This window comes from Miscanthus floridulus, chromosome 10 (genome assembly GCF_019320115.1).
Source record: "Miscanthus floridulus cultivar M001 chromosome 10, ASM1932011v1, whole genome shotgun sequence".
NCBI classification, from domain to species: domain Eukaryota; kingdom Viridiplantae; phylum Streptophyta; class Magnoliopsida; order Poales; family Poaceae; genus Miscanthus; species Miscanthus floridulus.
This window is the reverse complement of record NC_089589.1, coordinates 105,052,331-105,124,419: the sequence shown is the minus strand read 5'-3', so window position 1 is coordinate 105,124,419 and position 72,089 is coordinate 105,052,331. Positions and strand designations below refer to the sequence as shown.

At 43.6% G+C, this 72,089-nt stretch overlaps 3 protein-coding genes and 1 pseudogene across 5 annotated transcripts; 2 read left to right on the top strand and 2 right to left on the bottom strand.

Annotated features, from left to right (window-relative positions):
* Window positions 1-22,689: 22,689 nt before the first annotated feature.
* On the bottom strand, window positions 22,690-25,152 carry LOC136489187 (uncharacterized). The gene is made up of 5 exons (XM_066485900.1): window positions 25,014-25,152; window positions 24,293-24,909; window positions 24,045-24,209; window positions 23,741-23,966; window positions 22,690-23,606 (listed from the first exon to the last, which is right to left on the bottom strand). The coding sequence occupies exons 1-4, from the start codon at window positions 25,150-25,152 to the stop codon at window positions 23,745-23,747; spliced, it is 1,143 nt and encodes a 380-aa protein (XP_066341997.1). The 3' UTR covers window positions 22,690-23,606; window positions 23,741-23,744.
* Window positions 25,153-28,769: 3,617 nt separating this feature from the next.
* Window positions 28,770-32,507, top strand: LOC136485235 (uncharacterized; annotated as a pseudogene).
* Window positions 32,508-34,393: 1,886 nt separating this feature from the next.
* LOC136485234 (phytosulfokines 4-like) lies at window positions 34,394-35,354 on the bottom strand. Its single transcript, XM_066482159.1, has 2 exons — window positions 35,112-35,354; window positions 34,394-34,956 (listed from the first exon to the last, which is right to left on the bottom strand). The coding sequence occupies exons 1-2, from the start codon at window positions 35,274-35,276 to the stop codon at window positions 34,795-34,797; spliced, it is 327 nt and encodes a 108-aa protein (XP_066338256.1). The 5' UTR covers window positions 35,277-35,354; the 3' UTR covers window positions 34,394-34,794.
* Window positions 35,355-38,730: 3,376 nt separating this feature from the next.
* LOC136485233 (uncharacterized) lies at window positions 38,731-43,403 on the top strand. 3 transcript variants are annotated; one of them, XM_066482158.1, is made up of 3 exons: window positions 38,731-38,868; window positions 39,481-39,623; window positions 41,083-43,403. In XM_066482158.1, the coding sequence occupies exon 3, from the start codon at window positions 41,143-41,145 to the stop codon at window positions 43,246-43,248; it is 2,106 nt and encodes a 701-aa protein (XP_066338255.1). In that variant the 5' UTR covers window positions 38,731-38,868; window positions 39,481-39,623; window positions 41,083-41,142; the 3' UTR covers window positions 43,249-43,403. The 3 variants fall into 3 exon arrangements, with proteins under 3 accessions (XP_066338255.1, XP_066338252.1, XP_066338253.1); XM_066482155.1 differs by having other exon boundaries at window positions 39,481-39,632; XM_066482156.1 differs by lacking the exon at window positions 38,731-38,868 and adding an exon at window positions 39,259-39,413 and having other exon boundaries at window positions 39,481-39,632.
* Window positions 43,404-72,089: the final 28,686 nt, after the last annotated feature.

The window sequence follows — 72,089 nt, the reverse complement described above, 5'->3', positions numbered from 1 at the left end:
ACCCTTTGCCTTCAATGCTCACTACATGCTTAGAAAGGATTCTAGTGGAAAGATGAAAGTGATGTTCTTAGGTCCTCCAAACAAGAATAGGCCTAAGAAAATTTGGGTTGCTAAAGTCACTTGTTGAGAAGGTGAAGGGCCCTCAACAAGTTTGGGTTCCTAAAGCTTGATCTCTTGTGTGTAGGTGAACTACAAGACCGGTGGAAGTCATTGGGTTATTGATAGTGGTTGCACACAACATATGACCGGTGATCCTCGTATGTTCACCTCACTAGATGAAGAAGTAGATGGGCAAGAAAGAATCACATTTGGAGATAACTCAAAGGGCAAGGTCAAAGGATTGGGCAAAGTGGCAATATCAAATGATCATTCCATCTCCAATGTGCTATATGTTGCTTCATTGAGTTTCAACTTGCTATCCATTGGACAATTGTGTGATCTTGGCTTCCAATGCTTGTTTACCGAGAAGGAGGTTGTTGTATCCAAGAAGGATGATGATCATGTGATATTCAAAGGATTTAGATACAACAACCTATATCTAGTGGACTTCACCTCCGAAGATGCAAACTTGAAGACATGCCTATTCACCAAAACAACACTTGGGTGGCTATGGCATAGAAGACTTGCTCATGTTGGGATGAGCTCACTCAAGAAGCTTATGAAGAATGATTTGGTGAGAGGGTTGAAGGATGTGAAGTTTGAGAAGGACAAGCTTTGTAGTGCATGTCAAGCCGGCAAGCAAGTTGCAAATACCCATCCAACAAAAGCTTTCATGTCAACCGCAAGAGTGCTAGAACTCCTTCACATGGATTTATTTGGACCAACAACATACAAGAGTTTGGGAGGAAATCTTTATTGTCTTGTGATTGTTGATGATTATTCAAGGTATACATGGGTATTCTTCCTTCATGACAAATCCGAAGTTGCATCTTGCTTCAAGAAGTTTGCCAAGAGAGCACAAAATGAATTTGAAGTGAAGCTCAAGAAGATAAGAAGTGACAATGGGAAAGAGTTTGACAACACAAACATAGAAGCTTATTGTGATGAAGTTGGAATCAAACATGAAGTCTCCGCAACATATACTCCTCAACAAAATGGTGTAGTTGAGAGGAAGAACCGGACATTGATCACTCTTGCTAAGAACAATGCTTGATGAGTACAACACCCCCGAAGCTCTATGGGCGGAAGCAATCAACACCGCATGCTATGCATCCAACCGCCTATTCCTTCAAAAGTTCCTTGGCAAGACACCTTATGAGTTGCTCAATGGGAAGAAGCCGGACGTCTCCTTCTTTAGGGTGTTTGGTTGCAAATGCTACATCTACAAGAAGCGGCAACACCTAGGGAAGTTTCAAAGACGTTGTGATATTGGTTTTCTTGTTGGTTACTCATCAAAGTCCAAAGCATATAGAGTATTTAATCATGCCACCGGCTTGGTTGAAGAAACATATGATGTGGAATTTGATGAATCTAACGGCTCCCAAGGAGCACATGAGAATCTTGATGATGTAGGTGATGAACCATTGAGGGAGGCTATGAAGAACATTCTGGTTGGAGACATCAAGCCTAAAGATGATGAAGATGATGTACAAGTGATTGATCCACCTTCTTCATCAAGTGTGCCACAAGATGATGAAAAAGATGGGAGAGTAGAAAATGAAGATACTCATGTCTCCCATGAACAAATGGTGGTACAAGCACAAGATGTTGATGCTCCACAACCTCCCCCTCAAGTGGTCAATAGAAGAAATACACCCCTACTTCAAGATCATCCACAAGATCTCATCATAGGGAGTCCATCAAAGGGTGTAATGACTCGATCTCAAAAACTTGCTTCATTTATTGCTCATCACTCTTTTGTCTCTTGCTTTGAGCCTACTAAGGTAGAAGAAGCTCTTCAACATCTGGATTGGATAAATGCCATGCATGAAGAGTTGAACAACTTCACTCGCAATGAAGTTTGGACTCTTGAAGAGCGGCCAAAAGGTGCAAGAGTCATTGGAACAAAGTGGGTGTTCCAAAACAAGCAAGATGATCAAGGTGTTGTTGTGAGGAACAAGGCAAGACTAGTTGCAAAGGGGTTCTCTCAAGTTGAAGGTTTGGATTTTGGAGAGACCTTTGCACCGGTTGCAAGATTAGAAGCCATCCGTATCCTCCTTGCATATGCATCACATCATGAAATAAAACTTTATCAAATGGATGTGAAAAGTGCATTTTTAAATGGCTTTATTAATGAACTAGTCTATGTTGATCAACCTCCTGGGTTTGAAGACCCTAGATATCCTAATCATGTTTATAGGTTGTCCAAGGCACTATATGGGCTTAAGCAAGCCCCAAGAGCTTGGTATGAGCGCCTTCGGGACTTCCTCATTGAGAAGGGCTTCATCATTGGGAAGGTCGACACCACACTATTCACCAAGAAGCTTGATGGGCATATCTTCATTTGTCAAGTGTATGTTGATGATATTATCTTTGGATCATCAAATGAAGATTCATGCAAAGAATTTGGTGAATTGATGTCGAAGGAGTTCGAGATGTCAATGATTGGAGAGCTTACATTCTTTCTTGGTTTTCAAGTCAAGCAAATGAGAGAAGGGATTTTCATCTCTCAAGAGAAATATACTAATGATCTTCTCAAGAGATTCAAGATGGATGAATGTAAGCCAATCAAGACTCCAATGCCAACCAATGGACATCTCGACCTAGATGAGGGAGGTAACCCGGTTGATCAAACTCTCTACCGCTCTATGATTGGTAGCTTGTTGTATTTGACCGCATCTAGGCCCGACATCATGTTTAGTGTGTGTATGTGTGCTAGGTTTCAAGCTAATCCTAAGGAAACTCATTTAATTGCCGTAAAAAGAATCCTTAGGTATCTTAAGCACACACCAAGCATTGGCCTTTGGTATCCCAAAGGAGCTAGATTTGAATTAATTGGCTATTCTGATTCGGATTATGCCGGATGCAAAGTTGATAGAAAAAGCACATCCGGAGGGTGCCATTTGCTTGGTAGATCACTTGTGTCTTGGTCCTCCAAGAAACAAAATAGTGTGGCTTTGTCCACCGCCGAAGCGGAATACATTGCCGCGGGTGCTTGTTGTGCACAAATACTTTACATGAAACAAACTTTGCTAGACTATGGTGTAGTTCTAGATAAAGTACCTCTTTTGTGCGATAATGAAAGTGCGGTAAAACTTGCAAATAATCTGGTTCAACACTCTCGCACCAAGCACATAGATATCTGCCATCACTTTCTTAGAGATCATGTTGCTAAAAATGATATATCACTAGAAGGTGTAAGGACCGAGGATCAATTGGTGGATATCTTTACTAAACCGCTAGATGAGGCAACATTTTGTAGATTGCGGAATGAACTAAATGTGCTTGATTTTAGTAACTTCACTAAAAATTGAGCTTGTGTTGTCCCTTGCATTGCATTGTAATATACAACATGTTTAATGCTTTATAATGCATATAGGGCTTGTCTAACATGGTTAAGATAACCGCCGAAAAGCGTGTGAAGAAGCTTAACCTTGGATCAAACTTGACAAGCAACTAGATTTACTTTCAAGTATTGCATTGCATATGCATGATTGTTGTTTGTCGTTTGTCTTCAAATTGCCCTCTTATTGCCTACTTTCTTAAAAAGAATTATAGCCTAAGGCAAAATATTTTGAAAAACTTGAGGGTTTGAGAGAGGTCACTCACATCAGTCCCAATTGGTGTTTATTTGGATCTTATTGGAGTTGGGACTTGATTGGGAACAGGCAGCGCGAAGGAATTTGAAGATTTGCTGAAGGAGTGACCGGACACTGCATCGGACTCTGAGTGTCCAGCGTCCGGTCAGTTCACAGGTGGTGAACCTGCTACCGAAGGAGTGATCGGACGCTGAAACAGTGTTTTTCCAGCGTCCGGTCAGAAGGTGCTTTAGCGTCCGGTCGATGATAAGACGTCAAGGCTAGGTGACCGGACTTTGGCTGTGTCCGGTCGGTGTCCACTAGACGCGTCTGGTCGTGATTCCAGAGGATTTGGACCTCTCTGGAATCGACCGGACAGCTGGGTGGTAGCGTCCGGTCGCTACCACCAGAGCGTCCGGTCAGTAGAAAACGTGTGTCTTACTGTTTCTTTTCTCCGTTTCCTTATCTAAGTCGTGGGGGTCACCTTATAACCTAATCTACGCGCCATCTTACCCTACCCCGCCTCCACGCCATGCCGACATCGCTGCCGTCCCTGCCCTAGCCGCCAACTCGTCGGATCCGCATGCCGCCGCCGCTAGCGCGCGCGCCGCCGCCGCTTGCATGTGTGCCACCGCCGCTCGCCTGCGCACCACTGCAGCCCACGCACACGCCGCCGCTTGCTCTCACGCCAGCTACCTCCCTGTTGCCCGTGTGATGCTGCCCGCGCGCCGCCTGTCCTCGCATCGGAGCACGACCGCGCCAGGTGCAGCTCCTCCACGCTTGTGCCCTACCAAGCACCACCACGCCAGCGACCCACTGTAGAGCCACCGCCATCGACGAGCTTCCAGCGCTGCAGTGCCCTAGCTCCACCACCAAGCAAGCCTGCAGTGCCCTACATTAGAGCCTTGCCGGTGATTTCAATCGCCAGTGCCGCTGATCCACCACTGCAACCCTAACCCTAGATTCGATGATTCCTCGTGCGTCGCTTATCTTTTCATCGGATCATCGGTTTGTCAGGTAGCAATGCCCCGCGTTTCAATTTCATATCCAAATTGCTTGCTTCCTAGGGTTTCGCATCTATTAGATACATTGTATTTATTGTATATCCTATCTATTCCATCATGCAGTGAGTCGGTGCTGTTGAGATTGTGTGGCAGTTGATAGTTTAACTCGGAGCCAAGCTCACGAGTAAGGATCGAGGCCAAGCCTCAAAAGTGTCAGCGATAGTTGATCTTCGACAGAGGCAGTTGTTTCTTTGTCAGGGGCAGTTGATTCTTCTTTGATCCATCAGATGGCTCGGACGAAGAACGTCGGAGGTGGTCCCGGTGATGAGGATCGGAGGCCCCCGCCTCGCCAGCCTATAGATCCTAGAGGCAAGGCGACTAAGAAGCTGGCAGTCAGGAAGCGCAAGTATCTAGATGCAGACACAGCAAGGGCCGCTGCAGTTGCATCGGCCGCAGAGCGTGCCAAGAGAGGAGGCGCTCGTAGTGGAGTTGTTATTGCAGATCATCTGTCACCAGAAGCGTAGGGTAGACTTGAGCGTATTGAGCATTTTCATGGTAGTCCACCTGGGACTGTCATGATGCAAGGACGACGTCTTCCCATTGTGGAGCCTCAGCCTCAGGGGGAGTCACAGAAGGTGCCACAGCAGTAGCCCCCACCAGCTGAGCCGATAGAGCAGACTCAGGAGGGCCAGCGGGCTAAGGAGATAGAGCAGGCACCTCAGCCACAGCTTCACCACTCGGGTCGTACCCGTGTCCCAGTTACACCGAGGGCTAACACACAGCGGAGGGGTTCTCATCCACCGCCCAGACCACAGGGTCCGCCTCCAGTGACCCATCTTAACTTGAGGGCCGCCACGGCCAAGCAGGTTCAACAGCTGAGATTTGTTGATTTTGAGGTATGGTTTCCATCGAGGAGGGATGAGAGAGCTTCAGAGGGCTTCTACACTCCACTGCAGGAGGATTTCTACAATGCCTATCTCAACAGTGGGGCAGTTTTTAGATCTCAGAGGGTGTGCCACATTGACTCTATAGTTGCAGCAGCTGGAGAGCACATTCGCCCCTACCTTACATATCTGCCGGGGCTATCAAGTTTGATTGGATGGACCAGACTATATGTTCCATCTTGGGTTCGGCAGTTCTATGCTTCCCTCTGGATTGACCCGCAGCATAGATATATTCACTTCGCATTCGGAGGAAGAGACTACCGCCTAACAAGCCAGAGGGTCAGGGAGATACTGAGGCTTCAGGAGTAGCCAGTCAGACTTCATGAGGTGTGCTATGGCCAGACAGCACCCCCCAGACGTCCTCATGGTGGCAATGTGCCCCCTACGGACTTGGTTCACCACTACTTCACTGAGCCCTTTGGAGAGGGATCACGCAGGAACCCCAGTGACCTAAATCCCACTGCTCGCATGCTTGAGGATATTATGAGGAGGACACTGCTTCCTAGGATGGGATACAGAGAGGGTTTGACACGTATATAGTTATGGCTAATCAACTCTCTGATGCAGCAGACATTATTTGATATTTGGGATCTTATTCTGTCAGAGATGGAGGACACTATAGCTGAGGACTTTAGAGGACATAGGTAGTTACCTTATGCTCACTGGATCACATGGCTTATCCATAGGGCAGTCACAGTGAGGCCACCAGAGATGCTTGCTGAGTACAGTGGTGCCACCACATAATTTCCTGCCTATAACATGACACAGATGATCAGGCACAGTACACCTACAGCACCCAGTCAGCCGTGTTGACGTCCTGAGGTGCTAGAGACTGCAGCCCAGTAGGATGATATTATTAGGGGCATAGCAGCTACTAAGGAGGAGGAGCTTGCTCAGCAGGAGGGTGTAGTCGTGAGCGACCCCAGTGATAGTTCTGATGATGACTACCAGCCTGTTCCTCGGATGCCTCCACAGCGACATGATCATGAGGCCGACAGTTCTAGCTCAGCGCCACCTGCCCCGCAGACAGAGCCCGCTCTCCTTGCTATACTTGAGTGGATGAGGCAGGACCAGGCACGCCAGGCTCAGGAGACAGCTGCTACGTTTGCATAGTTCCAGACTCGGCAGGATGAGTTCTAGCAGCAGCAACAGGCGATCCAGCAGCAGCAGCTAGCTATTCAGTAGCAGACTCAGGCTCTACAGCAGCAGCAGGCCATGCATCAGCAGCAGATACTCATGCAGCAATAGCTTCTTGGATTTATGCAGCATGTAGTAATAGTTATTGGGGCTCCACCGCCACAGCCTTCGCCCCAGCTTGGTCCGGTAGCCACTACTTCGATGACTCTAGTGTTACAACCTAGTGGGCTTCAGAGTCAGGGATAGCCACTAGTGCCGTTTGCTTCTCCTACAGAGCAAGTGTCCTAGTACTTTGCTTCACCAGCACTAGCTCTGTAGTTCACACCTTTTTAGACGGGCTTCACACTGGCTGGGACGTCTTCGCTGCTTGTGCCAGAGACCATCGTGTCCAGGAGCCTTGGTGCTTCATTTAGTGAGTTGACAGGGATGCCCACTCCTTCATATCTACATGTCCCAGGTCCTTCTACAGTTGCACCTGTTACCGGGACTATAGAGACGCTCCCTTCCTTAGTGGCATCATCAGAGCCTACTATAGTCCTACCAGCTCAGTCTACAGCAGCTCTAGTTCTTGATCCAACCCAGACTACTATAGCACCGATTACAACTACAGAGGGTCAGACTGCTCAGAGCTCCAGATCAGATGATGACGCCAACCAGTTTTAGCTTGCTCCTCGTACTTCAGCGCCCGGCTCGTCCGCTGTAGCCCCAACGACTGACCCTTAGGTTTTGGTGTTTGACGCCAAAGGGGGAGAGGGTTCGAGTATGATAGATTTAGGGGGAGCGACGTATTTAGGGGGAGCTTAGTTATCTTATTAGCTTATATATTACATTTGGAGTTTTTTTATGTGTGATACACTATTATGCATTCATCGTGTGTTTACTTTCATGCATTGAACTTTATATATGTGATAGTGATATCTACATGACCGTGATATATGACATGTGTGCTCTCTACTTTGAATTATTTATATGTCATATCACTTGTGTTATGCTCATTTGCCTTTGCTTCCACGTTTTACTCCGATGCAAATGAGCTTTATTACTTGTACTCATGCTTATTTCATATCTTTTGAGTACATCATGTTGGCTTGGTTCATATAAGCTTGACTAACACCTTTGTTCTTATTGACAAAGCTTATATGATCCAAGCATGTTAAAAACCTCAACTCTTTCACATACTCGAGGGTTGTCATCACCAAAAAGAGGGAGATTGAAAGCATCTAGGCCCCTAGTAGGGTTTCGGTGATTAATGACAATACAAGATTACTATGACTAACGTGTGTTTTGCAGAGGCAATTAAGTTAGGTTATGGTAATGGAGATCGATTGGGCAATCGAAGTGGTCATACCCCTACGATGGAAATCATTTTGGTTTTCAAAGGATGGACGACAAGGTTAAGGATGACTAGTTCTAAGTGTCGATTGGAGTTGGAGAGACACTTAGAGTAGTTTAGGACTTTGTTTTTCCTTTGGTCATACTATTAAGGGGGGTATGGATGGGTAGCTTGACCTAGGTGAGTCTAGTGAGTTAGGTGTGGTGCACACTTGTTAAAACTAGCGCTAGGTAGCTCCTACATATGCCTAAGATCCAATGGAGCAAACTTCATTCACATATGATCGAGAGTTGGAAGTGAATGGAGGGTCAAATACTGACCGGACGCTGGCTTCGGTATGACCGGATGCTGGCGCAGAGTTCGGTCAGTTCATTTGACTGAGGTGAAATCGTTCGGTGTGACTAGACACTAGAAGGTCAAGTGACCGGATGCTGAGAGCCAGCGTCTGGTCGTTTCTAGTAAGGTTCCAGAGAGGGAAAATCGTGACCGAACGCGTCCGGTCAGTGCTGATCGGACGCTGGCAGCGTCCGGTCACACTGTAAACTCTGGAGTTCGGGGTATACTGACCGGAGCATCCGGTCAACATGACCGGAGCGTCCGGTCACCCCGCAGAGGCACATAACGGTTCGTTTTTCTGCCGGTGTTATAAATACCACCTCCACTCGTGTGTGGGGCTACTTTTGCTCATTCCAACAGCTGAGAAACATCTTAGAAAGTGCCAAGAAGAGCAAGGTCCTAGTGAGGTGATTGAGATTTGAGAATCCAAAGAGAGACCTCATTAGTGAAGATCAAGAGTAGCATAGTGTGCATCCACCTTCTCATTAGGCTTGTCGTGGTCAAGTAAGAGTTCGTGCTTGTTACTCTTGGTGATCGCCATCACCTAGATAGTTTGGTGGTGATTGGGAGTTCAATGATCACCCGGCGGAGCTTGTGGGTGACCCAACTCAAGTTGTGAGCGGTTGTGGGTGATTCACCGCGACGGAGTGTCGAAGAATCAACTCGTAGAGAGCACTTGATCCTTGCGCGGATCAAGGGGGAGCTACACCCTTGCGCGGGTGCTCCAACGAGGACTAGTGGGGAGTGGCGACTCTCCGATACCTTGGCAAAACATCGCCGTGTTCCTTCCTCTCTATTTACTTTGAGCATTTACTTAGAGCAATTCAATTCATGTCTTTACATTCTTAGAATTGCCATGCTAGAGTAGGATTGGAATTTAGGTTGCAAGTCTTTTGTGCGGTATAACAATTAGGAACACTTTCTAGGCACAAGGGGTTAATTCGGCTAACCATAGGATTTAATTATTGCGAAGAAATTTGGAATTAGCCCAATTCACCCCCCCTCTTGGGCATCTTGATCCTTTCAGCTGGACTTCAGTGTCCGGTCGTGCGATGCACGCCATGTGTCCCCTCTCTTCAAATACTGAACGCCCGATCCCAACGGTTAAGTGATGACCAGACACGCTGCTGCGAAGTGACTGGACGCTGGACCTCAGCATCCAGTCATTTCTAGTAAGTGTCCAGAAGCGAGAAATCACGACCGGACGCGTCCGGTCATGCTCGACCGGACACACCAAGCGTTCGGTCACTCAACGTCATCATACGTCAGACTGACCGGACTCAGGCTCTGAGCATCTGGTTAGTTTTCACGCCAGCGTTCGGTCATGAGACCGAAACTGTGCGCCCTCTGCTGCCACTGATCGGATGCACCGGTCCAACCGAGACCAGCGTCCGGTCACTTACAGTGACCTCCGTCTTTTTTGTATAGAGCGCCGGTGGCACTGTCGGACTGTCCGCACTCTACGGGCGGACACTCCACCGGTAAAATTCCTAACCCTTGCTCAAATGTGCCAACCACCAAGTGTATCACCTTGTGCACATGTGTTAGCATATTTTCACAAATATTTTTAAGGGTGTTAGCACTCCATTAGATGTTAGAGCATCTAGTGGCATTTTGATAACCGCATTCTGATACGAGTTTACCCCTCTTAATAGTACGGCTATCGATCCTAAATGTGATCACACTCGCTAAGTGTCTCGATCACCAAAACAAAATGACTCCTACCATTTATACCTTTGCTTTGAGCCTTTTGTTTTTCTCTTTATTCTTTTCAAGTCCAAGCACTTGATCATCACTATGGCAACACCATCGTCATGTCATGATCTTTATTTGCTTCACCACTTGGAGTAGTGCTACCTATCTCATAATCACTTGATAAATTAGGTTAGCACTTAGGGTTTCATCAATTCACCAAAACCAAACTAGAGCTTTCATCCGCTAACACCGACGAACCCGCGACATGCGATGTCTACGAAGAGCCCGCTAGACTTTGTGTTGTGCAAGTCCGCACGCCCCCACATTGTCCCCGTAGCCTGTCGCGTCCGCCCCACGCCCGCGATGAGCATGTTACATCCCAGTGCCCCCACGTCCACAGCACCCTACGTCCGCTGGCCCCAGCACCTCTGCCCGCTAGGCCCCCACGAACCACGTGCCCTCGTTCGTCCCGGCACACCCCTCCCCGGCCTAACAACATAGAAATTTAGAATAAAACACGTGCAATAACACGAAAAACAACTACTGCAACATTGTGCTGAAGCAACTGAAGCACCATGAACATATATATTGCAACAACAAGGAACAACAGCTGCAACATTAGGATGAAGCAGTTGAAACACCATGAACATATTGGCCTCGTTCGGCTTACCCCATATTTGGCTTGTTCGTCTTCTTTTTTCAGCCGGAACAGTGTTTTTCTCTCACAACAATTCGGCCAGAACAGTGTTTTTCAGCCAGTTTTAGCCAAAATTCTGCCAGCCGAATGGGGCCATTATTGCAACAACAAAGGAACAACAGCTGAAACATTAGGCTGAAGTAGCTGAAACACCATGAACATATTATTGCAACAACACGGAACAAACTGCTGCAATAATAGGTTGAAGGAGCTGAAACATTTGGAATATATTATTGCAACAACACCGAATAAACTGCTGCAACAAATAGGTTGAAGGAGTTGAAACATTTGGAACATATTATTGCAACACTGGTGTAAAGCATATGAAACAACGCTCGAAATAAAAACACTTACAACAACATGGAACAACTACTGCAACATGAGATTGAAGCAATTGAAACATACTGCAACATCTCAAGCAGTACTACTGCAACATCGCAAAAACATCTGTTGCAACAACAACAAAAAAAACATTGCAATATTCGAAATCATCTGTTGCAACATCCAAAAAAACCATTACAACACGGCGAGATCTGACCCCCCCCCCCCCCGAGAGTTCACCGGAACCCTAGCCATCGCCGCATCCCTTAGATCCAGAGGAGGAGGAGGAGGGCTCAGATCCAGAGGAGGAGGAGGGAGGAGGGCTCAGATCCAGATCTAGAGGAGGAGGAGCAAGGCCTCAGATTCAGATCCCTCCGCAACCTACCTCGTTGGAGCCGCCGCCACCGTCCTCGTCTCCGGTGGGGTGCGGGAGCCGGGTCGCAAGGAGAGTGGGGGTGCATGGAGGTCATGGAGGGCGAGGGACGGAGGGAGGAAGGGAGCACGGGCGGGCGGGCGCGCAGCGAGCTCACGTGCGAAGGGAGGAAGCGGAGAGGCGAGGGACTGAGGGACGGAGGGAGGGAGGGAGCTCGCGCGGCGACAGCGTGAAGAGTGGGCAGGAAAGCGGTGCGGAGAGCGAGTGCAGGAGAGAGCGAGGGTGGGGGAACGGGCGGAGTGCGACTGCGGGGCAGTGGGGGGAGCGGGTGAAGTGCGAGTACGGGGGGAGCGGGTGAAGTGAAGCGGCGTCGGCCAGGCGGATAAGACGAGGCGCGGTCGGTGAAGTTGCGAATGGTAGTCGGACGTACGCGTCATAGCATTTCTGTTTTTTTTTATCTGAGCTTATTATTTAATGGTTGTTTGAACCTGAATTTCTATATTATTGTAATATTTAAACTGCTACTTTGTTTTTATATATTTATATATAGTTTTTTTCGTTATTGTTTATGTATATATATGCTTTCCCATGTTGTCAATGTCATTGAGGCAGTCATTCTTTATGTTTTCTGTTTGTTTAATTTTTTACATATTGTCTTAGTTACAGTTGTTCAATTTTGTAAAGTTAAGTTTGTATGTATAAAATCCTTTTTTTCTATAATTTTTGTGGCTCTGATCCCTATTAGGTGTACCATGCAGATATTGATTATGGAATCCCATGTGTTTTATTTGTATTTATGTTTTCATTTTTGCAAATAATCTTTGTTTTGCAGAAATTTTTAACATTTTTCAGCAATTAATCCCTTAGATTTTTTTTTTGTTTTTTCTGTTTTTTTTTGCATCAGTTTTTTCCTGAATTATTTGTGGCTTTTTAGTTTCTGATTTGTTTATTTTTAATGTGGTTGTTTCTTTTGTTTTGTAACAACCGTTTTTTGTTTTCATTTGCATTCGGTTGTTTTATGGGTTTCAAACATTCGGTTATTACGAATCTTCAAAACAACCAATTTAGTGAATTGGTAGAATTCGGTTGTTTTGTGCTTTTGTATCAACGGTTGGTGCCAAACAACAGAATAACCAAATGGTGAGTAGGCAGACTCAAAAATACTAGGACGGTGGGCGCGCTTCGCCGCGCCCGTTTTGGCTTCGCGCTAATGGCAGCAAGCGGAAGCTAGCAGGCTGTTCAAATGTGCATGCAAGACCGATTAAGCACTTGACTACATATGTGATAAGACTAATTCATCTATGCTTTACACAACCATTATGAATAATTGACTATATTTATATAGTCCCAGCGATACAATAGGGTGGCGTACAAAACAGTAGAAAATAAAATTTGCAATGCAGAACACTAAATTAAACATAAATAAACTACAGAGACATTAGTCCATTGTATAATTTAGATGAAGATTACAGGAAATGTGGTTACTCTTGGACTGAGTGTTGGCAAAAACATCATATAAGACCGTGTCTATTCTTCATCAAGCGACCTAGTAAGCCATTAGTTCCAGGTCCCATCTGACAATGACTTGTATCCTCTCGTGCAAAATTGAGTACCTTGTTAATGAGGTTAGTCTGCAGAAATTTCATTCACTATTCAAGGAAAAAAAGGTTAGCGTTGTAAGAACGGTTTCATAAAAGAGAAAGAATGAGTCAATGATAACTCGGACCTGGTCATAGCACACAAACTGTACCTTTTCTCAAGGATTGGATTCCACAGGTCAGTCATTAATGTTATTACATTAAATTGCATCTAATCAATTCCTAAAATGAGCGTGTACAGCTAGTCAATATCCATGTCTGATTTCGTCCTAATGAGGCACAAAGCAGGAAGCACCATAATTATTAGATTAGTGAATGAGAAACCAAACCACTATGTGTTTTTAAAATTTCTTTTATATTAGTTGGACAAAAAAGGGTCATGCAGCCTTGCTCCATGCCCAAAAAAATGCATGGTTGATAACCTGTTCTGTTCCACAGCTAGATCCATGACAGAACTCATAGTAACTAATTCTAATTAAAATGTATCATAAGGTGTTATGAGATAAATTATATTTGCTCAGAACAGAAAATGAATATAAAGTGCAGGTAAATGTAGTACCATAGGAAGGCATGACGATGCCTGATGCAAGTAGCGTTTGGCTTGGCAGCAATATTGTAGATGCCATTTGAGGCCACACCCTTCCTTGGAAAAATGATGTACAATTGTCCAACACAGAACTATCTTTCTGCTGAGTACTTTGGTAATACAAAACTACATAAGTTATCTCAGACTACTACAGGCCAGATATGTAGCTATCTCAGGTGCATCAAAACAGAAAAAAGGAAAAATCTTCCTTTTACTGAATAATCATTTGGATCAGATAAACCAAGAGCGTAACCACAAAAAATGGCAACCTATGTTAAAGATTTAAGAAATGCATGATCAACAATTACAACATATACAACAGGAAAATGTTACTTACCGAACTGTTGTTCATCGAATACCAACTATCCGATAGAGGTAAGCTGGAAGGCACAAAATCAAAATTGCAAGAGTTTGACACGCAAATTTAAACAGGCAAAGTGAGACCATGAAGCAATGGACCGAGCAGGTACCTGGTAGCAAGATGGCTTGCATACCATATGGATGAGTTGTACATAAGCAAAAAATCAATGGACACAACCTAGGAAATCAGATGAAACCATTATTTGCTAAAATATTGGAGATAACTATGTGCTATGCAAGTAGGAATTAATTGGGAAAAGAGATGCTAGGTCATGTCCGCAATGTATGTGAATATGGAAATTTGCGCTGTCAAATCTTTAATATGTGGGCTTTAGATTAAGCATGTACCATGGAGACTGTTGATGTCTAAATTTCTGCTGACAAATCCTTAATCTGTGGGCTCTAATTAAGCTTGTAGCATGGAGGCACGGGGCCATGGATTGCCATCAGAACTCAAAATATCGTCACCAACACTGACAACCCCTGAAATGCATTGAAAACTGAATCAAACATGCAGATATGAAGCATCATCAAAATGAAAGTTCAGAACACACAAGCAGACCAAATTTTTTTTCAGGAAAAACATGTTGGTTAAATTTTATTTCTGCAAGAAGATAGATAATACAACAACATAAACAAAGGTTGGCCAGTCCATGTCCCAGAAAATAGCAAATTGACATGGCCTAAATTTCAGAAAACACATTGATGGCGTGTGAGGAAGGCTGCCAAAAGTTTCCTCTGTCTGCCCACCCGCATTAGGAGCCTGCAGATTTCACATGTAGATACGTGGTTTGAAGTAGCACTCATGTAAAGGAATAGAAAACATCGTGTTGTAGTTGTTCACCGGAATAGTCGCTAATAACGTGGAGGATATCGCCCTCCGTGACCAGGCCAGGCTGCAATCGGACGTCACGGCCATGACAGTGGCGCCCTCGATTTCTTTTTCCTCCAAACACCTCATTGGGGACGTCCAGGTGCTGCAGTGGATGGCTATCACCTCGAATGCGCTGTCCACCCAGTAGGAGCAATCAGAGACAGGCCGAACCAAATTAGAGAGAGGGGGAGAGTACCTTGGTTGGAGAAGGTGAGGAGGCTGGATGTGGAGCCGACTGCTGCTCCGTCTAGGGGAGGAAGATAGAGAGGGCGACCTGATGCGTAGCAACGGGGCCACGGATTACAGCAGCGGCCGACGGCGAGGCAGGCGGGGGCACCATCTGCGCGCGCTGTGGAGGCAGAGCGGTGGCAGGCGTGCGGGATCCGGCGCCGGCGCGGATGGAACACGCGGAGGTGGCGATGGCGAGGTGGCTGGGCGCGGCATCCGGGCACGCGGTTGCCGGGGGAGAGGAAGAGTAGGATCGAGAGGAGAGGCAGAGGCGGCGAGGCGCGGATTTTCTTTGGGGCTTTGGGGGAGTGAAAGAAGACGACGCGGAGGCTTCGAGGCGCTGCCAGTTACCTCTTTTTTTTTTTTTTTTTTTTTTTTTTGTCTAAGAGCGGGTTTAGTTGCCTAAATTTGGGAATTTGGGCTACTGTAGCACTTTCGTTTTTATTTGGCAAATAGTGTTCAATCGTGGACTAATTAGGCTCAAAACGTTCGTCTCGCAATTTCCAACCAAACTGTACAATTAGTTTTTTTCGTCTATATTTAATGCTCCATGCATATATCGCAAGATTCGATGTGATGGATACTGCATCACTTTTTTGGATTTTGGGTGGGAACTAAACACGCTCTAATAAAGGCTGTAGACGTGCAGGCCTGAATGAACCCTGAGAGAGCAAATGCAGGCGGGCACACGCACGAGGCCCGGATTTTTTACTATTTGGCCCTTTTTTCGAAAGTTTCTCTCAAATAGACCTCTGGCGGAAACAATTACATAAATGGACCCTTGGGTCGGCGCCAGAGTGAGTGGCGCCGAGCTCGGCGCCACGGTGACTGGCGCCGAGGTCCTGGGCATGGGCAAACGGCCTATCAGGGGCTCGGCGCCACCCACTCTGGCGCCGAGCTCGGCGCCGTAGATCTTGGCGTCGAGCTCGGCGCCATTCACTCTGGCGCCGAGCTACCTGCATTTAACCCCAGCCCAGCCTTCTTCCCCGAGCGTTCTTCCTCTTCTTTCTCCTCGGGTTTTTTTTCTCGCCACTTCATCCTACCTCACGAATCGACATATTGGACCTTGAAAACTTTGATTTGATCCGTAGATCTTCGAGAGCAAGGTATACTCGCTCACCTCCTTGTTTTTCTCGCATAGATTCGGTACATATTAGTCGGATTTTTGAACCTAAGAATCGTCATCACTTAGGGTTTCATTGTATCCCTCAATATATGTATTATACAACCGTAGGTTCATTTCAAGGCGTGGAAAATGCTAGCAAACCAAGCCGCATGTAGTTATGTTATGGGTTTATTGTTGTGGATGAAATGAGAAACCCTAGGTTTAGGGTATAATGTTAACTGCTTTTGGTTCTTATAACGAAATTGATTGAATTGTAGTTATGGTTCTCATTCATATTTTGTTGTGATGTTTTTATTTATGTTTGTTAAATTACATCCTATTTGTTAGATGCAAGAAATGTTTCGGGAGGAGTTTTGGTGAAAACGGGGTCGTCCTTGAGAATTATACCCCGACGCGTCTAGCAAAGATGCCCCTGTTCCCCCTGACCTTCCTGTCCCTAACTGTGATTGTGGTTTCCCGGCCTATGTTTTTCAATCGAAACATCCGGACACAGCCGCGCGTTGCTTCTACACATGTAGTCGGTTTAATGTAAGAAATTATTTGTATTATCCTTTTTCTTTATTTGTTTAAGTATGGTACTAATATATTATTGGAATCTCGTTGTGTAGGACCATGAGAGGTGCTTTTTCTTTCAGTGGATCGATGGTGCAGAAAAGTTTGATCCTAGGTACCTCTTTTTCGACGATTGGTTTAGAGGGAGACATCCACGTGAGCACTTCAAGCGGTGGGTTCCACCCCCCTAACCCTCCGGCAATGACGGCTAAGGAGAAGCACCTAGCCACAGTTAGACGACTCAAGGAACCTCCTCTGTGCGATTGCGGAGATCGAGCTATGATAAACCCTGAGAATATGTTGGAGTTTGTGTGTCTAAACAAGCATGAAGTAAGTGCAAAGTGTATGTGTTAAAATCTTGAGCTATATGTGTTTATGTACTAATGTCTCATTATTTAGGTGTATTCAATGGCGAAGTGTCGTTTCAAGGAGTGGTTGTATGGTCCTAAGAACCAATGGCCGGAAGAACCGTGGAGGGTTAAGGAAAAGAAGAAAGAACGGGTAATCTACAAAGCACCTCCTGTCATGTGCGAATGTGGTGTAAAATCCAACTATGACCTAGTCCCTTCGGAGCTTGGAATAGGTCATTATTGCGGCCATATGATTGAGTATGATGAGGTTCGTTATATTTCTGGTAAACATGAAATCGTATTTTGTTTGTTTTCCTAATACATATATGATATAATATTTGTTTTGAACAGAGCACTAGGAAATGCAGTTGGGAATGTTATGATGGTCAAGCTAAGTTCTTGGATGAACTGAAGAAGAGGCAAGTAATTGCACGGAAGAGGGGATATGGACCTGACTACGTCAACCTATTCGTTAAACATCATAAAGAAAAGATGCGTGAGTTTGCTAGACAGCGCGGTATTTGTAACCCGATCGATGTTGGGCTTAACAAATGGGGATTGGAGAGGCGGACGACGTTAGAGGAGGAGAGGGCAAGGAATGAGGCAAGGGAGGAGACAAGAGTACAGATGCAGGTCTTGAACGAGCATGTTGCTACATTATGTGCCAGCGAGTGCTTAAAAACCTTTTTTCGTTGCCTGGTTTTAAATGTAATATTATCGAGTTGCTAACTGATTGTATTTTATACATCAAGGGATTGGTTGCAGCGGGGAACATGCTGCAGAGGTGGCTCGTGCAAGATATGAGGAGAAGAAGTTAGATGCCCATAGATCACGAGCTGGTCGCACCGTTCAATCACCGATTGTGCTGTGTGATGATGGAGACGAGGATGAGGACGACACTGGCAGACTGAGTGAGCTCATTGCTTTAGCAGAGGCGGGCATACAGGCGTAGGAGGCTGAGGACGACACAGGCAGACTAAGCGAGCTCATCTCTCTAGCAGAGGCGGGCATTCAGGCGTAGGAGGCTGATGACGACACTGGCAGACTGAGCGAGCTCATCGCTCTAGCAGAGGCGGGCTTACAGGCAGAGGAGGATGACGACGCGTTCTTCACTCAGGCCGCAGCGGCCGCAGACGAAGCGGAGGCCGCTTACTACAAGCGACAGGCAGGTCAGAGCAACGCAGTTGAGCCTAGCCGCAGCAACAGGGTTGTAGTAGAGGACTGGTACTCGGATGATGAGTTGCTTACTTAGTACGTTTTAGATTAAGGATTTGGAAGTGCATTTGCCCCTTTGTCTACTGTCGGCACTTAGTTATACTATTAATATGTTGTGTAATGTGACATAGTATCGAACTTTTCATTATGTGGTTGTTTTCATTATCAATGGTCTTAATATTCCGCTTAATGATACAAACTTATTTCCATTTGAACATGTGCTGCAAAAAACAGTTAACGACATACGACATTATAGAAATCAACACACGAAACACATTAAATGGCATGTGACTACAGGTACCGAACCTGGGTACATAGTTTTCTTTGACTAAACCTAACATGCCTTAGGTCATTGAACACCCTCCCCTCCTCAATTACCATGTTAGGACCGGCCTCAGGAGCTTCTAGGAGCTCATCATCACGTCCTTCTGCAAATGCCAGATCAGAATGAGCAAGATCACTAAACTTATGAACTCTAGGATCATGGTGGTCGGGAAAGATACGTCTCATCATCTCAACATCACTCTCCGTCAGCTCTCCAACAGGACGATCATCATCAGAATCAAGAGCCCTAGCCATCTCATATGGCTCTGAATCATTCATGATTTCAACATTATTGGAGCCACGAAATCCATCTGAAAAGTGCACTTGCGCAGCAACATGGGGCACATCGATATTCTCAGGAATGTCTCCTGCAACGTCATTACAGAAATAAGGAAAGAATGAAAGAAATAGATGTAAGGAACGGGATAAGCTCCCAAAAACCATGCGGTTAAGACACTTACTCGGATGATTCTGTGTCAAAGGGATCTCATAAGGAGGATCTGCCATGAAAACATGAGTATGACAACCATCTCCAAATAACGCATTGGGGGCAGATTGAGCATCAGGAACCGTAGGCGCAATCTGCACATGCAGGTAAGGTTCTGGAACAGGAGGGTCGATGTGTGCCGGATGATCCATTGCTGGGGTAAACCCATGAGGGATTGGATCAACTAACACCCGACGAACAACCACGTCCAAACATTGCAGCTGGCTCTTCATAGCCGATCTCACATAGTTGTCCCACTGATCCGCACAACCAATTGAGATCATTCGCCTGAAGATGTTCGGAGGACAACCTAGGTGTAGTACACCATCAACTGCAATGTCATCATCTTCAAAGCAATGCAGCTCCTCCCGAGCCCTTGCAACCATATCACTAAATGAAGGCCTATCATTGAATAGCACAGGCACGCTTTGCATGTCAAAAAACTCAACATATCCATAACGATCGCTTTCAACCGTGCCTCCATGATATATGGTCACTAGGTTGTCCATCTATTTAAAAAACGTAACGAAACACATGTCCTTTAGTCCAAATTAGACGATAGATAGTACCTAACAAGTACTTTCTAACTACAAACTAAGTAATCATGATAATAACTACGTATATATTTATAGTGTACTCACTAAATAGCAAGATCATATGTAGTTAACTACAAATATAACTACATATCTAAGTAGCTATCTAACTATATCTATTTACCAATGTATCTATGTTTCTATCTATCTACATATATATCTAACTAAATCAACTAACAAAGTCATCACAGTATAACTAGTAAATAACATACACCAACTAAATATGTACATTGCATATTCATATTTTTTACCTTTCCAGGTCGACGGACGATGGGCGTAGGTCTAGGCGAATATTCGGGACTACGGTGGCGCGGCCAACGACAGAGGTGGCGCGCGGCGGTCGCGGGGTGGCCGGCGCTCTGCTCTACGAGACCGGCTCGACGGCCGCGGGAGGCGGGGCGAGGCGAGGGCAGCGGTGGACGTCGGCAAGGCGGGGCGAGGCCGGCGGGGAGGGGGCAAGGCGGGGCGAGGCCGAGGCCGCTGGTGGAGACAAAGGCTAGGACGGCGGTGGAGGGCGTGGCGGCTCGGCGCTGCAGCCAACCAACGGGCAACAGCGCGAGGGCACGGCGGCGCGGTGCGGGCTCGGCGAGGGAGCGGAGGCAGCGCGGCGGCGCGGGCTCGGCCGCCGAGCAGCAGCGGCTCGGCAGGCGGAGCTGCAGCGCCTCGGACGGGCCCGGCGCGGCGCGGGCTCGGCGCGTCGGCGCGGCACGCGGCGGCGCGGGCGGCGGCGTGGCGAGCGCGGGCGGCGGGTGGCGCGGCGTGCGCGGCGGCGGGTGGGCGGCGCGGCGCCGTCGGGCGCGCGCGGGGGCCGCGGGAGTGGGGGCGCGGGCGGACGTGGGCGCGGGCGACGTGGTGGAGCAGCAACGGCTGGCTAGGGCAAGGAGATGGGGAAGAAGACCGAGGGCAGATATTTAGGCCGAGCTCGGCGCCAGAGTGAATGGCGCCGAGCTCGGCGCCAGAGTGGGTGGCGCCGAGCCCCTGACAGGCCGTTTGCCCGTGCCCAGGACCTCGGCGCCAGTCACCGTGGCGCCGAGCTCGGCGCCACTTACTCTGACGTCGAGCCAAGGGTCCATTTCTGGAATTGTTTCCGCCAGGGGTCTATTTGAGAGAAACTTTCGAAAAAAGGGCCAAATAGTAAAAAATTCGGGCACGAGGCATGTGGAGACGGCTGATTGACGAACAGTAAACGGAACAGCGGTTGAAGCGTTCTCCTTGCGCCAATTCCAGGCGAGCACATGGCAGCGAACAGTACCAGGGGCGCTGAGAATGCGCTGATTCTAGGAGCTTTATGGAGTTTAATATTCCAACTTGACGCTCATGCAAGCCATCGATCGTCTAGCATGACTCACGTCACATTGGGCCTTGTTTAGATTGAAAGTTTTTTCAACCTGATGAATAGTATCACTTTCGTCTTATTTGGTAAATATTGTCCAATCGTGGACCAACTAGGCTCAAAAGATTCATCTCGTGATTTTCAACAAAACTGTGTAATTAGTTATTTTTTTACCTACATTTAATACTCCATGCAAGCGGCTAAAAATTGATGTGATGGAGAGAGAGTGAAAAAACTTGGAATTTGGAGGTGATCTAAACAAGGCCTTGGTGTATTGTATGGTCATCGAACATCGACCACACAAGTATAGGCTAGCCAATAGCCATTGCTGGCTTCAAAGGTGCGTCGATTGTCATATGAAGCAAAATTATACTATAGGAGAGTATTATTATAAATTATTCAAACATTGCTTACGAAGGCCCTGTTCGGCTTACTCTATATTTGATTTGTTTGACTTCTTTTTTCAGCCCAAACAGTATTTTTCTCTCACAATAATTCAGTCAAAATGGTATTTTTTCAGTCGGTTTTAACCAAATTTCACACCAGCAAACAGGGCCGAAACGTTTTAGGAGTACAAGACAGCGCAAGTGGACGCGGTTCTTCTCCTGATCGATACGCGCTTCTGTGCTCGACAACGTCAAATGTGCCTTGTGATTGGTGCCCGACAAGGAGACAAACTGAACCTTAATGCTCATTTGAGGACGAGGACGGAAACGGGAGAGTGCAAGACCTTTATACAGGGGGTGTTTGCTACTGCATCGTAAATTCAGCTCTACAAACTTTACCGTAAAGTAGCTAAAAAAAACATATAGTTTAGGAAGGACCGGTCCTTTTATGTGTTCTCACAACTTCATCATTTTTACTTAAAAAGAGTGTGCGGAGCTAAACTTGTTTGGCTAAAAATGTGAAGTGAAGCTAAAAAAAAACATGGAGCGAAGTAGTCCCCAAAACCCCCTTATATGTTCTTTTTAAACACAAATTTTGTTGAGCTTGTCGCCGAGGCCCGAGAGCGCAAAAACTAGCGATATTGCCTTGGTCAGAATCAATCAACGCCCAAGCAACCGATCAAGTTCTGACAAGTCTAAGAGCACCCTTTTTCAAAGGCCCCCAAACATTTTCTGCTCCCAGTTTCTTTTCTTGTTTAATTTAATAACTAATGGTTACCAAAGATTTCTCCTCCCCACACTAGGACTCTGGATATACTCATCTGTCCCTTTATATTTGTCACTATGGGAAACATACGTGTCAAATTTTGTCAACTTTAAGTAGGTTTGTACAAAATATTAGCAACATTTGTATCTACAAACAACTTTATTATAAAAATAGATTCAACAATCTATCTAATGATACTAATTATACTATAAATATTGATTATTTTTATATATATTTAGTCAAAGTGGAGTATGTTTGATTCTTGGGAAGTGACAACGACAGATAAAAAGAAACGAAGTATTATTCTGACATGCACGGTGTCGTCGTCGTCGTCGGTGTGTCCTAAACAATTGTACACCATACAGCGGTGGGCAAAGAAGAGGCCGTTGCCGTTGCAAGCAGCATCGGCTTGCACAGTTCTTGATCGCAGACGAGGCTATATGGGGCACAGGCCAGAGTTGGAGTCAAACTGGCGCCTTGTTAACAAGAGGTTAGACAATACTGCCTGGCTGCAACTGGTGACGTTGACAGGTGAACGTCTTGCAATTTGCATGGATAGATTCCGCAATGAAACGTTCAAGGTTATATGGCTTGGCAGGTGCAAAGTCTGCAGCCGAAGTCAACGGTTCAGATATGGAAAAAGTGCAGTAGGGCGGTTCAGATATACTGAAAGAGACAGGATAGCAGCCGACAGCGAATAGCTGGTCGACTGAAATGTTGTGGAGCTTGGGATACACTTCAGTACTACTGAATATTCTTGAATCGACCAAGGAAAAGTCGCCTGCCCATCCCTTGTAGTAATGGCATGATCTGTATTTCTGTAGTCTGCCCATCCCTTTTAGTCTTTCAGCCCATGGAACAAATTGCAGACAGGCAAATTGAGAGAACCATAGTCCAATAATCGAAAGGAAAACAGGGCACAGATTTTCCCAACCTTCGATCCTGAGATCCAGAGTCATGGTGAAAAGATATGCAACAATCTCAATGCACATTTCTTTCCACTTCACAAGCACAAGCACGACCAAAAAAAAATCAAGCTGGAAGAACGGCATGGACCATTTTACCAAACGCAGAATCGCAGCATGGTTTACCAGACAAGTGTTATGCTCCACAATACTGCGAAGAAAAGCTTTACGCCAAAAAGGTCAGCGAAATCATAATGGTAGCAAGCAAAACGCTAAAGAAAGACATCAGTTTGGTGTACAGGCAGTTGCAATTGCCAAATAACAAGTACCGTCATCAATGCAGCTCCAGGTGCCAGAAGCTCTAATCCATGGCCAGATAGCTACCAGGTCACCAAATGCATATCACCTGCAACAACACATAAATATAACAATGACGTTTGTCAATTTCCTTGGTACATAGATAGCTAGTTCAATTTTAGGCAAGCAAGGTGTAAATTTCACAATTCTGCAAGCGTGCAAGGAGGATTTTAAGGAACTTACCATCCTAAACCTGAATTTTAATGGACTTGATTTTGATATTAGGGAGAGGGCAAAGATGCCCTGATAAGATGCGCAAGATGATCTGGGCTCTTTTATCATTCTGTGGGTCGCAGTGGATTGTGATTTTTCTAAGTTTTTCACAACTAAACATTTTTACTGCTTCCACGCAAGGAGGATCTATTTCAGCATCAGCATTTGGAAGCCTCTCATAGTCATCATCTCCACTCTGGTAGATGAAAGAAACCATTATTAAATTCAATTAATAAGCAGAAACCTCATTGAAGAGGGGGGTAGTATATCTTGCCTCGTCAAGTTGCAGGACAACTTTTTCTATACCAGGCGAGTGCCGAAGAAAGCATATTAGTGGATAGCACCCACCATGCAGAAACCACTCACCAAGATGCAACCATTTCAAGTAGCTGAATGTCTTGCACCTTTGAAGATCACGCTGTAATACCTTTGGCACCACCTGAAAACAGGTCCAGAAAAGTTTCAAAAGATACACAAAAATGGTACATTGGAGCAAAAGTAAATCTAAAGTAGATGGCATACATCTTCAAAGACAGATGGAGATACCAATGTCAAGTCCATGGCATTTGACAGAGCACTAATAATACTGCAGGGAATCTGAGGGTTCGGGAAAGAGAGTGAAAAAAAGTAAATTGAGGCTGTTCTCACTGATGACACATCCGCGAGGTGAATAGTTCTTCTAGGTATCTCTTCTAGTCTCAGGGAGACTAGGTTTGGCACATGTATCACAAGATACTGAAACTCTCCAGGGACATCTTCATCATTCTGTGTACTGGTAATGGTCAAACTCTTCAAACTAGTTGACAAAAATATGGTGACATGGATGGCACAACTTGTCAACTCTAGATCGTCTAACACTGGGCAGCAGATGGAGAGGTTCTGGACAAAGCAGTCATCTACTAAAATTTTCAAGTGCACCGAGGTGAATGGGAAGGGATAACCCTCTATAGAAAGGGGCTTGGGGCCAGAATGCTTCAGTATGCCTAGAGCCCAGGCATTGCTATCAAGGGCATGGCGAATCCACGGATGGATGTCAGAATATTCAAGGGAATCATCGGAGTTGTTGCAGATGGCAGAAATAAAAAACGCATCCAGTGGCACACTGGCTCCGGCAAAGAGTTTCGGTACATGACCAAATTGTCAACAAAGTTCTTGAAAGTTCCCATGCTGCTGAACTTGGCCGCATCGGTGTAGAGCCACATCAAAGATGCCCAGAGGTTCTGCCACCTCCGTGACAGCAGACTTGTCTGCACTGCCTCCTGCAGTGTTAGGAAGTACATGACATGGAGCAGCAACTCGTCCGGTAGGTCACTGATCCTGTCAGGGTTACTCTCCTCACCGTCACAGGCAAACATCCCTGTTTCTGGAAGAACTTGCTTCATCAGGGGCATTCAATCTATCAGGTGTTGTGCATGGATGCTGTTTCTGCAGAAAAAAAGGAATACACAGAGGACAAGCAACACTGTAAGAATAATATGCAAATGAAATGCATTATAGCAAGCTGAAAACAAAATGAATTTGAAACATGAATAGAATAGGCAATCTCAGCTACATTCTTTTGAGGAGGAAAGAAAAAGCTAGTCCTCAGTCCTCACTAGTCAATGCTGGACATTTTAACCACTCGAGGCCGTTGCACTCTGGTTTTAATCCAGGGTGGAACTAAAATGGGCTGTTTTTAGGATGTGATGTCAACCCAATAGGCAAAGACACATAATGTTCAAATAAAATTGTCAAAAAAATGGTGGGGCCCATATGTCAATCTCTAAATACAATCTTCTCTCAGCTGTATTTTCCTTCTCAGCTGTAGTGCAGCAAGATACCGTCAGCACCCATAGTTGCAGCTTCCCTTCCCTCCTCCCACACCTCAATTTCATTGAGATTCTTGATATAAAGATCAGAGGGTGTGGTGCTGGTTGACAAGTGTTAACGAAGAAGATACAATCAGGGGAAGCTTGGTGGCTGGATGCTCCGACTGATTGAGGAGCTTTTTGCACCTTGGTGTAGGGAATTGGTTTAAGTGGTGGATCAAGAAACTGGGCACAGTGCAATCTCCCAAATACATCTCACCAGTGGACATGGTACCGCAAGCGACAACTGCATCACACATGAAGAAAATCACCCCCACACAATATTCTTGCAATGACTTCTATCTCAGAGAAGTATAATCTATTTGGCTCTGCAGGGACTGTAACATTACCAAATCGCACTAGGAGCAAAACCTGGAAGGTTGTGTTCAGTCATTCAGTGGGTATCTCACGTGCATCATTTTTAAACAACCAACGTTTTAATAAACAACGCAACCATAGATCCCTAGCCATATAAACTAATACGCAGAGCATCACACAATGAAGAGCCCAATAGAATACACGACTGCATAGGATCAACACTTAACGGAACCAAATGAGAAGGGGAGACTGAGCACACTTACTCCTCGTGCGTGCAACGATGTGCACCTCGGGTCTTCTCTGCTGCTCCTCCATGTAAGCGACACAATACCCATAAGAATGTAGTCCAACGGGCCAACAAAAAACACACACGAATCTAGCCAGAATAAGGGAAATATCATACCAGCGTGGGAGGGCTAGGGTTTGGAATGCCAGAGAAATCGGGGGATCTGAGCAAGGATTTGGGGGCGGTCCGGTTGAAGATCCGGCAACGGGGGTCGAGGAAGCAGGCGAGACTGGACCGTGCCGACGCCCTTCACCGGCGCTCACTCCGGCGGCTGGCCCGCTAGACCTATCGGGGGAGAAGGCTGCTCCACGCTCCTGCCGGCAGCGGGGTCTGGCCCATGGCAGCGCGGTAGGGGCCGTGTCGGTGATCCCTAGCTGCGAGGTCGGGGAGGGGTTCCAGCGCCGGCGGCTCGGCGAAATGCGGCGGTGGTGTGCGATGCGGAGGGGAGAAGCCGAGAAGAAGAAGGCCTGTGTCTGCACTGGAGACCCGTTGAAAAGGGTCCGGATGAGTCTTTCAGACAGAGATTGGATTTGACCAGTGGGCCCGTAGGCTTAGGGTACATGCTGGTACTGTTTTATTAGTGCAGAATACGCTCCTCTCTTGCCCTTTATCTGTCGTTCTCACTTCGGGAGAGGTTATACGTACTTAAATTTAATTATATATATATAATATTTATAGTATATAATTTTTTTCATTAAATATATCGTTGTATTTATTTTTATAATAAATTTATTTAGAGATAAAATGTTGCTAATATTTTTTAAAAAATTAGACAAATTTGAGAAAATTTGACTGCCACGATTGACCCTTAAATACACAGACGGAAGGAGTAATGTTTAAGCCTTGTTCGGTTAGAATAGATTGTTTCGCGCCTACCATTCTGACTTGATCGTTATTGAAATTAGCGAACCATTCCTAGGAACATTTTGCCTCGGAATCATTCCCGAGAACCAAACAAGGCCTTAATGTTTTCTTCTTCAACACCAAATTCACGTGGTTGGGTGTCTTGGATTTTCACACTTATTCCTACGATGCCTACATTATGTTCTTATTATGTCATTCTATTTTGCATCAATATGTTTAGAGAATTTTTTTCATCATTTGCTCGTCACTAGGCGCACGATGAACGGAATTGGCAGGGTTGTGTTTATAAAATTGAAAACTTACGCCCTGTTCACTTGGCTTATAAGCCTTCAGTCAACGAACAGTATTTTCTCTCACAACAAATCAGCCAACAGTACTTTCAGTCATGGCTTATCAGCCAAGCGAATAGGGCGTTAATGTGTTGGTGGATATTCATGAATGACTTTGGTGGCGGATTTCAACCGAAAAGTAAAGGACTCGAAGCTGGTGGAACTCGTGGAAATAGGAGGGAACCATTGTTGTTATTTTCATTAGCATTAATATTGGCTATTTTTATTATTGATCGTCATGTTCGCTTGGCTTATAAGCCGTACTTTTTCAGTCAACGAACAATATTTTTCTCTCACAGCAAATCAGTCAACACTACTTTCAGCCATGGCTTATCAGCCAAATGAACAGGACAGATATAGAAGAAATGGAAGACGGCTACCTATAAGAAAAACCACAATAATAACTCTAACTCACTGACCGATCAAATAAACAACAATACGAACTACGCACTATGAGCCATCACAAACTCTAAATCACCTATGACCACGGCAACAACAAACTACCAAAATAAAAACTTGCCGCCAACCGGTGAGCCACCAACAACCAATGGTCTACTGGGTACCAATATAACACTCTGTTCGCTTGGATTTGTTTGGCTGATAAGTCATGACTGAACTGTTGGCTGATTTGGCGTGAGAGAAAAATACTGTTCGTTGGCTGAAAATATACGACTTATAAGTCAAACAAGCCCAAGCGAATAGGACGATAATAACCACTGATATCTAGAGCCAACCGTCGCTGTGACATTAAGGCCCCGTTTAGATCCAAAAAATTTTGGATTTTGGCTCACTGTAGCATTTCGTTTGTATTTGGTAATTAGTGTCTAATTATGGACTAATTAGGTTTAAAAGTTTCGTCTCGCGATTTCTCGACCAACTGTGTAATTAGTTTTTTTTTCGTCTACATTTAGTACTCCATGCATGTGCCGCAAGATTCGATATGACGGTTACTGCGCAAAAATTTTTGGATTCTAAACAGGCCCTAAGCCAACCCCGGCCTCAAATTACGTGCAAGTAATTGTTAAAGACTCGAGTTGTAGCCCTTAATTGTCAGAAACACACCGAGAAGGCCGCGTCATGCATGACTCTTCGTCGTAGTGCCACTGCAAACAAGGCTACCTTCCCGTCTGCTCTACGTAAAAATAGCAGTATCTCGACGCATCACAGTTCAAGCAAACAATGTACAAAAGAGCAACGCATACAGAAATAAATTATGTACCGTCGATTATTTAAGAAATTATTATATACAAAATTGATATAGGCTTATATTTGGGGTTTGCGCTTTGCTTCATCGAACGTGCAATTAAGACATTCACGTGTTCTCGTGTCCTGGCGAAGTAATCCTCAACAACCGGGCCCACTCGACAGTGACAGGGGAACACACGACACAAGGCTACCTTCCCCTCCGCTCCCGCCCGGCCGCACCACCGCCGCCGCCGCCGGCAATGGCGTGGGTCGCGCGCTCCATCGCCAACTCCCTCCTCGCTACTGAGGACGAACCCGAAGCAAGCGACCCGGGCCCCTCGGCCTCCCCGGGCTCATCCTCTCCCCCGCGCGGCGTCCGCGAGGACCTCTCCGAGCTCACCGGCGCGCTCGCGAACCGCTTACAGGGCATCGCCTCCTTCCTCGCTCCCCCGGCGGCTGGAGGCGGAGGCGCCCTGCGCCGGCCGAGATCGCGGGGCGGTTCCGCGCAGGCCTCGCGCGGCTCCCGGGCCGCCAGGCCGTAGCGGATCTCGCCAAGATCGCGTCCTCGCTGCTGCCGCCTGAGGGCGACGCGGACTGGGCGGAGGCGGCAGCGGGGGTCACCGAAGAGGTGGTCGCGTTCGCGCGGGACGCGGCCTCGCGGCCCGAGCTGTGGCTCGACTTCCCCCTCCTCCCCGACGACGCCGACTCCGATGGTTCGTGGCTTCGTGCTATCCTTTCTTGCCTCCCCCAGAGGCTCTTCTTCATCGGTGTCGGTTGAGATGAACTAATTGTCAGTTGCATTGTTGACTTGAAGTGCAGATTTTGACATGACTGATGCGCAGCAAGATCACGCCCTGGCCGTGGAAAGCTTGGCGCCCGAGCTGGCTGATCTGAGGATCGAGCTCTGCCCCAGCCACATGAGCGAGGGCTGCTTCTGGAAGATATACTTCGTGCTGCTGCATCCTAAGCTCAGGAAGCATGATGCTGAGATTTTATCCACTCCACAGGTGATTTTCCTTGACATCTTAAGTTCAACACTTAAACGAGTTAGTAATACAAGTTCACTAAGTACTAAGTACCTGAGGATTTTCCTTCATGCTAGTTAACTAAGTTAGTTGTCTTTGGTGATTCAGTAGTAAAGTTCACCTTGGACCAATATCAGCCTAAAATTTGTTAGCTGAGGTGAGTAAAGGAATGTGAATCAGATGCTGGATCAGATTAGTTATTAAATTGAGACTGTATTGTGTTTCACATTTTGATATTTGCTACATTGTATTTGGAATCATGGAATATTGCGGTGGCAAGAAACTTAAGTGCTTGTGATTTCTTTGCACTTTGATTTGGTATATCTTGCACCTAAGGTTTTGTGTCCTGGTAAGGCAATCATGCTTGTTTGAGAACTGCGATAGTATCCATGAGAATATTGTCAAAATGTAAATAAGCAATTTGTGTTTTTACCCAAAAAAAAAAAACTTTGCATCATAGTTATGGTTTCAGAATGAGTGAGCGATCTGTGCAAGGCTAGGCACTTGCATTCTTGAAATGAAATGACCTACTGTTTGAGTAAACTGGTCGATATATCATTGCCATATTTATGTTGTCCCCTCTTTACATTACCTAATGTTCTATCTGAAACTTGATCATTAGTTTGACACTTTGACCTCACTCTGGAATTTTATTTCAAAACATTAATTTCTTCGATTTTCAAAAATCATAAAAATATATTGGTTAATCATAGCCTCATGCGGCACACTTATGTACATTCTCAAGCTTTGTGCTTCTGTGCCTGCCATGGAACCTATCCTTTTTGTCAGATAAGATCATGAAGCCTTTACTTATCAAAGTGTCACAAATGCAGTGGATTATAATCCGAATCCAACACCTCATTCATGTCATCTAAGCTAATGAAACCTTCCTACATTCCCTTCCTCCTGCCTAAAAGTGAAACTAATTTGCATTTTTTTTTTTGCTTCCTTTGCTTTTCCAAGGGAGTGGAGTTAAATCACATTGCACTAGGCCAACAGTTTGAAATTGGCTCACCATAATTTATAGCTAAATTGATTCGTTGTGATTGTTATCCTCCCTGGAATCTATGCTTTAGATATTGATATATTGACAGAAAGTCTAATGTTTCTGATGCTTTAGTAGTTTATATTAAACTTTCTTTCTTGCAAGTCATGATGGGTTAGCCATCCAAATACATCCCTAGTTTGAATGGGACTAGCTTGTTCTGGACACCTCAAGTGGTTCGTTATATTCTACTAATTTTCTATAATAACTGAGTGCTTTGTCCAGTTTTATTTGTTACTGTATTTCTATTGATTCAGTTTCTTCCTTAGTACAGTTTTGTTCCCAGAATGATGCTTTGCATGAGTCTGAACTCTGAAGTGCCATATGATAAAGTGAATAGCGGAAACATGTCAAATAGCAAACAGTCAGAATTAGGCATCAAGTGAATATTGACTCAACAAAAGCCATGGCCCATGGGACATAAAGTGCAATATGATGAAAATGATTAGCTCCTATGTTTGAATAATTCATTACACTTTTTAGCCCTCAGATGTATGCATGAGTCTTGAGAGGCAGATATATTGATAGAACATCATTTTCCATAGGCTCTCAATGCTTTAATAGTTTCTGCTGATGATTGTGCTCTCTTTCTAGTTATGATGTATCAACAGCTATTCACGTGCCTGAACCTTGATTGCTTATGCTGGGTTTCAACTCTAGCCTACCCCAACTTGTTTGGGACTTAAAGTCTTTGTTGTTGTTGACTGCACAAAAGATAAGCTGGTATCTGCCAGCTCAAGACATTGTTTGCTAGCAGACTTCTTATCAGATCCTGATTGCCTTGGCACAGATTTTGGAAGCTAGAGACAAGTTGTCACACGATTTGCAGTATCGGACAAAGTTACAAGGCAGCTATGGGGACACCGTACCTGTGCCTTTCAGCAATGAAGATGGTGTTTTAAGTTCTCCTGCAGAGGTTTTGGGTGTATTGAAGGGCCAAGATGACTCCGCGGTGCTCACATCTTTTAGCAACATAGACTATGGCAAGCCACAACCAATCAAACAAGATATTCTATCAAATGATACAATCAGCGAGACTGGAGCTGTTTCTTCAAATAATATGAGCAGCAGTGTACCTGTACAGCTAGTGCCCATATTGAAGAACACTACCGTGGTCACACTATCTAGGATGGAAGAAAGCACACGCAATCTCTCTACAGAAGATGCAGCAAAAGAAGAACAGACTGTGCAAATGTCTGAGATACCATTGACGGACAACTCTCCCCCTAAAGATGATCAACAGAAACAACCACTGGCTGACATCAGTGAGCAATCAAGAGTTGACATTCAGAAAACTGATAATGTTGAGGATGGCGACATCGAAGATGACGATGGGGATGAATGGCTGGAAGAAGAGACAGGTGACCCAGGAAACACAAAAGTTCCAATAGCAGATGATGAAGATGTATCTTTCAGTGATCTGGAGGAAGATGATGATGCGGCCTGACATCAATAGCAGGCTTGATCAGACTGCTTAATTTGTGCTTCCTATTCCATTATACAATTCGATACAATGATCTTGGTTGGGTGTCCAATATGTGGTCTCATGGGGATTTTGTGATCCACTCCCACTGTTTCAGAATTTGCGTCAGTTCTGTCCTCTCTGTGCCTAGTGGAAAGCATGGGTCTCCACGAGTCCTCCCTTTTCAGGTTGGAAATTACTGATCTAAGCATGCAGTATATTAGTGAAAATTGTATAGTGTGTACAGTCTAGGTTGTTCGATGGTTTGACTCAAAATGATATGATTTCTCCAACATGTACCCCTGAACAATGCTGGTGAGGACCAATCTGGCTATGTTATCGTGGGGGCAAGTATTCCAGCTCACACACAGTGACACAGAACAGAAAGTAGTATGATTATATTATTAGTATTTTGGAAATTAATGCGGTCTACAAAACATAACTTGACCCACAATGTTATTATTTATATCCAGAACATAACGTAATTATACTATTTTTTTTAAACAAGTAATTATACTATTATGAAACTGCTTTTATGATGATTTGACCCATATTGTTTAACTCGATATTATAAACTATTATCGGTCGTTTAAGACAAGTTTTCGTCAAACCATAATAACTACAAACGTTAGTAACTTTCAAATGTGACTATATGTGTAGATTTGTATTCAAATACACTTTCAGAAATCACACAAATTTAAAATATTCTAGAAGAAATGAATAGTCACCACGTATCAAAGACCGTGCAAAGTCATATATGACCACGTATCAGAGGGAGAGTGTGCATACTCAGTAGGCACCGTCAGTTCGACCATTTACACATGCCAACAGGACTCCTGTTACAGGAGTGAGTATACATCAACAAAATGTCAACGGACAAAGCTTCATGTATGATATACGGAGTATATTCAAGAAGTATCCAAACTCAACGTGACCTGGTAAAGGAGAACAACCAGAAATTAGGCAGAATTTGGCCACAACACCAGAAATTCCGGCAGAAGCAGAACGAAGCATCCTTTCCTAGTTTTAATTTGTAACCAATTAAAAATCTTGTGGCGGCGAAACCATTATTGGCCGGTGCGCACTTGATCGGTAGCTTAACGAAGTTGGATGATGAATTAGATGCGCTTGATCCAGCGATCAGCAAGTTGGATTGGTATCGGAAAGAAAACAAAATGAAATGAATTAGGTGAGGCATAGACGTCAGGTGTGGGGTCTACCTTCTTGTCCGCTCATGAGGTCGTAAGTCAACTCGTACCATGCATGAACATGGCACATGGGACATACAAGAGTCACAGACTTGTACTGCTGCTGCTGCTTCTTCTTACCTGCATTTTAAGGGCAGCTTGTTGGTGGCATCAGATTGATGCTGAGAAAATATCTTATGACGTTGAGAGGTGTGTTTGAATGATGGTTGGTCTTCCATGGTTCTGTGTTACACCATTGAGCCTGGGCATTTCAATTTGGGAATGCTGATTCTAGTTTAAATTTGTTTCAGGCCCCAAAAGGCTAGTTAACAACATGTTGACATACTTATGATTTATGAACTATCGTAGCACTCATTGATACATACACCATTTCGACCATTCGAAAAAAGATACATACACCATTTGGTCGTATCAAAATTGGAATTGGCTGTGTGCTTGTTCGACTTGGATCTCTCTATGTTCAGAAGAGACCCTGACAAACTTGGGACGACGACTCAACAAATCATCTGCCTAATAACCGCCTAAACTTATATTCAGGCGAGAATGAGATGGGCAGATGGCCATGGCCAGTCAAATTCATAAACGCGTATCTCATATCGTCAGTAGTAGTAAAACAGTAGTGGAGCTAGTAGGGACGACTCGGGGCCGTGCGTCGAGAGCAATAATCATGCAGCCACTGGCAGTGGGACTAAACATCCACATGTGTGTTGTACTAATAGAAGGCCAGCGTCCGGCCGGCCTACAACTACTCCCTCCTTACCCAAAAAAAAAGGTCGTTTTGGACAGTGACATGGTCTCCAAAGCATAACCTTGACTACTTATTTTTATAAAGATATTTATCAAAAAGTGATATATGTAAATTTTTGTGAAAGTATTTTTTAAGGCAAATCTATATATATAGTTTTCGCATTTCCAAACTCAACAACTTAAAAGTTATTATTCATGATTTATATTCCTAATGTTTGATTCAAGCCTGGTCCAAAACGACTTCATTTTTGGGACGGATGGAGTATACAACCAGAAGATCCCTTGCCGTACGTGTTGCTACTCAAGGGTCAAGAGTCAAAAGAGTCAGCCGGAGTAGGGCCTCCTGTCCTGCCCCAGACAACTAGACAAGAAATTAACCACGAAGCAGCAAGTTCATTTCGTTCGTTCACCAACTGCAAAACTCGTACAGGTACACTAGAATTAATCAACAACACCAACAATCAACTGAACCAATTCAAAGAAAAGCTTACATACATACTCACTCAATAACACAACAGAGCCGGCCGCGCAATACTCCGGAGCATTACAACCTTTAGTTTCCATGGACCATGAATAATGTAGTCGACAATGGATGGAATGGAAGGCAGGCATCATCTCTACCGTGCATGCAGTTGAAACCGACTGGAGCATCGATGATCGATCTGAGGTGTGTGCTAGTGCTAGCTGCTACTGCAAGCTGTACCCTAGCTAGTTGTGGCCTCCTCCCTGGGTGTAGATGTAGTCGGTGTGCGCCACCAGCGTCCTCCTCATCAGGCACTCCTCGTCCTCTCCTTCTCCCCCTCCGGCAGCGGCGCCGCCGCCGCACCGCTCGTCGCCCCCTGCGAAGCTCGTCGCCTTCTCCTCGTACACCTACATATTGGTTAAATGAATGTCAACACAATATTGCACATGCTATAGGAAAATGCTAATAACATGCATGTATTCTTCTCGACGCGTGCCATGACCGTGCCTGCGTGAAACATAAGCTAGCTAGGCTGGTAATGGTAGGCTTAACGACGACTCACCACATCTCTATACTGCTCTTGGCTTCTCGAGCTCGCTTCAGCCGCCGCCGCCGCTACTCTCGCTGCGGCGTGGCCGGCGACGACGGAGAGGAGGAGGAGAGACACCAGCAGCAGCAGCGGTAGGGCGGTTCGCCGTGGTGGCGGCGATGATGATGGCGCCGCCATGGCTGCAGTCTGCAGGGCTTGATTGCTGGTGCTCTTGTTGGGCAGAGGGCCGGGAGGGAGTGTTGGTTGGATTTATGGGAGGCGTTGGTTTGGAGTTGAGGAAGGCCAGGTAGCGCGGGCCTTAAATACAGAAAGCCGCATAAATGTACGTAGACTCGCTGTCCGCCTGCGTAGCCTGTGGGCGGTGTGTGCCTACTCAGCGACGAATGCTGAGCAAAATTCACCGCCGGGAACGCCGGCAGTGTGAACTCGGTACCTAAATTTCTAATTTGATATCTGTGGACCCTATACTTCATAAATTATGTCATTCAGGTTCCTAAACTTTTAAAGCGATCACCGCAGGTCCCTAAACTTGGCTGACGATATCATCCCGGTCCCTAAACTTTTAAGGTGAGATCACCGTAGGTCTCTAAACTTAGGGGCGTTCCAACTGTAATAATATTAAAAGTTACCCATAGTATTAAAAGTTTTCTCCATTGAAAGTTACTTCTAATTTTAGTATTATTTTAAAAGTTTTAATAGTAGTATTATAGAAGTAATTTTTCTCTGTTATTAATACTATAACATCGTTATTAGAGCTTTTAATACTATAATACTATCATTAAAGTTCTAATACTATAATACTACTATCAAAAGTCACTACTACATAAATCTTAACCGAGGCGGGCATCACAACCGCCATAGCCAAAAGGTCATGGTAAATCAAGTATTTACCGAAGCGGTTGAAATGCCTGCCTCGGTAAATCAAATTAAAAAAATAAGACAAGAAAAAAGCCGCAACCCAACTGGGCCTCCCCATCGCTGTCCCTGCACGCTCCCCACCGTCGCCCCTGCACACTCCCCGCCGCCCGATCCGTCGCCGGAGAAGCCGGATCCAGCTTCCACGCGCTCCTTGCCGCCGGGGGAAGCTGGATCCAGCCTCCACGTGCTCCCCGTCGCCCGATCCGCCGCCGGGGAAGCCGGATCCATTCTCCATGCGTTCCCCGCCGCTGGGGAAGCCGAATCAGCCTCCACGTCTCCCTGCCGCCCGATCCGCGGCCAGAGAAGTTGGATCCAGCCTCCACGCGAGAGTCACTGCCTGATCCGCGCCCGTTGGAGAGGGAGAAGAGAGAGTCGACTCCGGATCTGGCCTCCCCACCGCCGGATCTGGCCTCCCCGTGCACGCCGCCGCTGGATCCACGGAGCTAGGGGAGGGAGAAGAGGGAGCCGCCCGATCCGCCGCTGCTCTGCTTGTCGAAGGGAGAGGGAGGCCGCGCCGCCGAAGGGAGAGGGAGGCCTCACCGCCACGCCGAGGGATGGAGAGGGAGGTCACGCCGTGGGAGAGAGGGGCGCTATGGGGGAGCGGTGGGGGAGAGAGCCACAGTGGAGGAGAGGGGCGCCGTCGAGAGATGGAGGAGGTCGTGAGGGAAGGAGAGGGAAGAACAGGGAAGTCAGTGTCGTGGTGCCGAGCGCGCCGTAGAGAGAAGGGCACGGCCTGCGGAAAAGAGAGGAGAGGGAGAGTGGGTGTTAGGGTTTCTGATTTCGTTTATATATAGGTGATGGTAGTGGGCTGGTGTGGGCTAGTGGCTGGGCCTGATTTACTGAGGCGGTTGAATTAGAATGCCCGCCTCGGTTTATGATTCACTGAGGTGGTTGTCTTAGGATGCCTGCCTCGGTTAATAGGCATTAACCGAAGCGGTTCTGTTATATTGCCTGCCTCGGTTAAGCATTAACCGAGGCGGTTGCTGGGCCGGTCGCCCTGCCACGAATAATTGAGGCGGGCAACCGGCCAGCCCGCCTCAGAGGCCATTTTAGAAACGCCTTGTAAAACTTTTTGTGTAGTAGTGAGTAGTATAGTATCATAGTATTATGATATTAATAATATAGAAAAATTACTTCTATAATACTACTTTGAAAACTTTTAAAATAATACTAAAATTAGAAGTAACTTTTAATAGAGAAAACTTAAATACTATAGGAATTTTAATATTATTTTAATACTATTAATGATACATAAATATTAAATTAATTTTAGTATTGTTCTATTTTAGTTTAAATCTAATATATTTGTTGATGTAAATTATTTTATATAATTTATATTTTCATGATAAATATTATATAAATAATGATTGATTAATTAACACGTGTTGGATCCATGTCTAACGTACAATCAGCGTGGCATGCCAGCTTATAAAGTAGGTTAGACCACATTTAGATATGGATGATACCATTTGCTAAGTTTAGGGACCTGCGGTGATCACCTTAAAAGTTCAGGGACCGGGATGACACCACCGATCAAGTTTATGGACCTGCAGTGATCACCTTGAAAGTTCAGGACTTAAATGACACCGTCTACCAAGTTTAGAGACCCAAAGATATCACCTTAGAAGTTCAGAGACCTAAGAGTTCAGAGACCGACGGTGAATTTTACTCACGAATGCTTCTCATTCAGATGATGCAGGTTGTAGGGCGTCTGGTTGGCATATCCATCCACGTACATAAATTAGAATTCACGCTACGTCACAGGTTCAAACTTGATCACAACTAGAAAACCACAATATGATCAATATAAAAATAGAGTGACATGGGTAGCATGCTTTTATCAGTAACTGACTAGCGTCAGTGCTGGTTCTGTAGTATGTTTGAAAAGGCTTGTGCTGATGTATTGTCCTGTTCGCCTGACTGATAAGCCATGACTGAAAGTAGTATTGACTGATTTATTGTGAGAGAAAAATACTATTCGTTGACTGAAAAAATACGGCTTATATGCCAAGTGAACATGCTAAATGTTGGTGCGATGCAGAGGTTTGTTAGTGGCTGCTTGAGGTAGAAGTGTGTGCAGAATAATGATACATATGACGATGGTTTACATTAAAAAGGCAATTATGGATTCAAAAGAGATGTAAAAGACCATAATTTTTTTAATACATACGAGGACCAAGGAACTATCGTGAGAGATTTGGACAGTAATTTTATCTAAAGATGGAGCTCACCGAGAGAAAACTAAAAGGGCCCTTCATTTATAGCAGTAGATAATTATATAGCCATTGGATAGGAGTGAAAAAAGAAGAGAAAAGACAGACGATGATAGTCATCAATAAATTAGTCAACGATAGTTATATATAGAATTAATTAATTAATGCTGATGCATACGGCGGAGACAAACAACGAGAGGCAAGTTACAATTAAGAACAAACAAAAGAATTTAAAAAATATTCTCAGCTAAAAAACTAATTAAAAAAACTAGGTACCGGTGCTATTTGTGAGGGCATTTTGTTGGTACTTTGCTATACAATATCCGTACTGTATGTTATACTATATATATAGCTTAAAGAAAAAGAAAAGAAAGGGATACTGGTAGCGAAGAAGGAATATCGGGACGGGCCTATAGGTCACATTATTCCGGGCTGGGCCAGCGCCAATAAATGCGACGACCTCAGGAGCCCGGCCCACCGTCGGTCCTGCGTTGCGCGGCCCATCCGTTCGCCAGAGTCCGCCGGAGCAGCTGAGGCGAAGGCGACCCGCGGCCGCCGCCGCATCCATGGCTGCCCGCCCGCGTCCCCACCAGCCGGCGCCGCCTTCGCCTCCGGCCACGATTGTGGCAGCAACCACGGTATCTAGTTTACTCCTGCCTGCCTGCCTCCGTTCCGTTCCCTTTCGTCTGATATTTTGTCTCTAGAGAAACGACGTTTCAGTTCTTGTATGCTAGTACAGTGCAAGATTTCATGTTTCAGGGAAAGCCTTCTGAAAATTCTGGAATCTGTTCCATTCCATGTGCTCTAGATCGAATCCCCGTATGCAGTGGTACAATCATTTGTCCATTGCTATGTTTCTTTTTTTTCCCCCCGATGTCCTTTGCTAGTTTGATGCCAGCAGCCCGCCGTGCAGTAGGCCAGTAGCAATCTCAATCTGCCCTGCCGACACTGTGACTAGCGTCCTGCGCGCTGCGGCGGATCTGCAGGCATCAGTGCTGCATCCGCGAAAATTCCTCTTCTTGAAAAAATAATCGCTTGACTAGTTGACTGATTCCAAAGACGGACAAATCAACCAATCAGCCGCTTCTGGGTACATTCGCGAAGCGAATAGACCGATTCTGCCACGTGGGTTCGCTCCCCGTCGCACTCCACCAGTCTCGATCTGCCAGTGCCAAAAGTCATGGTCAGCTCTCGCATTTCAAGCCTGTATAAGTAATCTGCCTCACTTATGAAGGTTCCTTTCTCTGCAGGCAGGGACAGGAATAGTCATTGCGGCACTGGCTGGTGAAGCTCAATCTAGGGGAGAAATTAAAGCTGCTCGCCGTTGCCTGGCCAGAGAAGTCGCTTCTGGTGGCCGTTGCCGGAGTTGAGGAGGTGGAAGCCTGATGCTGAGGTGTGCACGGTATGTTTACCTCCAGTACTTTTGTTTTATTTCCATGACTCTTGCGTTTAGAGATCTATGTGCGGGGAATTCCTCAGTTTGTTTCGGCATGTCCCTCTAGGTAGTGTTGCTGTGAATAATTGGTATGCAGCTACGTCTCTGGATACTGGATTGGGGGTGATATGCATGGGTTATTGTATTGTTTTGAGCAAATTCGTAGAACAACATGTGTATGGCGATATGTGAGGCAGAACACTTGTGTTGGTACTCTTTTGCACAAATTAAGCCACATGGATGTTTCATAATAGCACAAAGCCATGAAACGCTATTTTTGCAGTCTTGATTCCAAGCGGGTACACACAGGGACACCGAAATGGCCTCAGGCTGCCATGGCACATCGAAAGGATGGAAAGCTACTGGATGCTTTCATCATCTTTCTCACCTAGAGAGGGGGGCAAAAGCCAGCGCTGCTCCATGGCGCTGAAGACCAACGTCTGCAGCTTGCTGTGTGAACTTGCAGTGAACTCTGGTCGTGTGAACTTGATTAGGCTAATAAAAGGGATTTTTGGTCTTTGTTTTGGGTCAATTTGGAAAGAGTTTGTCTTGGATTATCTGACCTAGAATTAAGCATATTTCTGTGAGTTTGTGCTGTTCACTTGAGTTTTTTTTTTCAATTACTTTGGGGATTATGCAAATCTGTATCTTAACATGGGGAATTTATTGATTGAGCCATAGTGTTTGAATAATGACAGTCCAAGATCCATCCTTATCCTCTCCTCCTAGTTTCATGCTTCAGCAGGTGCAACCACAGATACCGATATCTTTGTTGTACTCACAAGCATCTCCATCAACCCTTTTTTCCCTTCACGATGTGTGTGCTAAATATTTTTTTGTGTTCAGATGCTTCATTCATACTGTATTGACTGAATCTCCGCACTCCACTCCAACATGATATTTGTCCTCCTTCCAACGTGGCAGTTCAGTTCTAAGTCATCTCGATGCTAGTTTGTGTGCTTGCTCAAATGGAGGGTGATAGAATATGTGGCTCTGTGTTACTATAAATGCCCATGACCTTGTTTTTTTTTTCTGCAGAAGAATACAAACATGTGGCTTTGTGTTATAAATTTGTTCTACATACCGGGGTTTTGTGAGATTTGCTATTTTTTCTATAAAAATAAGTTTAGAACAACTGATTCCACAGCCGATGACTAATTCCTTTAGTCTTGCGATTCTATATCAGGTCAGTAGGCTAGACTTGTTCACCAGTTGAATGGTTAAAAATGATGATCCATAGAGATAGTAAAGTGCCAAAAACAACGGTTCAACAAATTAAATGTGCTATATACAGAAGATCTGAGTAAATTAATTTTATCATGCCTAACAACATGTTTCATATAAAAGTTTTACTAATGTTACTGAAAATTTTGGTTTTTATTTATATATTTTTATTTTTATTTTTTGTCCATCACAGGTGCTAAGCATTGTGGCAAATGTGCTTTGGTATACACCACAACTTGCAGTAAATAAGATTATGACTGGAAATATCACACGGTGCCATGATAAGATAAAGCATGAAGCTGAGATCAATGGCAACATTAAGATTTTTACAGAAGTTGAGATTGAAAGAATTACTAGAAACTTTAGCACTCTTATCGGACAAGGTGGCTTTGGAGAAGTTTATATGGGAATCCTTGACGATGACAATGAGCCTGTAGCAGTGAAGAAATATATCAATGAAGATTTGAGAGAAGTGTTTATGGAAGAAGTACGTATCCATAGTAAAATTAGCCACAAGAATGTGGTGAAGCTCATAGGCTATTGCATTGGGGAACGTACTCTCATGATTGTAATGGAGTATATGTCGAAAGGAAATCTCAATGACATACTCCACTACAGTGAAATTTCGATCCCTTTGGATGTAAGATTGGGTATTGCTATAGGGTGTGCAGAGGCATTAAGCTACATGCATTCAATGCATTTATCATCTGGCAACCTTGTCTGTCATGGTGATATTAAGCCTGCCAACATACTTCTAGATGACAATTTGACAGCAAAATTAACGGATTTTGGAGTTTCAAGGCTTCTGGTCGGTGGCATCACTCGGTACACTACGACTGTAAAAGGAAGTATAGAGTACATGGATCCTATATATATTCAAGAGGGATGTCTTACTCCAAGGAGTGATGTTTATAGCTTTGGATTAGTTCTCTGTGAACTAATAGCTAGAGAAAGGGTAAGAAAAGGTGACATTAACCTCATTGGATATGTCAATAAAGGCTGTGCAAGTGGTAAAGGGTTTAGAGAAATATTTGATGCTGCAATAGCAAATGAGAACAACATGAAGATTCTTAAAGAAATGAAGAAATTGGCAATTGAGTGCCTATCACTGATCAGTCATAGGCGTCCTCAGATGACTGATGTGGTCAAACGCCTTCGGATTCTGAGAAAAGAATTGAAGGACAGACATGAAAATTATTCAGAACCAATTTTGGCATCACACCATTCATGGCGCAGAAACAACAGGCAAGAGATAATCATGCCCACCTATAATTCTAAGATGCAGATTAAGAAGAGTTTGGTCTTTTTGAAGAGGAACCTTAGCAATTCTAAGATTCAATCAGAACCCAGCAATGTGAGAATTCTCACACAGGAGGAGCTAAAAGAAGTCACACATAATTACTCTTATCTACTCAGTGGAGGTACTTCAGGTAGAGTTTACAAAGGGACACTTGAGGACAATACAGTGGTAGCAGTGAGAATATTTTCTCAAGTACTTGAGGGCTTTGAAGAAGCGTTTATCAATGGTGGGATGATCCTGTCTCAAATATTCCATAGGAACATCATCAAACTTTTGGGATATTGCCCGGATGCTGATTGCCCAGCTTTCATATATGAGTTTGCTGCTAAAGGTAGTTTATCTGATGTTCTGGACAGGCATGAAGACTTCCCACTAGATTTACGTGCAAAGATTGCAGTAAAAATTGCAGAAGCATTAGAATACCTCCACTCATCAGCAACTGGTATTATCAGACACGGTTATGTGGTACCATCCAAGATACTTCTAGATGATAATTTCATGCCAAAGCTCACTGGCTTTTCATGGGCAAGGAAGTTTATCAAGGAGAGTAACATTATTGCCAACGACGATGCAATTACTAGTCATCAGCTTCCATCAAGCGGGTTCTACGATGACCTAATTCACGATCACTGTGTGTCACTAAAAGTGAAAACCGATGTATACCAGTTTGGTGTCCTTCTCTTGACGCTTATTAGTAGGAAGAACTTTGTATTTTACGCCGATCATGATGACCTCATTTCACAATTCCGCACAGCTTGCCTGGCAGATGGCAGTGGAAGGGCATTTTTTGATGATGATATTGCAGTTCATGGTGGAGATATTGTTCTGCTTGAAGAGATGGGGAGGCTATCGCTGAAGTGTATTTGTGAGGAAATAGATCGGAGACCAACAATGAAAGAAGTGGCAGAACACCTTCGAATAATCACGAGATCTTGGAAGAAGTGCTCTTCAGATGGAGCTACACCGGTATCCAAAACCGTAACTAAATCTCATATCACCGGAGCTGAAGGCACTAAACTTGACAGTCCACTTAGTTCAGATATTAGAGATTGGCCATAAGCAATCGTGTACATACTGTGAATGATGTGTTGTATTGTATCGTTATCAGCAATCTTGCCCGCGCTGCAATTTGATTTGCAATTATTCCGTCAGTCGAATGATGTCATCAGAACTTGCATGCAATCTGCTCCTAATTTGTAATCTGAATTTGTGAATTCGTTTCTACTAACAGATGTAGGTACTTTATGTTCATGTTCGGTTTCCGTAGCGATGTTTCCCGCAGCACATGTTTATAAATAAAAGCTATATGTAATCCTAATTCTGATCTAAAGCCAAGTATGTCTTTTTTAACCCTTTAGCATTGTCCTTGGCACGCAACTGGTACTACTCGAATCTCAAAACTACCATGACTATCATACCATTGCCTCGGTTCATTTTTAACTAATTTAGGGCTGAAAACTGTTTGATTTAATTTTAATTAAAAATAATTTTTTTGTGACTTTTAATTAAAAATATTTGGGAAGAGAAACACCTACGGATTTCTAAGTTGCCAAGTGCCTCTGTTCTATTTAACGAGTGCTGCAAGCCTGGATTTTTAGAGATGCGACGTGCTGGTGCCAGGACGCCCAACCGGATAGGATTCATCATACAGCCGTTTCCCGCGCGCGCCTGCACAACCTACCACCCCCTCCCGTCCGCTAACTCGCCTTGCCCACATGCGCATCGCGCCGTCATCGTGTCCGTACGACTCGCTCGCAATCTGCCCCGTCCGCCTCGATTAGACCCGCCCCATCCGCGCACCTCGCCCCCATCCGTTCGCCCCGCCCTGTCGTGGCCCCGACCCCCGGCCCCTAGCGCGCCGTGCGCCACGTCCGCCGCCCACCGGCTCGCCACGCCCCCATTCCTCGGCGCCCGTGCCATGCCATCATCACTCCCTCGCACCCTAGACTCTCCAAACAGCATGAAACATGTGCAACGTGAAACACTTGAATGCAACATATGTCTGAAATAGATGAAGCATATGGAATATACACTTGCAACATATGCAACATCTAGATAGAACACTTGCAACTTGCAATATGAAAACACTTGCTGCAACGGAAGACTGGAACCGATGAAACTTTTGGAACATACTGTTGCAACATATGTTTAAAACATATGCAACATCCATAAAACGCTTGCAAAATACGTCTGGAACAGATGAAACATTTTGAACAAACTCTTGCAACATGTCTCTAAAATACTTGCAACATCCCCGATTTACTTTTGCAACACCCATATAAAACAACTACAACATATATCTGAAACACTTAAAATATATATTTGCAATATAGGGGAGGGGTAGCGCCTGTGCCGGTCAATTCCGGCCATCGGGGTGGGAGCCGGCGGCGAGTGGCGGTCCACGAGCAGCACTAGCATCTAGCACCAGTGGCGTGCGCGAGCACCACTGCCACCCGCACCGGGCTTGGGTCGACCGGGCGGGCGTCGCGCGCAACGGGCGGAGCGAGCACCACTAGCACCACCGCACGCGACGGGAGGGAGCGGGCGGCATAGGCAACGGGAGGGAGCGGGCGGCGCTGGCAACGGGAGGGGGCGAGAGGCGCACGGGATGGGGCGCGGGCGAGCGGTGCCGGATGGGGCACGCAGCAGCAGCGAGGGGAGTGTGCGTCCAGGACGGGGAAGCTCCAAGGCGCCATGACAGGGGAGGAGAAAGCGGAAGGGATAAGGATGGGTGATTTTTTTTAATAAACTCGCTGGCGGAGCGAGCGGCGCGGTAAAAGCGCAAGCAATGAGGCTGTGGGCCTTCGGGAGCGTCCAACGATTTGCTCATGTCGAACATAAGACGCGTAGCATTACCGTTTAGTCTCTTGATTCGTTAGCTACAATGTTGTGTCATCCTTTACTTGACTTGTTAGCGTGTGGGAACCTTTTTTTTTTTGAAAGAATAGACGAGCAATTTTCTTATTGGAGTAGGATTCACAGTTGCTTCATGAATCAGTTTCTGTACAGTGTTGTATATCCTTCGATGCCAATAGCACATGATCCATCAGCAGTCAGTGATGGACTGCAGGTGGCCTACATACAACAGATTTTCCAAGCTTCACTGAACTGATACAGTTAGTTGCATACTCAACTGACTAATTCCATTCCTGTCTAGTTCGATCCGCGTTCGACCAACCAGAACGTGTCCTGTTCAAAGTCAACAGGTCAACTGTTGAACTTGCAAGCTGAATAATATAGAGGCTGTCTGGACGCCAGCCTTTATTTGCCACAGCGCGGGTGTGGCGGCCACAGATTGTGGCAGCCAATTTCACCGCCACACACTGTGGTGAGATTCCTGAAGCTTTAACTCTTGTGCAGCTGTGGCAACCTCATCTTAGGTCCTGTGTAGTTCCCCTCCAAAACGTCAAATTTTTCAAGATTTCCTGTCACATCGAATCTTTAGACGCATGCATGAAGCATTAAATATAAATAAAAAATAAAACTAATTACACAGTTTAGACGAAATCCACGAGACGAATCTTTTAAGCCTAGTTAGACTATGATTGGACACTAATTGTCAAATAACAACGAAAACGCTACAGTAGCGTTTTGCCAAATTTTTTGGCAACCAAACTGGCCCTTAGTCACCAACTAAGCAGGGGATAAAACTGCTGTGGCGGCCATATATGTGGCGTGGCGCATGAAGGCGAGGAACCAAACAGCCTCATAATGTTATGTATGTGGTCATGTGCAGGACTAAACCTTGATCAGATTCTGGACACCTTCTCTAGCCAACGGGTACATTTCCAATAACCTACCTGGGCCTTACACTTACTCTGGGACGACTCAAAATTTTGCACGCAGCGTACTATGTATAAAAGAAGAAACAGACTGGCGGGCTGGCAAGGAAAATTACTTAACCCAGCAGGGCGACGCGAGCTGGTGAGATTAGTTCTAAGTGCCATCCCCATCTACCTTCTCACCTCGCTCAACCCAAACCAACTATTAGAGGACTTGGACAGAGCTCGCCGTCGCTTAGGTGCGGCATTGCCACACCCTTGCTAGTAGCAAGCCAGCCAAGACATCTTTTTGGTCGTTCTTTGATGTGCCTTGTCGACCGATCCAAACTTGAGGACATGAGGTCTAAAGTTTTTGACATATAGGAGTAGCAAGTAATAACTAAATATGTGCATGTTGTTGTGGTGATGTGCTAAATATGCAATAACAATCACAGGCAGAGAACAGAGCTTTACTCCCGGTGAGAAACCCCCTCTAGTCCCGATTTCCCACCCGGGAGCAAGCATCCGGGACTAAAGGAAGGTCCTTTAGTCCCGGGTCAGGAACCGGGACTAAAGGAGGACCTTTAGTCCCGGTGGGTAACACCAACCGAGACTAAAGGTACCTCCTGACATGCCACGATGGCCGGCACCTCTAGTCCCGGTTGGTAATACGAATCGGGACAAAAGGTTTTTTTTTCTTTTCTTTTCATTTTTTGTTTTCTTTTCAAAATAGGTTTTCGAAGTCGTATTGTACGCTGCTAATTATACATTTATACGCGCGTATAGTATGTTTCGGTTCAAGCACAATGAACGTATTAAATCACACAATTCAAGCATAGAATATATATATATATATATATATATATATATATATATATATATATATATATATATATATATATATATATATATATGCATGCATGCATATGTGTATTTTACATTATATTATTTCATGTGCATATATTACAAAAGATTGCATTACAGTTGTTGTGATATAACAAGTTTTCTCTCATCCTCTAGCTTGCTTCCATGGCAGTGTTGGGTCGAAGTAGAACTCGCCCTTGGAATCGATGACCTGCTCATTAAAAAATCCGGCTATAGACTCTTGAATAGCTTTGACCATCGAGTCTACAGGTTTGAATTAAAGGAAAATAAATAAATAAATAAATATATATATATATATATATATATATAAAGACATAGTAACACAATCAATAATAATAATTAAATGAATATATAGTGTATTTTTAACGTACTTTGAGTCTCTCTGTAGGAGTTCTTTGGAAGACCACCTTGATAAACTTGCAAACATAGTAACCACAGTAGTTGTTCCCCTGTTCCTGCCTCAGACACCACTTTACGAGAAAAAGATTTGTCATTCAATCTGGTGATCCGGTGAAAGCTATATGTTTAATTAATAAAGATGATGCGATTTAGGGGACTTACTTTCAAAGGGATTACATTCAGTGGCGCTTTGCATTTTCCCATGTGTTGCTTCTCAATAAAGGTTTTCCAAATACTGCCCAATAAAAAATTTGCCACGTCATCAGATATAGTTAATCTTCATGTTTGTGTGTATATATAGTTGCTAGAGATAACGAAATTACCTCTGGATAATATCTATCATATCTTGGTATCTTGTTGTGGTTTTCTCATCGAGTCATAGATTATCAAGTGACTTTTCACCAGATCGATGTCCATCAATATCCAGTGATTGCTGCATGTGTTTATAGAATATAACGCATAACACTCATTAATTAACTAGAATCAACATATGAGCCATTAAGGATGATCGACATTATTAACACTCACTTGAAGTTGTAGGGAAAGAGTATATCCTTCTTGTGGCGTTGGTTCACTAAGAAGTTCATGAGGTTACTCTCTGACTCAGACTTCCAATTAGTCTTTGGAGTAACTGGGTCTTTGAATACTATATGGGGATCAACATAACCAATTTCATTGCAGCCTTCCTTTCTGAGCTCTGTCATTGTAAATCTGCATATATATAGTACTTGTTAGAATAATTTATATGCATATACACACATATGATGAGTTTAATAATAGATCGAAAAAATTATTACTTACAGGCAATAACAGCTAATGATAACTTTGTCCAGAGAGGTCAGGTGGCATAGTTGATGAAATTCTGCAAAGTCAACATACATAACATCATCATCACGGAACCAATGTTCGTCTCTAATTCTGACACCAACGTAGAAGTCTCCACCGGTAGACGCCTGCATGTACCACTTGTTTAGCAGGTACATTTGCGTCCCCAGATCAGATAAGGCTTGAGGGTTGTATAGACTCTGGCCTAGTACAAATTTTTTCTTCCAAATATCAACCTTCGCCGCACTCTCAATGTTTCCATCACCAAACATCTGGTAAAGGTCGAGACCAGTCTCATTAATAAATTCACCAAGGTGATCCAAATCGACATCCGGAGGTATGTTTGTCTGATGCATTAATCCTAAATTCGAACCATATTCATTACCAAGAACTAGCGGGGGGACTGATTGGTGCGATTGTTGTCCGAGTTGGGCAACTCCTTTCCCTGCCCGCTTCTTTTTCTGTGCCGCCTCAATTGACTTGGTGAGAGTGTGGTCATAGTCCGTTAATGTTGATTTGGACGGCTTATGAGATTCCCGCTGTTGTTGCTGGTAAGAAGCCACCCTTTTTCTTAGAATATCTGGAGCTATGAAGAAGTACGGTTTCTCCGGGTTTCTCCTTGCTTCTTGATTCTTTTTAAGTTTGTCATAGAATCTAGACATATCTTTTTTATATGCATCAGTTCCTTCTTCCTTCTCTTCAGATATTATTTTGAGAATAGCCCTTGGTTTCACGGTGGCTTTCTTTGCCGGCGGGGACTAGTTCTTCGTTTGCGGGGCTGGCCTCTTGCTAGGCTTCTTGGTAGGCGGGGGCGGGGGAGGCGTTGGAGACCTCCTTGGAGGTGGTGGCAGCGGCGTTGGAGACCTCCTTGGAGATGGTGTGGATGCAGCCTCGCCTTCCAACACAATGTCATCGTACAGAGCACTATGATGATCTGGCGATTGAACAATTGGATTTAGGTTGGGGGAGGATCTGCTACAAAAAAGGAATGACATATTATTATGAGCAGATTGTTAATTATTTAAGCCAATATAAATTAATGATGTAGTGTTTTCATCCACACCTATGGTGAGGTAGTTCAGGAGGAGGTGGAGCCGACATCCCGGGAATGATGATGTAGCGCTTGCGCCATAGAATGAATGTCTTCTCTGCTTCTCCTAGAGTCTTCTCGTCATCACCTCCAGGAATGTCAAGAGGCAAATCACTAAAACTTTTTTCAGCTTTATCTACCGAGATGGTAGCTTATCCTTCTTGGATTATATTCCCATGAATCCTTGGTGTCTTGGTTCGGTCGATAGGATTAACAAGACCGATAGCCACCTTGATTGTGGAATTCCCCTTCGAAATGTGTAGCTCACACGATGTACAAGGTTCAGTGACATCATCCACAGGGAAGCGCAGTCCTGTGTCCCCTTGATTTGGTATCTCCGTGGAAGCGCAGCTGCTTTTCAACTGAACAGATTGGCTAATGTTGATTCCTAGCTCTGATGCCTACTTGCTTGCACTCACTGCTATTTGCACTTGCCTTCTGATTTCCTCCTGCATTCTCACTTCAAGGTTTTTTTTCCCGCTCCTGTGCTTCACGCACCGCTTCCTCCAACCTCTAGAGCCGCTGTGCCTCTTCTTCCTTCTTTCTCTGGCGGCTTCTGTAGGAAGGTCTGTCCTGAGGGAATCCATGCTCCCACGAGACACTTCCTTTGCCTCTAGTTCGGCCACCATGTTCAATAGTCCCGATGGCGTATGTCAGCTCATCCTTCTCTCTGTTGGGCCTGAACGCACCACTAGCAGTAGCTCTCTGAGCATAAAACAATCTTTCTGCTGCTTCTTGTAGTCTTGCGCCATAAACGCACTTCCCTGTCTCCTGGTCCAGTGTTCCCCCATGAGCGAAAAACCAATTCTTTGCACGCTCTCCCCACTCGAGTGATTCTGGTGTGATACCCTTGGCAAGAAGGTTTGCTTCCATTTTGTTCCACTTCTTAATGGCAGTCGGGTAGCCACCTGATCCCAAGTTATGGTGGTATGTCTTCTGTTGGGCATTACGTTGGTTCTTTATCACCCGACTCACACCCTCTTCCGAAGTCTTGTACTATACAAACTCATCCCAATAGGGCCTCTGCTTTGAGATCGGGCCTGGGACAGTAAAATCTGGTGCTATGTTCTTCTTGACATACGTTGTGTATAGGTGTTTCTTCCAAGTCTGAAACTGGGTGGCCATCTTCTTCATTGCCCAATCCCTAACTTGCTCCTTCAATTCATCACCATCTATTATATCATCATAACCATCTGTTTGGAGCGTGAAATGTACCAAGACATAACCTTGGCAGGGATTTTCTTCCGCGGACGTTCGCCCTCAACATCACCAGAGTCATCTCGCCTGATCTTATACCGCGATGCATGGCATACCGGGCATGCATCCAATTTCTCGTACTCTTTGCCACGGTATAGGATGCAGTCATTAGGACATGCATGTATCTTCTCGATTTCTAGCCCCATAGGACAGACAACTTATTTTGCTTCGTAGATAGTGGCGGGCAATTCATTGTCCTTCGGAAGCATCTTCTTTTGGATTTTTAGTAACTCTCCAAATCCCTTGTCAGATACACCATTCTTTGCCTTCCATTGCAGCAATTCTAGTGTGGTTCCCAACTTTTTCTGCCCTGCATCACAAGTTGGGTACAACAATTTCTTGTGATCTTCTAGCATCCGCTCGAACTTGATCTTCTCCTTTTCACTTTCACATTCTCTTTGTGCGTCACGAATGACCTGATAAAGATCATCAGCCGGCTCATCTTCTATGGCTATCTCTTCTTCAGCTTCTCCCATTGCAGTATCATTGAAGCACGCACCATCGGGAATAATATCATTGTCGTCCCATTGTTCTTCTTCACCTTCTTCCATTACAACACCGGTTTCTCTGTGCTTCGTCCAACAAATATAGTTTGGCATGAAACCCGACTTGAACAAGTGTGAATGAAGAGTCCTTGAGCAAGGATATTCCACCGTATTCTTACATATGGCACATGGGCAGCACATGAAACCGTCACGTTTGTTTACCTCGGCCGCACGTAACAAAGAATGCACGCCGTCAATGAACTCTTGGGAGCGGCGATCAGCATTGTACATCCAATGCCGGCTCATCTGCATTACATGACATAAATACCATATTAAAACCTAGATCATAATTAATTATTTATACAACATGCGTGCCACCACAAAAGGTACAAATTTATGAAAGCATCGCTACAATGTACCCAACTACCACTAAAAGAACTAAAGCTAAAATACATTTCAGGAGCACAAGGATTTCGCGACCAATCTCAACTAAAACAGACAGATCCCCCGATTGTGCAACATCTTTGGGCTTCTTCGGCTGGATCACTGCCTCATTACCGCCGTATCTGCCTGTTGTGCAAGATATTTTTGCACGAGTTCAACATACTCTTCCTCCCAGTAGAAGCCTGAACATCGTCCACTGCCATCCCACTGAAATTAAAACAAAAAATTAGAACTTTAATCACAACCATCATGAAAATAGGTATAAACTAACCATAATCATTAAATACGATAAAATAACTCACATTGCGATCCGAACACTTGTAGAAGATACGATTCTTGTTGGGACCCTCCTTCTTCACTCGGTACTCCATCACAATCTTCGTCTCATCACGACACTTGCCGCATGGAATGAGAGGGAGGCCCGGCCTAAGCCGCTTTGGAAACCCATGAGAGGCCGAGGACCCGGAAGCAGTTGCCATCTACTCTCTATACTCATTTTTTAATACACTATAAATTTCTCATTTTATAAACAAATAAAATTAAGAAACTATAAAATTATCTATATCTCTAAACAATGAAGCAGTTGCCATCTACTCTCTATACTCATTTTTTAATACACTATAAATTTCTCATTTTATAAACAAATAAAATTAAGAAACTATAAAATTATCTATATCTCTATACTCATTTTTAATACACTATAGCTCAAAAACATGTTTTAATAAATAACCATCCGTACTAGTTGACCTTGCTTACGTGATCATCTCGGCGAGCATTTCTCCACCGGACGGCACCGTACTTGGTCAAGGAAGAGCTCCGATTCTACGAGGAAGGGAACACGGCCTTCCACGACCGTTGTCGCTCTCCCTCATAGAATCAAAGCTCCTCCTTGATGTTTGTTACTGCTCGACAGAGAACATGCTCGCCGAGCTGAACACGGTCCGCAAGTTCAACTAGTACGGATTTTCTATAATTTTCTAACTATTTTCTAAGTTTTTCATTTCATCCGTACTAGTGCGACGATATCGGGACATGTGAATAAATAACCATCCGTACTAGTTGAACTTGCTTACGTGATCATCTCGGCGAGCATTTCTCCACCGGACGGCACCGTACTTGGCCACGGAAGAGCTTCGATTCTACGAGGAAGGGAACACGGTCTTCCACGACTGTTGCCGCTCTCCCTCGTAGAATCAAAGCTCCTCCTTGACGTCTGTTACCGCTCGGCAGAGAACATGGTTGCCGAGATGAACACAGTCCGCAAGTTCAACTAGCTACTTTAACCTTCTTTCATGTAAATATGCAAGCTTGAAGTGATTTTGAGCTCAAATTGCTTACAAATGAAAAAACCACAATAAAGAACCATATATATATAGTGAACAAAATGAGATAAGATAATGGTGAAAAATGAGAGTATGAGATTGGTAACCTTTACAACTAAAGAATCGACAGAGGAATCGAAGAAATCGACGGAGGAATCGAAGAATGGATGGAGGAACAATGGAGGGAGGGAGGAAGCAAGAACACTAGTGCAGTGAGCTTCAAAATGTGCTGAGCTCGGGCTCGGGGAGGAAGGAGACGGCTAGGATATAAAGGGGGGGACCTTTAGTCCCGATTGGAGGCTCCAACCGGGACTAAAGGTAACTTTCTAACCCCGGGCGCAGCCACGGCCTGGGAGTAGACCTTTACTCCCGGTTGGAGCCACCAACCGGGAGTAAAAGTATACCTTTAGTCCCGGTTGGTGGCTCCAACCGAGACTAAAGGTCCCTGCCACCTCTATCTGGCGCAGTAGCCATTGGGTAGGGACCTTTAGTCCCGGTTGGAGCCACCAACTGGGACTAAAGGTATCTCTAGTCCCGGGCGCAAAAAATTCTGGGACTAGTGTCCATTTTGGCCGAGGATCAAAGGTCTGTTCTCTACTAGTGAATTGCCAGATGATAATGTTGCCAGCTGAATATTCACTTATGTGATACTTGTGTTACTTGTTTTTTTTTGTTTCTCCGTTGTGTTCTTAATAAAAATTTTCTACTGTAGAGGCTTTGGCCCCTCCATACTCTTAAAAAAAAATAAAACATTCACTTATGTGGTTCCTACTTAGTTGGCACACTTTTAGCAATTGCAAGATCGAGTACTCACAAGCAGAGGATTAGTCATAAATGATCGAATTTGCATGGATCTTGTACTGGCATCATTTGATCTGTGAACCATTCTTTAGAGATAATCTTGGTGAAGTTTAATATGGGTCATTTCTAATAGATCTCTTATATACCTAAATTTGTCTTTCTTCAACTCAATCATGCCAACTGCAAGATATGGTAAAGCAAAGGATGATAAGAAGGGTTTCATGTAAGTAGAGGTCAAACTTGAATATGTTCTACAGCTAAATTTATAATTAGACTGCGAGTATATGATGATAGCACCAAGGCATGATACTACAATCATTGTCACATTGTAGCACATTGGCATGGTACACATATGTGCTACTGCCAACTGGTAGCTGCATTCCTTGTAATATAAATGCATATAGTGTAACACCCCAGGGTGTTTTTTCACCAGTTAATCAGTGGGTTTGAGCTCCAACATGGCAAGTTCAGTGGTAATCAAGAGCTCTAGTTCATAATTTTGAAGTGATGATGAAGGTGTTGAGGTCCAATCTATGAAATTGAGCCCCAACTTGAACTTGGACAACACGCCTTTGCTTACATGTGAACCCTTGTTAAGATTATGCAAGAGTAATGTTAAACATGCTTATTTCATGTACATTACATCAACATGCATCCATCTTGACCAATGGAAAAGTTTCATGAAGTTTGGAACCAAAAAGTCACATAAATGATAAGTTATATTTTTGCTTAAATTGCTTTAGCAGGTGAACGGGAACATGGGATGTTGACCAAACCATGCTACCTTGCCCAACTGACTCTAATTGAACTCTACAATAAAATACATGAAGGATTCGTGTTGAGCAAATACCAAGAAAATGCCTCAATCGGTCTAAAACTCCAATTTAAGGTTTATCGTGATGCTGCTTTGACCAAGGTCAAATAATAGTGTGGAAACAAGTTATGAAGTTTGACCTTAAATAAAAGTTGAAGTTTCAGTGGAGTACAACAAACTTTATTCTTGGACCAATTCCTGATTCAACTCCTAAGTGGCTCTAATAGTGGCCTCAAGTTTGAATATAGTGCTGTTTTGGCCTCACAAAATTTGGTAAAGTCTGGAATTTTAGTGGCAATGTTGATTGGCATCTCGGGTTCTCATATTTTTGTTAAGCAACTCAAGTTGAGCCAAATATAAAAGTTGGAGTTTACATCTTGGAGAAGGACATACAAAAAGATGGATCAAATTTGACCACGTTTTGACCAAGTAATTCGAGCTCAAGCAGAGCAAGGCTTAACCTTCATTAAGTCGTTGATACTATCAATTTAGAGCTTAATTATCTGCTAATGAAGAGCACAAATGGCCAGGCACCCTCAATGAGTTTTGTAGATCATTAGGTGGGCTACAACTTTTCTTTTGGGCCCAAGGTCCAAATCGGCCCTTAGCTAGCCCAATTCGGTTCCACTTTGCCCACATCGTCGCCCGCCACCTGTTTGTTGAAATGGGTGTGTGGCCACCATGCAGGATAGCAGTGCCTCACCTTGCCGACGCACATCCCACCTCCTCTGCCGGTGCTGCCACTTCGATTTGGACGTGCCTGTGCTCCCTCTTAGTCTCTCCCTCACTCTCTCCACTGCCTTCGCGCTCTCCCTCGCCCTCGGTGCCATGCGCGAGTGCGCAGAGCGTGTGGACGCCATGGCCATCGACCGAGCTCTGCAGCCACCAAACTCGCTCGTTCTCTGAGCCACCTTCATTTCTCCCATGCACCGTAGTGCCTTCACCGTCGTGCGCCGCAGTCGGTGCACCGCTCCTCTTTGCCTGGAGCAGCTAGCCGCCGCCAGGGCGCTATGCCGCTGCGGCACTTCGCTCGTGTGGCTAGGCCACCTCGGTTGGTCACGGCCCAAGTTGGACAGCCCTGCGGCCGTGCACGGGCCCCTAGATGGGCGCACGGCCCCGCCATGGCCACCATTGGCGGTTCCGTCGCTTGAACCGGCGAGCTCCCGCGCCTCCTCTGCTTCAAATCACGCGAAGGACCTCACACTCAAATAGGAAGAAAGGGAAGGGCCTAACTATGAACCCTAGACTCAGTTGAATAGTACCAATAAGGACCTTTTCGTTGGAATTCATTTTCGTGGAAGTTCAGGGGCCTCGGTGCAAATGTGTTTTTCTTTATTGCATTTATTAGGCTGACAATTTGGAAAATCATAATAAATCGTAGGAAAATTGTAAAATAGCCAATGAGGACTTTTTGGAATCTTTGTGAGTATATCTACGCAGTAGAGTTATAATATGATGTGTTAGTAGAAAGTTTCTGATGTTTTTATTCATTCTTATAAAGTGCTTTTAGAAATCCTTTTAAGTTTGTCGGATGCATATCTCGAGGTAGGAATGTCCTAAAAATGTGGTTCCAGTTTTTTGAGTCTTATTTTGGCATGTCCTGGCTAATAAAAATATTAAACATGTTGTTTGCTCTATGATGTTTTGATTTAATCATGATTAATGGTTAATTCTATTGTGCTTTGCTTGCTATCATCATATCTACTGTTGTACTGTTCTAAATGATCTAAACTTTTATTCTAGTATACTTATGGCATGTGTGAGCTTTGGTTAAAATTCCATAATTTTTGGTTCATTTATGGCTGAGTTATGAATTTAACTTGATTAATGTTTGATAAACGATTTTAAATGGTTTATAAATAATTTATATATGCAAAAATGTGAAATGTGGTTCCTTTTCCCTTGCATGGTGATATTGTGACCTAAGAAACAATAATATGGATATGTGTTTATAGAAAATGATGATCTTTAGATTTATCTTGCTTTTACATGTTTTCTTGCAATAGCAATTTGTCTTTTTCATAGTGATTAAATTATAAAACCTGAGCATGTGAAATTCGTGAAGTAGCCATGTTTTGATAATAGATACCACTCATAAAAATCTTAGCCCCAAACTAGTTGTTGTCGTATATCACTAAAATTATATATATGTTTATTAGGAGAAAGGATTAATAAAAGCATAATTGTAGATAAAGCTTGTAATTGTATTTGGTGATGCTTTGAGTGATTGGTGTTCAATAAAGTGTTGCTAAGTATGTTAGTGGTGGTTGAAGTTCTTGAATGGCTCATGTGTGTATGCTATTTGTTAGCAAAACAAGTGAAACATCATATTGTTACATTCTGAAATGGCTGCATGTGTATTTTTTGTTGTGATGATAACTTCGTGGATCAAATGATGTTTTCTATAAATATGGTGAATACAAAAGTTGTATATAATTTCATTATCTTGCTTGTCCTAAGATTTCATGATTTTAGGCCTGATGGTTTAGGAGTTATAGATTTTAGAAGTTTGCTGTCAGATTTTTGCATGTCCTCTGGACAGATCTGAATGATTGTATTGTTTGGCTCATTTCAATATGGAATCATGTATTGGTGATAATAGTAGAGTTGTAGTGATTTTCCTAATCTTTCTAAAATGTCTAATATCACTGCTTTTGGTGGTCTAGAACTCAGGTTATATATGTTCAAAGTGGAATGGCAAATTCTGTCCAAACCTGGACAGAGATGCATTCTTGGTGTTGTTTAACCTTGTTAGCTGTAGAATCATCTTAAGATGATAATAATAAAGTTATATATAACTTAATAAGATTTCTATAAAGTTAATGATCATGCTTGTTGGATGAATATAACTTGAGATATGCATTTATGAAGTTACTATCAGTTTTTTGTCCTTAGTTGTATAAGCTCTGCTTCATGATGTATTTTGACCTTGTTATTTATTGAATCAGCTTTTGGTGTTAATAACAAAGTTTTAGATAATTTCTTTATCTTTCCATAAAGTCTTGGATCACCCTTGTTGGAGGCTTATAACTCTAGTTATGGTTAAATGGAATGGCTGCTATGTTATTGTCCAGATTTTGTGCATATACATAAAGTTGATTGCTTATGCTTGATCTTGATTGTGTGATGGCTAGGATTAGCTTGGTGCTAGATGATTGCTTAAAGTTGCTTAAATTGAGTGCCACATTTATGAATGCTTGGTGTTATTTTTCTTCTACCTTACCATGATGGGTTTGTGTAATAATTAGTTAAACGACTTACGTTCTATGTGCTTATGTCTTGAGGTGTAATCTTAGGCTTGTCTTGAATGCTGTTATATGATACATCTCATGCTACCATTCCTCATATTATGCACTAGCATCTTGCATCTCATCTAGGTACGCTAGATGCACCATGTGAAGGATGTGATGTTGGAGCCGAACCTAAAGATGGAGTTTGGTGAATCCATCCTGAAGACGGAAGGACTAAGCAAGTACCGAGATGGGAGATGCTCGCCAAGTGAGTGTCATCTAACAAACACTGACATAGTGTTGGATCCCAGGCAAGCCTCAGAGCATTCTAAGTCTCCCATGTTTTACAAAATATCACTTGAGTTCTTTATGTTTGATGCATTAGGTTATAAGAGTTGAATTGGAGACACTTGATGCATAGAACTACCTTGTCCCAAGAAATATACCTTTAACCCTATATAGGTCTAGGATAAAATATATGCTTAGCCATGCTTAGACCGGTACAAGTCAGGTGATTTCCTATCACCTACGAGATATAGGTGGATACCGGAGCACGGTTGACTATATTTGCTATCATAGAAAAGAACCATGGGGTAATATAACTAGAGGTTGGACGAAGTCTATGCGTAGGTTGGCTCATGTGATTCTGTCTATGCCGATTAAGGACCGTACCATTGTTGGAACTTCTGTTGAGATTGAACGCATGCCTCTCACTTAGCTAGCCAGATAACTTGTTCCGACCGTGAAGCCGTGTAGCTCAACTCAGGCCAGGCCCCGTTCTATAAAAGTGCGCACTCTGGATGGTAGTAAGGATGTGTGGGGAGCCAGACATGAGCCCAAGGGCAGGCCAGGCCTGAATGTCCTGGCAGCTGGTTGTCCCTGATTGTGCGGCGCTAGACGAACCCGTGAAATGTGGACCTGAGTTGTACCGAAGGTGACCTAAGGTGACCATTGATCTGGTCTGCCTAGGTTTGCGTTAGGAATAAATTCCCAGCTGGTTGAAATCGATTCGAATCACCGTCTCTCCCGGACAGTGAGAAACTGGGCTAGCTCCAACATCGTAGTAACTGTATTATAGAATGACGGTTATGATGAACATGGAATTATTATACTGGCTATGGTTACTATTGTTGTGCTACTAAATGATATACCACATATTTGGCATAGGTTAGTTGCTAATCCAGAGATGAGTAGCTATAATTAACTTGATGATCGAATTATAAAATGTATAGCTAAATTAGTGGCTTTTTATGCAAAATATTGTCAAGCTAGCTCCATTTATAAAGCCTTGCATGATCCTAGGTGTCACTTTATTTCTGGTTTATGTCGGGTAAGTCTAGCTGAGTACATTCGAGTACTCAGGGCTCCTCCCACCATGTTGCTGGTGAAATTCTTAGCCTAAGGATGATGGTGGCTAACCGCCGGTGGGCTCGGTGACTCTATATCTATTTCTCATCTTTATGCTTTTATTAGAGGAGGTCACTTATGCTAGCAATGTATTTGGAACTTATATTAATGTAATCATTTGAAAGCTATGTTGTTTTCCTTTAATGGGTCAGCAATGCAAGTACTGCTTTCTTCTCTAGACCCGGTGTCGTCAAGTCAATTCCATCTTGGACAATCACACAGATAGTGCAGGATGCTATATCAGCTAAGTAAAGAGCTAGAGAAAACCCGCCCCTAGTTTTAGTCAGCATCATTATGTATATGGTGCTATCAAAGGATTTGTTTAGGACTCTATTGGATAAAGCACATAAGGATAGTTAGAAACAATCCCTTATCTTGTAGGTCTGTCACTCCACGTGAAGTATGTATTGTGCCCTGCAAAAATAGCCTACTAGTCCAATGCTTGTGCATCGTCGAGTTGGTGTCTAACTCAATGGTTGAGGTTGTTTCTTAAGAGGCATGTAAGGACAAACCCTAGTCTCTCTCCTTAGTGAGAAAGCTACTGCTAGTTCTATAAGAAAAGTTAAAGAGTGCAGAACACACTCCCCAATGTGTGAAGCAAAGGAAAAGAAGAGTGGGAAATCTATCCAGGTTTCATGGCACTCAACTAGTTATCTTTAAGCTGGTGATTAGAGGATCAAACATGGTTGGATTGTCACAAAACATGACGAGCTCATTCCTCGCTTAGGATACCTTGATGTCTTAAGTAGGTTTGAGTATTGGATGAGTAAAGCATTGGATTTGAGAGATGTTTTGACCGTTCGGGTCACGGCAATTTTAGAACAGAGCAACTTTGGTAGATGATTTGTTTGGATAGTCAAACGGTGTCTATTTGAGCTAAATTTTGGTTAGTAGTTAGAGGACTCATGGGTCTGTATGACTACCCAAAATTTATGCACAATGGAGCAGTAGTTTGTGAGATATGAACTGAAAACCAAGGTATACAGAATCTGTGATTTCTCTGTTGACTGCTATCATCCCTCATATTAGAAGGTTGTGTTTGTAAATGATGTCATGATTAGCAACATAGCCAATATTTTGCCGATTAGGAAATTCTCTAGATGCCCTAGAGAAGACTCCTTGCACCCCTTTGTGTCTTGCTTTTGCCCCCTCATATCAGCAATGTTAAGCGGTCAGGGTGTTCTACAAGTCAATTTATGTCATTGCGAGTCGAAAACAATTTGAAAGGTGACAAACAACAGATTCTAGCTTATGATTTTGAATTGTTGATTGACATTAGAAAGAAGCCTCAATGACAAAAGTAGTCCAACAAGGCTAGTTTTGCTACAATGCAAGTCAACCCAACTTACTGTGCCACTGTACCATGAAGGCAAATTGTGCTCAACCTGCTTGGTAGCGTACTGTTTTTTTTTCAATTGGTGTATACCTACAACTTTTGTTGTCCTCTAGACCTTGCTATCATCCTTCTTTAGCAAGGATTTCCAAGGTGGACGGTGGACTTGGCCTTTGGTACCTTCCACGCGTTTTTACCTAAGAGGTTGCATCAGATTCAACCCAGATAACTATGCCGCTTGGATACGAGGATTCCCTCAAATATTGATCATAGAAAACACTGAGTCAGAAGAGTCAGCTATCACATTCACCGCTCACTCAATGGACTTAGATAATAAAGTGTTATCATTAGAGAAAGAGAACTGCACACATGGAACATTATGTAGTTTTTCATCGGTTGGCATCTGAGTGATTGAACAGTTACGGCCGACATAGATATTGTCTGTTGGTTACTCGGTTTCTCACAGCCTCAGAGGATGCTTACCCCGTCTATGATCTCATCCCTTAAGAAAAGTTGTACTCAAGCTACCTTGGTAGAGGACTGCTTTTCAAACTTTGTGAACGAACATGGAACCATTGTAATGAGTAGCTTTCAGAAGCCTGCAGTCTAGTGCAAAGTTCACATGGTCCATGCTATATTCACTAGAGAAATAGATATTATGGGTAGTTAGTTTATGCTTTGTAGTACTCTCCGTATCCTGAGAATGTAGTGCTATGCTGTCTTGGATTCCTCCTAAGGTAACACTTCTTCATGGAAGTCAATGAAAGAAATTGTATAGACAAAATTTTCTATGAAGAACAAGTATCAGAGAGTGTCTTTACCAAATTAGCCTCTCTGATGCTTGGTGCCAAGTAACCTAATTCTATCACTGATGTTGGAAAATGGATGACATGCTTCTCTTCCCTTAAAAGTCTTTCGCACCGAATCTCGGGGCGAGATTCCCATAAGGGGGGAGGGCTGTAACACCCCAGGTGTTTTTCACCAGTTAATCAGTGGGTTTGAGCTCCAACATGGCAAGTTCAGTGGTAATCAAGAGCTCTAGTTCATAATTTTGAAGTGATGATGAAGGTGTTGAGGTCCAATCTATGAAATTGAGTCCCAACTTGAACTTGGACAACATGCCTTTGCTTACATGTGGACCCTTGTTAAGATTATGCAAGAGTAATGTTAAACATGCTTATTTCATGTACATTACATCAACATGCATCCATCTTGACCAGTGGAAAAGTTTCATGAAGTTTGGAACCAAAAAGTCACATGAAATGATAAGTTATATTTTTGCTTAAATTGCTTCAGCTGCTGAATGGGAGCATGGGATGTCGACCAAACCATGCTACCTTGCCTAACTGACTCTAATTGAACTCTACAACAAAAGACATGAAGGGTTCATGTTGAGCAAATGCCAAGAAAATGCCTCAATCGGTCTAAAACTCCAATTTAAGGTTTATCATGATGCTGCTTTGACCAAAGGTCAAATAATAGTATGGAAACAAGTTATGAAGTTTGACCTTAAATAAAAGTTAAAGTTTTGGTGGAGTACAACAAACTTTATTCTTGGACCAGTTCCTGATTCAACTCCTAAGTGGCTCAAATAGTGGCCACAATTTTGAATGTAGTGCTGTTTTGGCCTCTCAGAAAATTTGGCAAAGTCTGGAATTTTAGTGGCAATGATGATTGGCATCTCATGTTCTTAGATTTTTGTTAAGCAACTCAAGTTGAGCCAAATATAAAAGTTGGAGTTTACATCTTGGAGAAGGACATACAAAATGTTGGATCAAATTTGACCACGTTTTGACCAAGTAATTCGAGCTCAAGCAGAGCAAGGCTTAATCTTCGTTAAGTCGTTGACACTATCAATTCAGAGCTTAATTATCTACTGATGGGGTGCTCTAATGGCTAGGCACCCTTAATGAGTTTGTAGATCATTAGGTGGGTAGCAACTTTTGTTTTGGGCCCAGGGTCCAAATCGGCCCTTAGCCGGCCTAATTCGGTCCCACTTTGCCCACATCGTCGCCCGCCACCTGTTTGTTGAAAAGGGCATGTGGCCACCATGCAGGACAACAGCGCCTCACCATGCCGACGTGTGTCCCACCTCCTCGGCCGGCACTGCCACTTCAATTTGGACGCGCCCGTGCTCCCTCTCAGTCTCTCCCTCACTCTCTCCACTCCCTCCACGCTCTCCCTTGCCCTCGGTGCCATGCGCGAGTGCATAGAGCGTGCGGACGCCATGGCCGTCGGCCGAGCTCCGTAGCCACCATCCTCACTCATTCTTTGAGCCACCTCTGTTTCTCCTATGCACCACAACGCCTTCGCCATTATGCGTCGCAGCTGGTGCACCGCTCCTCTTTGCCTAGAGCAGCTAGCCGCTGCCGCCCTCGCGCCACCGCTAGGGTGCTATGCCACTGCGGCCCTTCGCTCACATGGCTCAGCCACCTCAGTTGGTCGCAGCCCAAGCCGGACAGCCCTACTACAATGCACGGGCCCCTAGATGGGAACACGGCCCCACCATGCCCACCGCCGGTGACCCCTCTCCTAAATCGGCGAGCTCCCACGCCTCCTCTGCTTCAAATCGCGTGAAGGACCTCACGCTCAAATAGGAAGAAAGGGAAGGGCCTAACTATGAACCCTAGACTTTGTTGAATAGTACCTATAAGGACCTTTTTGCTAGAATTCATTTTCGTGGAAGGTCAGGGGCCTCGATGCAAATGTGTTTTCCTTTATTGTATTTATTTGGCTGAAACTTTAGAAAATCATAATAAATCGTAGGAAAATCATAAAATAGAAAATGAAGACTTTTTGGAATACTTGTGAGTATATCTACGCTGTAGAGTTATAATCTGATATGTGTTAGTAGAAAGTTTTTGATTTTTTTATTTATTCTTATAAAGTGCTTTTAGAAAATCCTTTTAAGTTTGTCAGATGCATATCTCGAGGTAGGAATGTTCTAAAAATGTGGTTCTAGTTTTGTGAGTCTTGTTTTGGCATGTGCTGGCTAATAAAAATATGAAACATGTTGTTTGATCACTGTTTTATGATGTTTTGATTTAATCATGATTAATGGTTAATTCTAACTTGCTTTGCTTGCTATCATCATATCTACTGTTGTACTACTCCAAATGATCTAAAACTTTTATGCTAGTATACTTATGGCATGTGTGATCTCTAGTCAAAATTCCATAATTTTGGAGCATTTATGGCTGAGTTATGAATTTAACTTGATTAATGCTTGATAAACGGTTTGAAATGGTTTATAAATAATTTATATATGCAAAAATATGAAATATGGTTCCTTTGCCCTTGCATGGTGATATTGTGACGTGAGAAATCATAATATGGCTATGTGTTTATAGAAAATGATGATCTTTAGATTTATCTTGCTTTTACACGTTTTCTTGCAATAGCAATTTTTTTTTCATAGTAATTAAATTATAAAACCTGAGCATGTGAAATTCGTGAAGTAGCCATGTTTTGATAACGTCTACCACTCATAAAAATCTCAGCCCCAAACTAGTTGTTCTCATATATCACTAAAATTATATATATGTTTATTAAGAGAAAGGATTAATAAAAGTATAATTGTAGATAAAGCTTGTAATTATATTTGGTGATGCTTTGAGTGATTGGTGTTCAATAAAATGTTGCTAAGTATGTTAGTGGTGGTTGAAGTTCTTGAATGGCTCATGTGTGTAGGCTCTTTGTTAGCAAAACAAGTGAAACATCAAATTGTTATATTCTGAAATGGCTGCATGTGCATTTTCTGTTGTGATGAAAACTTCATGGATGAAATGATGTTTTCTGTAAATATGGTGAATACAAAAGTTGTATATAATTTCCTTGTCTTGCTTGTCCTAAGATTTCATGATTTTAGGCCTGATGGTTTAGGATTTATAGATTTTAGAAGTTTGCTGTTAGGTTTTTGCATGTCCTCTGGATAGATCTGAATGATTGTATTGTTTGGCTCATTTAAATATGGAATAATGTATTGGTGATAATAGGAGAGTTGTAGTGATTTTCCTAAGCTTTCTAAAATGTCTATTATCACTGCTTTTGGTGGTCTAGACGTCAGGTTATATCTGTTCAAAGTGGAATGACATATTCTGTCCAAACCTGGACAAAGATGCATTCCTGGTGTTGTTTAATCTTGTTAGCTATAGAATCATCTTAAGATGATAATAACAAAGTTATATATAACTTAATAAGATTTCTATAAAGTTAATGATCATGCTTGTTGGATGAATATAACTTGAGACATGCATTTCTGAAGTTGTATAAGCTCTGCTTCATGATGTATTTTGATCTTCTTATTTGTTGAATAAGCTTTTGGTGTTAGTAACAAAGTTTTAGATAATTTCTTTATCTTTCCAGAAAGTCTAGGATCACCCTTGTTGGAGGCTTATAACTCTAGTTATGGTTAAATTGAATGACTGCTATGTTGCTGTCCAGATTTTGTGCATATACTTAAAGCTGATTGCTTATGCTTGATCTTGATTGTGTGATGGCTAGGATTAGTTGGTGCTAGATGATTGCTTAAAGTAGCTTAACTTGAGTGCCTCATTGATGAATGCTTGGTGTTATTTTTCTTCTACCTTACCATGATGGGTTTGTGCAATAATTAGTTAAACGACTTGCGTTCTAAGTGCTTATGTCTTGAGGTGTAATCTTAGGCTTGTCTTGAATGCTGTTATATGATACATCTCATGTTACCATTCCTCACATTCATGCACTTGCATCTCATCTAGGTACACTAGATGCACCACGTGAATGATGTGATGTTGGAGCCAAACTTGAAGATGGAGTTTGGTGAATCCAACCAGAAGATGGAAGGACTAAGCAAGTACCGAGATGGGAGATGCTCGCCAAGCGAGTGTCATCTAAAAAACATTGACCTAGTGTTGGATCCTAGGCAAGCCCTGGAGCATTCTAAGTCTCCCATGTTTTACAAAATATCACTTGAGTCCTTTATGTTTGATACATTAGGTTATAAGAGTTGAATTGGAAACACTTGATGCATAGAACTACCTTGTCCAGATAAATATACCTTTAACCCTGTGTAGGTCCGGATTGAATATATGCTTACCATGCTTAGACCGGTGGAAGTCAGGTGATTTTCTGTCATCTGCGAGATATAGGATGATACCGGAGCACAGTTGGCTATATTTGCTATCGTGGAAAAGAACCATGGGGTAATGTAACTGGAGGTCGGATGGAGTCTATGCGTAGGTTGGCTCATGTGATTCTGTCTGTGTCGATTAAGGACCGTACCATTGTTAGAACTTCTGTTGAGATTGAACGCATGCCTCTCACTTAGCTGGCCGGATAACTCGTTCTAACCACGAAGCCGAGTAACTCAACTCAGAACAGGCCCTGTTATGTAAAAGTGCGCACTCTGGATGGTAGTAAGGATGTGCGGAGAGCCAGACGTGAGCCCAAGGGTAGGCCGGGCCTGAACGTCCTGGCAGCTGGTTATCCCTGATTGTGTGGTGCTGGGCGAACCGGTGAAATGTGGACCTGAGTTGTACCAAAGGTGACCATTGATCTGGTCTGTCTGGGTTTGTGTTAGGAATAAATTCCCAGCTGGTTGAAATCAATTCAAATTACCGTCTCTCGCGGACAGTTAGAAACTAGGCTAGCTCCAACATCGTAGTAACTGCATTATGGAATGACGGTTATGATGAACATAGAATTATTATACCGGCTATGGTTACTATTGTTATGCTACTAAATGATATACCACATGTTTGGCACATATTAGTTGCTAATCTAGAGATGAATAGCTATAATTAACTTGATGACCGAATTATAAAATGTATAGCTGAATTAGTGGTTTTTATGCAAAATATTGTCAAGCTAGCTCCATTTATAAAGCCTTGCATGATCCTTGGTGTCACTTTATTTCTGATTTATGATGGGTAAGTCTAACTGAGTACATTCGAGTACTCAGGGTTTATCCCACCATGTTGCAGGTGAAATTCTCAGCCTGAGGAAGATGGTGGCTAACCGCCGGTGGACTTGATGACTCTATATCTATTTCTCATCTATATGCTTTTATCAGAGGAGGTCACTTATGATAGCAATGTATTTGGAACTTATATTAATGTAATCATTTGAAAGCTACGTTGTTTTCCTTTAACCGGTTTTGAAACACAAACTTGTACTATTATTTGTGAACCCATTTGTAATATTATTTCCGCTGCAACTCTGTGTATGTGATGTGTATTTGCTTAATCATGCGATCTTGGTTATGATGTTGATTTACCGAGGTCCTTCGTGACACTGGACGGACTACCGGGTTTATATAAATGAAAGTATGTGTGCGTCAACGTGTTAAACGGGGACAGCCATACTTGATCTTGTATAAATTGGGCGGTTCTGTCACATATAGTACTCTGTACACTTCAAAAGGGTATAGTGGAATGCCATGCTATTCAGGACATTTAATTCATGAAATTAAGGATAATAGGAAGCATCAGTCTAAATAAGAAAAATGAAAGTGAAACATGTTTGAGCACGGCTGCAAGTGGAGTGGCACTAATAGAGCTTCATCTGAACCATATGCAGAGAAAAAATATGTAATTTTCCAACCAAAATGAGCATTGAGATGCCAATGTAGTGATAGCTGATCATTCCAAGGGAATCTGTGTCGCCTAAATACTGTTCATCAAGAGAATATGAACAAAGAATTTTGAACTTAGATTAGTGCTTGCCAATATGGTTCACGGGTAGAGGTAAAAATGTGAAAATAATTTTGATCTAATATCCTTTGTAGAAGCTAAACTTTTGATAAGGTGAATGATAAATTAACATAACCTCTTTTCTTATAAAAAATAGAGTAAGATTCAACTTTTAAGATACCAGGACAACTTAGTTTATACGTTTATGATCCATGATGACAAATGAAAGTGAAACATGTTTGAGCACGGCTGCAAGTGGAGTGGCACGAATACAGCTTCATTTGAACCATATGCAGAGAAAAAAATATGTAATTTTCCAACCAAAATGAGCATTGAGAAGCCAATGTAGTGATTGCTGATCATTCCAAGGGAATTTGTGTTGCCAAAATATTGTTCATCAAGAGAATATGAACAAAGAACTACTAAGGCTCATATCAACATTAAACATGACAAGCAGATGAAGAAGTCAGCTTAACAATATAAACATGTTTTTTTTATAAATAATTGCTCTCAAAATAGCGGGTTGCTGCACTAGGCAGCCTTGCAATGCCGGTTGGTGATCACTGATCCTAGACTAACGTGACAACCCTACTTACCAAAATCCAGGTTCTAGATCAAAAATTAAATGCCTAGAAAACCAGCAACATAACCAGGAGAATAAAGTTACTGAAGTTTAGTAGAGAACAGTAAGATCACATGTTACACAGGATATATGCTCACAGGATTAAACAACTGATCAGCAAGTAAACAGTTCAACAGTATAGATAATTTCTAGGCAAATAATAAGACAATGTTGAAAATAATCAACACTCTAAAATCCTTGACTGTCACGTTGTCTCACTACACTGCTTTCTATCATCGAGCAATTTAATCCGCCCAAACACGTGCAATCACACCCAAGTATCTTAGAACTAGCAGATTGCACAAATAAGTAAATTTCTGAACTGTAAACCTGGGTTAATCTACTTTCAAAGTGTCTCATTTAGATCCTAATTGTAATTAAGTAGCATTGTTATGTTGGCAATAGATTGATAAAGGAGAAATAGTCCTCTCTGGTTCCCGGTTACTTTTTTTGCTGCAGTTGTCTGCTTGTGAGTTTTCTGGAGGCTCAACATAGATGGTTTTGAAACCTGGGTTCTTCATCTTCACATACTTTCTGATACATCTTGTATACCTATTGATAATTTATTTTTATAAAGCATACAACTAACCGAAAAATGATGAAACTGATATAGTGATATTACTGATTAGTCAATACGATTCAAAGATGACGATAGATATTTTCCATTTCCTAAAAAGAGGTTTGCTTTGCCTCTATGCTATAATCTGCTCTGCTCACAATGTCAACAGACCTTTTTGCAATTCATCTTCAATAGGATAACCATATAACATCGAATAAAAATAAGTTAGCTCCAAATATCACTTACGCTGCCAAACGTTCGCTGCAGAGAACGTGGGCTGACTTCGATGGAGGTTGAAGTTGATAGACAAGTGTTTAGAGACTGAGGCCAATTGTTTGCTCGGGTGCAGCACTGGATCCGGTCATGGAGAGTAAACTCTTGGGAGGGGAGCGAGGGCGACCGGAAGAGATGGCACAATTTAACAATGCCGGCGCATGCTACTTCTTTCCGTCCTATGAGTGTAGCGTTCTTGCGAAGACCCTAGAAGCCCGTGTAGACGAATGGTTTGATTTAACCAAAATACGTGACTCTAACTGCCAGGATTTTGCTATGACGTGGCCCAATAGAGGCTAGAGAATCCTAGCTCATTGCGTTTTGTCGAAATCACGTGTGGCTAGTGCAAGGTGGCATGGCCTCTTGTCACCAGGACAGTATAGTTCGCCGAATTAGGCATACTGGACCTCGACTGGTTCAGCAGAGGTCTACGGATAATATGGCTTTGGTTTGCATGGAAAAAACCCGGAACGATCTTGGAATGACACACTGCTACCAACAGACTCGGCGGACATTGCACTTCTCATAGCAGCAACAAGAGTCACGGTTCATAATTTCTGCAAGACATCCTTCTGGACCTCCAATTGGCTACATGGCCAGCCCCCGCTTGCCTATTCCCTAGCCTCCACAAACACAATAAAAAGAAAGAACATAATAGTCAAGCAAGCTCTCACTGGACAAGCATGGATCAGGGACATCGCCTACAACATGAACCATGACCTACTACATGTGTACTTTGGCCTTTGGAATGCATCACAGTCAGTACAGATAAACCTGGCCGCTGAACGAGAGGATGAAATAATCTGGACCCTTGAGGAATCTGGACAGTACTCATCCAGCTCCGCTGAAAGGTCCTAAATGGCTAGAGGGGGGGGGGGGGGGGTTTGAATATCATAATTAAGTTTTTTGCGAAGCACTAGAGCAACTTGTTAGTCAACTAAATGGAGATAATGTGTTTTGCTCTAGCTCTACTAAAAATGCAAGCCACCTACCCACAATACTAGTTAGCTATAATGTCTAGTTCAATTAAAGGCTATGTCACTACTTCTAAACTAGTGAGCTAGCGAGAACTAGTTACTACTAACTAATCAACTAGCTAATCACTAAGTGTCACGCCTGCGCCAGCCTCGCCCTCACATGCGTGAAGGAACAGTGCGCACGGTCAGTCTGACGTCGCTGATCACCAGGGTTCGATGCCACCTCCTTTCTGCCCGCTCGCTAGGGTTAGCTGTTGGACCGAGCTAGGCAGGGTCCGACGCCCCTGTTTCAACTTGATTCAAGCGTGATCACTACACCCTTGCTTCTAAGTTGCTAATTACTAAGTGTATAATTCATGTGCCCGTGTGTTAGCATTTTTCCAAGCATTTTTCAAGGGTTAATTGTTAGCACACTAGGTCCCTAATGCATATGCAAGAATCATGTCACCTAGTGGCACTCGATAACCGCTTAGCCAAAGATTTCGCCTCCTTATAGTATGGCTATCGATCCTAAATACACTCACACCCTCTATTGTGTCTTGAGTGCCAAAACAAAAACCTATTTGATACCTTTGCCTTGATCTCCTTGGTTTTTTATTTTTCTCTTTCTTCTTTTCCAAGTTGGAGCACTTGATCATCTCTCTTGGTCATCATCATCACCTTGACCATCATCTAGCTCCATCACATGGCTTTGGGCCATCCTCTCTTGTCTACACACTTAGTTCAAGGATTAGTCCATAGGTTTCATCAATTATCCAAAACCAAACTAGGGCTTTCAATCTGTCCCTTTTTGGAAATTGATGACAACCTTTTCACAAAGATATTCAATAAAATCTTTTGGATTCATGTTGCTTGCCCAAGCATTTTATCATGTGTAAAGGATATGGACAAGCTTCATAAACCCGAATTGGTAGCATTAGCTCCCCCTACATATGTGCTAAGAGTTTGGATTTGAAAGCTTGCACATATGCATAGATAGGAATTGTGGGGAAGTAATGACTACCAAATGATGCTAAGGTGTAAAGAATGGACCTTTGAAGCGTGATACCAATCGGAGTTGCCATTTGAACACCATCCTTAGCACCATTGTTTGCTAGATACCACTTCAAAATAAAAACAAACTAGATACCTCGTGAGATCAACATTAGAAGCAAGGCTCTAGTACCACTTTTAAAACCAATTCAAGTGTCTAGCTTATCCTATGCATGCTAGTTTTAATTTCATCAATCATTTTCTATAATCTAGCATACACCACTCAAGCATGAATATGGAATTGTAGAACTTGTGCCATCCAAGCAAACATATGTAATGCACATACAAATGCAACATACAAGTTTATGAGCTTGCTCCCCCTACTTGTGTGCTTTTAAATTTTAATTGATCCCCTTCCTTTGTCATTTTTCTCCTCCTATCACTTATATCTATGTTTTTCTCCCCTTTTTGCAATATCTTTGGGAATTTCTCTCCCCCTTTGTTATCAATGACCACAAAAGGTGAGCTCAAATTTTAGATAGGTTGGGGTGAAACCATGCTAAGTGAGGATCATTTTCCCATATTTGGTTCAATCTAGATTCCTTGCAAAAGATATTTAACTCGGTTTGATCCAATGGCAAGCTTCTTCACACCTCATTTCAAGGGTTATCTTGACAATGTTGATTTAAGCACTTATAGCTCATTCTCTAGATTAAACACTAGGTTCACAAGCCCACAAACATGTTGTTGGTGGTCCTTAACGACCAAATCCGACCACCAATTAAGATCCAAAATAGGAGAAATAAACAAACTTATAACACATATGCCTTTACTATTGACATAGTTCCACTTGTATTGGAAAGATAATGTTTTGCAGGACTTATATTGGAATACAATGGAATTATGGTCAAAATGTGCCATCAGAGAAAGCGTAATGCAGATCCTACACCAAAGAATGAGAAGATGGCCCATCCAACCGACCAATCTGGGCCAAACCCCACCAAGGCTGCGCTCCAAGCCCACTCAGGAACCGACCACACGAAGGCGGTGGTGAATGGGCCAGTGGGTGCGGCCGCACTGCCCCCAGCCCCGTTCGGCCCCACCTCGCTCTAGCGGTTCATCAATGCCATGCAGAGGCGGTTGAGCATGGTTTCCTAATTTATCTCCTGCCAAACCGACCTCAAGCATGTATAAGTAGGGGGGTGGAGCTCTCCCACAACACACACACACACACACCATTTGGAGCCTCTACACTACACATCCCTACTTGTAATCTTTTTACTTTTTAGTAGTCTTTTGCGAGCAAGGAGAGAGCTACCTTGGAGAGCTTGGCTCCTTGGAAGAAAGGAATCTTGGTACGAATAATATGAAGAATTCTTCCAAAGTCTTGCTCTCAATTTATCAATATAGTTGTGCTAATGAATTAGAGTATAGTTTTCATGTTATGATTCTGACATATGAACTAGCATATAGTTTGTATGTTATGAGCTTAACATGTAGAACATTATGCCTAATCATTCATACAACTTATATGATTAGAATTAGAGCTAAGTTGGGGTGGTGGTTCGTTGTTCCTTTGGGTTTGCCTATGTCCTATGCTTGTCGATCCGTAGGGTTGGAGTCCCTGGGGGATATGGGTAGTTTCTTTGTACACTAGCGTGGTGCCCGGGGTGCACGGAAGCCTTCGGATATGACGATGCTCCATGGTTGAGGGGTAGGCGGTGTTGATGGTCACTAAACACCTATTTTAGCCATCAACAATGCATACATTTT

What these genes read in the sequence shown, in the direction of transcription:
- LOC136489187 (XM_066485900.1), bottom strand. Translation starts at nt 25,152, where the DNA reads ATGAAGCAAGTTCTTCCAGAAACAGGGATGTTTGCCTGTGACGGTGAG. An exon ending in CTCCATCTGTCTTTGAAGAT is followed by an intron (nt 24,210 to 24,292) that starts GTATGCCATCTA and finishes ACCTGTTTTCAG; the next exon opens with GTGGTGCCAAAGGTATTACA. An exon ending in TTGTCCTGCAACTTGACGAG is followed by an intron (nt 23,967 to 24,044) that starts GCAAGATATACT and finishes TTCATCTACCAG; the next exon opens with AGTGGAGATGATGACTATGA.
- LOC136485234 (XM_066482159.1), bottom strand. Translation starts at nt 35,276, where the DNA reads ATGGCGGCGCCATCATCATCGCCGCCACCACGGCGAACCGCCCTACCG. An exon ending in AAGAGCAGTATAGAGATGTG is followed by an intron (nt 34,957 to 35,111) that starts GTGAGTCGTCGT and finishes ACCAATATGTAG; the next exon opens with GTGTACGAGGAGAAGGCGAC.
- LOC136485233 (XM_066482158.1), top strand. Translation starts at nt 41,143, where the DNA reads ATGACTGGAAATATCACACGGTGCCATGATAAGATAAAGCATGAAGCT.